Source organism: Triticum aestivum, chromosome 3D (genome assembly GCF_018294505.1).
Source record: "Triticum aestivum cultivar Chinese Spring chromosome 3D, IWGSC CS RefSeq v2.1, whole genome shotgun sequence".
NCBI lineage: Eukaryota > Viridiplantae > Streptophyta > Magnoliopsida > Poales > Poaceae > Triticum > Triticum aestivum.
In genome coordinates, this window is record NC_057802.1 from 305694032 (window position 1) to 305766120 (window position 72089).

The window sequence follows — 72089 nt, forward strand, 5'->3', positions numbered from 1 at the left end:
TCATGCTAGTTCGTTGAGTCCCGCCTTGCAAACGTCGACCTCTCCGTATGTGGGAGTTCAACCCGGAAGGACCGCGAGCTATTCAGCACTTCCTCGGCATGATGCTCGAAGAGATGTACAGATTGTTCTTCGGATCACAAATAAAGTGTCCGGACACCATCGAGGATGCGGGTCTGAGCTGCAACTGTCCAGATACCCAAGTAAGTAGTTCTTTGGCCGAATACGCTGTCTCTTTATTTATCACAACATCGTTTTGAGAAGTCGCTCTTTGACCAGGACTGGGTAAAAAAGGTGAAGATGATCAGGTGTTCGGTCCCCTTCCCGAAGGCTCAGCAGATCCAGTACTAGCCAGAATGCTTGAGCTAGTGCCTTATCAAGCGCCTTGAGGGGAAGATAAAGGGGGGAATAAAGAGGCTGAAAACGGGCCTCACTCATTATACATCCAAACCAGGGGAATTAGCGCCTCCGCGAGGGAGGATAACCGGGAGAAGAATCTGAAATTCCCTCTCCCCAGGGAAGGAAGAGGACCGCCTCTGAAGACTTGGAAACAATGGTTTCCAAACGAGGGAAGAAATCTTCGCCAGAGGGTCCCGCCCCGGAGGGTATCCTTACCGGATAGTGCCCGCAAGGGGATCAGCCCTCCACCGAGCTGTAAGTAAACAAAAGTAGTCCATACTAAACATATCCTACTTTATTTCTGAGGACAATACCCGAAGCGTATGTCTTATAGTTCGGATCGTAGCCCTTCTCGACAGAGTTCGTCTTCGGGGGATCTTCTTCCGGAGATGATGGAGAGCAAAACACCTCCCCATGCCTCCCCGCCTCATGAGGCGGGCGACCCTGAGGTGTCGTCATAGAGGATTTCTCCTGATCCGCCAAGGTCAGAGGGTAACCCTTCGGCCACCCGAAGTCCGGAGTATTCGGCTCCTAAGGAGAGCAACAGGAAGAGGCCGGGACTGACCGGGGCGCGACCAGACGCACTGATGAATCTTCTGGAGCAAGCGGCTATCTCAGAAGCACATTGTACGCTAATGGGTACGGTAGTTGAGAGGATTGCATCCGCCGAAAGCGGGTTGCATGAAGCTTTTATGAGCCTGCTGAGAGGCTTTGAGGTACACAAAGTAGTATATATTTTTGATGGTACCGCACACGCTAGGTGTGCCCTATGCAGATAGTAGCCCCTGAGACTCTGGTTGCTGTCGAAAACGGCGGCAAACAGAGGATCATAGTCCCAGGTAATAATCATGCCGCCTTCATGTGCAGGTGGCTGAAGGTCCGGTGGCTAGCCGGATTGGTGAGTTTGCCGAGCTGAAGCGGCAACTTGATGCGGCAGATGCCGACATCGTGCTTGTAAACAAGCGGCTTGACGAGGCACAGGGTATGTATTTTCTCTGGTGATCAACACATAGTAAGAGGAGCATGATGCTAGTATCTTTAATATGTTGTGACTGCAGATGGAGCTGCCGCCGTGGAGACCCTTTGGGCGGAACTTGCCCGAGCCAAGGAACGAGCCAGGAAGAGTGATGCGGCCACTCTAAAGGCGGTCAAAGAGTTGAGAGCCGAACAGGTTGCGCATTGCCAAAGCAAAGATAAAATAGCCAAGATGGCTGTTGAGTTGAAAGATGCCGCCGACCGTTACGAGCTTCTTCAAAAAGAAAGCCAAGCGAAGACGATGGACCTGGAGAAGGCCATGGTAGCAGCCAAGGAAGCCCGCTCTAAAATCAGAGCGGCGAAGGAGGAGCTACGTCAAGCCGGAGATATCACGGCTGGGAAGCCCTTTTTGTTGAGGACGAAGTTCGGAGATCCTAAGTATGCCCCTCTTAATCAATTATGGAGTTCTGCGGACGCGTACCTGGATTTGGCAGCAAGTGCTGCTGATGCGACCAAGTTTTCCGAAGATCAAAAGGAACACGAAGTGGAAAAGTTGTTCTGGTCGCAGTTCAATGCTCCGGCGCGTCCGCTGCTATTAAATGAGCAAATGGCCGAGTGGGCCGAGCTCCATAGGTTGTCCGGGCTTGCCATGAGGTCTGTTGTGGACCATCTTTGGCCGGAAGGGCCAAAGCCGAATAGTTATTTTGGCTTAGTGCAACGATTCCTTGGTGTTGTGCCGCATATCGATGCTGTGAAGAGGTCGGCGTGCATAGAGGGTGCGCGGATGGCTCTTGCCCATGTCAAGACACGCTGGGCAGAGATGGAAGCCACCGCTATTGCAACCCAGAGTTCGGCTGTAGGCCGGATATCGGCCGAGCACTATTTTGAGGAAGTCTTAGAAGGCGCTCGTTTAATAGAGGCTCAGTGCTCGCAGAATATGATGTTTTATTGACATGTATCCCAATTGTAAGGACAATGTTTTTTGAATTATAAAGGTTGTGTTTATACTTTTGCCTGGAAGTATTATTATGCCTCCTGTGCGGTCGTTTATGTATAGATGTATATATATCCTGAAAGTTTGCAGTCGTCGGCTTTAGCCCCCACGCATATAATGCGGGGGTGTTTGCAAAAGCGCGTCTTCACTCTTGATCCAACGTCTTGGTCCATTAAGGAGGTGGTAGCGCAGCGAACTAGGCAATCGGACTATATTGCTTTAACACTTTCACTTAACCATAGGAGTTTGACAGTGGGGCTACTATATAGCCCCTGGTATTTCCGCGGCTATCCGAATTCGGTGTGCGTACGTACATGACCAGGAAAACCGGCCCTTCGTTAATGTGGAGGAATCCCGAATATTTGGCTAAGTCATCGAGTGGTTGACCAGTCTCGCGCTTTATCATGACAGTCAGTTTTCGGCTTTCTCTACTGAGGTGCTCATCCGGATGAACCAGGGCACAATCGCAGTAGTTCTCCCGGTGCCACCTTAGCCGATAGAGCGGAACGTAAGGTAGCAAAACGCGGGACCCGGGCAAACCCAACATTTGACCAAAGACATGATTCGGAGCTGATGCATATAAGTCCAAACTCGCGACGCCGAACACTCCCTAAGGTATTCGGGCTTTACACCATATACCAGGCTGAGTAATGCCCTTGAGAATGAACCCCGAGTGTCCAGGTACGTGCATTATTCTGACGTGGCGAAATGCCAATAACGTCAGCATCCCTCTCAGTTATACTGAGTATCCGGAGGATGTGAAGCAACAAGAGACGGTAAAAAAGGTTTACACAGGGTCTTAATCTGAAATTAAACCTTTAAGCGGGCCCCTGCTGCACGTCTACGCCTGTGTCTCTGTTGTGCCGTATCCTAGAAGGGTGTAGCACGATTATCATCTGTAAAAGAGAAAAACTTAGGTGAAAGTCGTCGTGCGAAAAATTGGGTATTCTCAATAAACCATTAAAATTCAAGATAAGTAAGGTCGAGTCGAACTGTAGTCCTTTTTACATGCTGGAAGCCCCTGGTACCGCCTATGGGGGTATAACCATCAAGCCAATCGAAGATTTATGTAAGCTGTTACAGCTATTGATGCACCAGACTTGTCTAGCCATGTCCGCGGTCTTGACGACCGATCATGTATTCTGGTTGGAGAGGCCATTTAGTGTTCGGCTGTTAAAGCCACCACACTTTCTTCCGCGCGTAAGGAACGCTCAATATTTCTGCTAACTGTGATGATGCCCCGGGGACCGGGCATCTTAAGCTTAAGAGAAGCGTAATGCGGTACTGCATTAAAGCGAGCGAAAGCTGTTCTTCCGAGTAGTGCTTGATAGCCGCTTCAGAATGGAGCGATGTCGAAGGTTAATTTTTCACTTCGGAAGTTGTCAGGAGAACCGAATACAACCTCTAATACTAGAGAGCCCGTACATCGGGCCTCTGAGCCTGGTATTACTCCTTTAAAGGTGGTATTACTTGGGCTAATTCTTGTCGGGTCTATCCCCATTTTGCGGACTGTGTCCTGATATATCAGATTAAGACTAATGCCGCCGTCCATGAGAACTTGGGTGAGATGGTATCCGTCGATAATTGGGTCTAGCACCAAGGCAGCCAATCCTCCGTGCCAGATACTTGTCAGGTGATCCCTGCAATCAAAGGTGATTGGGCAGGCTGACAAAGGGTTGAACTTGGGGGTGACGGGCTCTACGGCGCATGTGTCTCGGAGTGCATGTTTGCTCCGTCTTTCTGTTACGTGAATTATGTTCACTGTTTTGACCTCTGGTGGGAATTTTTTCTGTCCCCCAGTGCTTGGCTGACGAGGCTCATCCTCTTCTTCACTTGGTGTCTCCCTCCCCTTGTGTTCGGCGTTTAGTTTGCCGGCCTGCTTGAAGACCCAGCATTCTCTGTGGGTGTGATTTGCAGGTTTATCGGAGGTCCCGTGGATCTGACATAATTTGTCTAGAATCTTGTTGAGGCTGGATAGTCCATCTCTGTTGCCTTTGAAAGGCTTTTTACGTTGACCGGGTCGAGAGCCCCTGAATCCGGAATTTACCGACGTGTTGTCCGGGCTGTCTTCGTTATTTCGACGCTTGCTTTTACTGCGTCGTGGTTTTCCATTACCATCCCTGACTTCAGATGTGCCTGGGTCGCTGGTGCTACTACGGGCCAGCCAGCTATCTTCGCCCGCGCAAAAGCGGGTCATGAGGCTTGTTAGAGCTGCCATTGTCCTTGGTTTTTCTTGGCCGAGGTGTCTGGCGAGCCATTCATAGCGAACGCTGTGTTTGAAAGCTGCTAAGGCTTCGGCGTCCGGGCAGTCGACGATTTGGTTCTTCATAGTGAGAAATCTATTCCAAAGCTTTCGGGCTGACTCTCCAGGCTGTTGAATTATATGACCTAAATCGTCTGCGTCCGGAGGCCGGACATAAGTCCCTTGAAAATTAGCCCTAAAAGCATCCTCAAGCTCCTCCCAACTTCCAGTTGAATTTTCGGGGAGGCTCTTCAGCCAGTGCCGAGCTGGTCCTTTCAACTTGAGGGGTAGGTATTTAAAGTCATGGAGATCGTCTCCGCGACCCATATGGATATGGAGGATGAAGTCCTCAATCCAGACCCCAGGGTCTATTGTTCCGTCGTACGCCTCTATGTTCACGGGCTTGAATCCCTCTGGAAATTCATGATCCAGTACCTCATCGGTGAAGCATAGGGGGTGTGCGGCACCCCTGTATTTGGATGTATCGTGGCGTTCGGACGGTTGTAGTGTTCGGTTTTGATTTTGTGCCGGAGCGCGCTTCCTAGATCCATAGATGGACCTGGTCATACCGGATTTTTGGCGCAAGTCCTCACATAAATCGTGTGTTGACTTATGTGCAGCCTCGTTAGCCGCCCTATCGCGGCCACGAGGTGGCTGATCCGGCTGATCGGCCTTTTTATTCTTCGGCTGTGTAGGCCCTACGGCCTCATCATCGAACTCAGGCAACAGCTTGTGCTTTGGGTAGCTCTTTGTATGGCAACTACCACCATACTTTTCTTCAGTGTCGAGCACTTTGTTCCGTCTACTGTTGAGCGTATTCTGCGCGGCCTTAAGCCTTTGCTTTTGCTTCTTCAGACTCCTTGCGGTGGCAATAAGCCTTCTATGGAGGCTCTCCTGTTCCACGTTCCTGTGTGCGTCGTCGTCCGGACTGTTTTCCTCTTCGGAGAGAGGTTGATGAGCTTTATCCTCGGCGTCGACGTGATTGGACAGCGGCTCTGTACTATGTTCGCCATTTGCTGGTTCATCCTGCTCTATCGCTGGGTCAATGTGGTCGTCGTTTTCTCCGGAGTCGACCGGGGTGTTATTTTTTCCTGCGCTGTTATCGCTATTTTTGCCGAGGCGGGATTTGGAGCGGCGCCTACGCCGTCGCTTTGGTTGCTTCTCGAGGGAGCTATCCTTCGCTGCATCCTTCTGTTCCTCGTCATTGTTTTCCTTGGGTGTATCCACCATGTATATATTGTGTGATGAGGTGGCTGTCCAGCGCCCTATGGGCAGTAGTTCATGTTCGTCTCCTACATCGTCTTCCATACCGTCGATGTCTTCGGAGTCGAGGTCGAGCATGTTGGTTAAATCGTCGATAGTGGCTACTAAGTGGGTGGTGGGTGGGGAGCGAATTTCTTCGTCGTCCGCATCCCATTCTAGCCGGACATAGTTCGGTCGACGTTCCCCTGACAAGGAGAGAGACCTTAATGAATTTAGCACATCACCAAAAGGCGAGTGCTGAAAGATATCCGTGGAGGTAAACTCCATGATCGGTGCCCAATCGGATTCGATAGGCACGGACGCAAGCGGCTCGGAGCCCGTGGCCGAGGACGAATCCAATGGTTCGGCAACACGGCTCTCGTAGGAGGTGAAGTCAGTATTCGGCTCTATCGCCACTGAGAGTGCGGCCTCCATGGCGGGGTCTATCCATCCATCCTCAGATGGCGCAATTTGTTCCGGATTGAGGGCCGGGGTAGTTGCAGGTGTGATCTCCCGGACACCGTCCGACGGCAGAGTTAAGTCATGCTCGTCGTGATTGTGCGGCGCACCTGACATGGGCTCGAATCCATCGAAGATCAAGTCTTCGCGGATGTCAGCAGTATAGTTCAAGTTTCCGAACCTGACCTGATGGCCAGTGGCGTGGCTTTCGATCTGCCCCAAATGGCCAAGCGAGTTGGCCCGTAGTACGAAGCCGCCGAATACGAAGATCTGTCCGGGGAGGAAAACCTCACCCTGGATCACATCGTTGCCGATGATCGAAGGGGCCATCAAGCCTTACGGTGACGGCACAGTGGAACTCTCAATGAAAGCACCAATGTCGGTGTCAAAACCGGCGGATCTCGGGTAGGGGGTCCCGAACTGTGCGTCTAAGGCGGATGCTAACAGGAGGCGGGGGACATGATGTTTACCCAGGTTTGGGCCCTCTCGATGGAGGTAATACCCTACTTCCTGCTTGATTGATCTTGATGATATGAGTATTACAAGAGTTGATCTACCATGAGATCGTAGAGGCTAAACCCTAGAAGCTAGCCTATGGTATGATTGTTGTTGTCCTACGGACTAAACCCTCCGGTTTATATAGACACCGGAGGGGGCTAGGGTTACACAGAGTCGGTTACAAGGGAGGAGATCTACATATTCGTATTGCCAAGCTTGCCTTCCACGCCAAGGAGAGGCCCATCCGGACACGGGACGAAGTCTTCAATCTTGTATCTTCATAGTCCAACAGTCCGGCTAAAGTATATAGTCTGGCCGTCCGAGGACCCCCTAATCCAGGACTCCCTCGATGGGGCCCCCGGGACTCCCCTCCGGTAGATTTTTGTTCCAGTATTTTTTATATTTTCCAGAAAAATTCTTCGTTGATTTTCATCGCATTCTGAGAACTTTTATTTCTGCACAAAAATAACACCACGGTAGTTCTGTTGAAAACAGCGTCAGTCCGGGTTAGTTCTAATCAAATCATACCAAAATCAACTATTGTAAACATGGCATGAATACTTCATAAATTATAGATACGTTGGAGACGTATCAGCATCCCCAAGCTTAATTCCTGCTCGTCCTCGAGTAGGTAAATGATAAAAGAAATAATTTATGAAGTGTGAATGCTAGCAAGTGCATAAGTTTGGTCAATGATAATTCCAATCACTTTTTCTAGCATCATTATATATCATAACAGTAGCTCAACTCATGAAACTTTTCATGATCAAGTAACAAGCTATTCACATGTTAAAGTATAGATCATAAACTTTCTTGAAACTAACAAACTATATTCTCAGTCATCAAACAATTGCAATTCATCTTATTTTCAGGAAGGGGCTATGTCAGAGCTTTGATTTAGCAAACTACACATACTCAACTATCATTTAATCTTTCGCAATTGCTAACACTCATGTGATATTTGTGGGTTCAAAGCTTTAATCGGACACAGAGAAAGATAGGGGCTTATAGTTTTGCCTCCCAACCTTTTACCTCAAGGGTAATGTCAACAATAATAGTTCATGATAACTCACATCCAATTGGATATATATATATCAGGATCTTTCCAACAGAATGTGCTTGCCAAAGGATAAAATGTAAAAAGGAAAGGTGAAGATCACCATGACTCTTGTATAAGGTATAAGACAAGAATAAAAGATAGGCCCTTCGTAGAGGGAAGCAGAGGTTGTCATGTGCTTTTATAGTTGGATGCACAAAATCTTAATGCGGAAGAACATCACTTTATATTGCCACTTGTGATAGGGACCTTTATTATGCAGTCCGTCGCTTTTATTGCTTCCATATCACAAGGTCGTATAAAGCTTATTTTCTCCACACTAATAGATCATACATATTTAGAGAGCAATTTTTTTATTGCATGCAACAATGACAACTTACTTGAAGGATCTTACTCAATCCATAGGTAGATATGATGGACTCTCATGGCAAAACCGGTTTTAAGGATATTCGGAAGCACAAGTAGTATCTCTACTTGGTGCAAAGAATTTGGCTAGCATGAGGGGGAAAGGCAAGCTTAGCATGTTGGATGATCCATGACAATATACTTTATTTCGGATATAAGAAAACATAACCCATTATGTTGTCTTCCTTGTCCAATATCAACCTTTTAGCATGTCATATTTTAATGAGTGCTCACAATTACAAAAGATGTCCAAGATAGTATATTTATATGTGAAATCTCTCTTCCTTCAATATCCTTTCATGAATTGTTCAAGTGACCAATTCTACGTTTGCTAACTTTCAAATAAGTTCACTACCTATTCTTATTCTGTGTGAAGTCATTACTCCCCATGGTATAAGCATATGAAACATATATAAATTCAGATTTATGATATTCAATTCATTCAACCATTTACTCATAGGATATACGTGAAGCACATGAGTAAATGACAAACTACTCCAAAAGATATAAGTGAAGAACACTGAGTAGTCAAATAATTAACTAGCCATGGGAGGATTCTTTTTCATTCAAGATTTCAGATCCAATGATTTTATTCAAACAGCAAGTAAAATTGAAAATACTCTCCAAGCAAAACACATATCATGTCACGAATAAAAATATAGCTCCGAGTAAGGTATACCGATAGTTTTGAAGACGAAAGAGGGGATGCCTTCCGGGGCATCCCCAAGCTTAGGCGCTTGAGTCTTCCTTGAATATTACCTTGGGGTGCCTTGGGCATCCCCAAGCTTAGGGTCTTTCCACTCCTTATTCTCCTCATATCGATATCTCACCCAAAGCTTGAAAACTTCAATCACACAAAACTTAACGGAACTTCGTGAGATAGGTTAGTATGATAAAGAGTAAACCATTCACTTTGGTACTGTCAAAGACAAGGTTCATAATTGTTCTCACACAATTCCTACTGTACCATATCATTTCTACAATTTATATTGAGAAATATAAGCCATGGAAACCAGAAAACAAGCAAACTATGCAATCAAAACAGAATCTGTCAGAAACAGAACAGTCTGTAATGATCTGAACAGCAACCATACTTCTGGTACTCCAAAAATTATGAAATAAATTGGTGGACGTGAGGAATTTTTCTATTAATCTTCTTCAAAAAGAATCAACTCAAAATTACTCTTCTGTAAAAAACGACAGCTAATCTCGTGAGCGCAAAGTTTCTGTTTTTTACAGCAAGATCACATTAACTTTCACCCAAGTCTTCCCAAAGGTCTTACTTGGCACTTTATTGAAAAAAAAACTATAAAACATGATTACTACAGTAGCTTAATCATGTATACACACAAAAACAGTAAGGGTAAATATTGGGTTGTCTCCCAACAAGTGCTTTTCTTTAATGCCTTTTAGCTAGGCATGATGATTTCAATGATGCTCACATAAAAGAAAAGAATTGAAACATAAGGAGAGCATCATGAAGAATATGACTAGAAAATTTTAATCTAACCCACTTCCTATGCCTAGGGATTTTGTGAACACATAATTTATAGGAACAAGAATCAACTAGCATAGGAAGGCAAAACAAGTATAACTTCAAAACTTTAAGCACACAGAGAGGAAACTTGATATTATTGCAACTCCTACAAGCATGTATTCCTCCCTCATAATAATTTTCAGTAGCATCATGAATGATTTCAACAATAGAACCATCACATAAAGCATTCTTTTCATGATCTACAAGTATAGAAATTTTACTACTCTCCACATAAGCAAAATGCTTCTCATTCGGAATAGTGGGATCACTAATTCCTAAAGTTGACACTCTTCCAACCCCACTTTAGATTATAGTATTATTCATACTCCAAAAGATATAAGTTAAGTTCATGTAGCATTCTACAATTAATATAGACTAACCAATATCCAAGCTCAAAATATATAAGTGAAGCACACGAAGCATTCTATAAAACCATACTCACAAGATTTAAGTGAAGCACAAAGAGCAATTCTATAAGATCATACTTAAAAGGTATAAGTGAAGCACATGAATCATTCTATAAATCGTTGAAGGGATATCTCATACTAGCATGGTTCTAAAAAACACAAAGGACACAAATCATGTGAACAAAACAAAAAACCGAGGTATACCGATAATTGTTGAAGAAGAAAGATGGGATGCCAACCAGGGCATCCCCAAGCTTAGATGCTTGAGTATCCTTGGAATATTTACTTGGGGTGCCTTGGGCATCCCCAAGCTTGAACTCTTGCCTCTCTTTATTCTTCTCATATTGACAGCTCCTCGATCTTCGAACACTTCATCCACACAAAACTTTAACAAAAACTTTGTGAGATCCGTTAGTATAATAAAGCAAATCACTACCTTTAGGTACTCTTGCAAACTTATTACAAATTCATATTAGAACTATATATACTGTATTCCAACTTCACCATGGTTCATACCCCCCGATACTACCCATAGATTCACCAAAATAAGCAAACAACACACGAAAAACAGAATCTGTCAAAAACAGGACAGTCTGTAGTAATATGGAAGTTTAGTAAACTTCTGTAACTCCAAAAAACTCTAAAAAAATATGAAAATTTAAAAAATTTGTACAGAATTAATGTGCAAAGAGTTTCAGACCCATTTGACTTTCCAGTAAAAAATGTAAATTCATGCGCTACAGCCAAAGTTTCTGTTTTTGTACTGCACAAAGTAAGCAAGCAATCTAATCATCCTAAAACCAAAGCTTGGCACATTATTTTTATAATACAATGGAAATATACAAGGGGATAATTATTTTCAGAGAAACTTCCATGAATTTTTTTACATTGTTTCCATGAGCATGAACACAAGTGTTCAAGGTCGACCCTCACTTCTCCAATGCATAACCTTCCAATCACTTCTCTTATTGAAAAACTTTTTAGGCATAAGAGGCAAGTTTTTTTTGTATTTTCATTCTTTTAATTTTTTTTGTATGTTTCACCCACAACTAAGCAAAACTAAAAAGGGAAAACAAAAACTACTTAGTGAAGAAAGCAAACAAGCATACACGAAAATATCAACCCATTGCTCCCCGGCAACGGCGCCAGAAAAGAGCTTGATAATCCCCAAGTGCAGGGAATCATCGTAGCAATTTCCAACGGTGGAAGTGATAAGTATGGAGTGTCGAACCCACAAGGAGCTAAAGGTAAGATCAATATTCTCTCAAGCCCTATCTGCCACCGATACGACTCTACGTACACCAAAGGTTTGCTTCCAACTAGAAACGAGAAATAAAACTACGTTGTGGGTATGAAGAGGATAACTTTGCATGATATCGGAGAGCTAAAATATAAAAGTAGGTGCTGTTATCATAAAGTTAGAATATATTACTAAATATTAGAAATAGCGAGTGTTCAATAATGATGGGTCGGTGTGCGGAATTATCCTAGGCAGTTGTTAACAAGACCGGTAGTCGTCATTGCAATTTCATATGAGGGAGAGGCATAAGCTAACATACTTTCTCTTATTGGGTCATATGCACTTATGATTGGAAATCTAGCAAGCATCCGCAACTACTAAAGATCATTAAGGTAAAACCCAACCATAGCATTAAAGCATCAAGTCCCCTTTATCCCATACGCAACAACCCCCTTACTCGGGTTTATGCTTCTGTCACTCAAGCAACCCACTATAAGCGAATCGTGAACGTATTGCAACACCCTACAACGGGAATCCCTCATGCTTGCGCGACACGGAGGGCACAATAGGACAACACCAAAATAAAACATACAACTCATACCAATCTATACCATCAATCAACCCAAAGACCAAGGATATCTACTCAAAACATCATAGGATGGCAACACATCATTGGATCATAATATGTGGCATAAAGCACCATGTTCAAGTAGGGATTACAGCGGGGTGCGAGAGAGTGGACCGCGTAAAATAGATGAGGATGGTGATGATGATGGTGATGTTGATGAAGACGATCACCACGGCGATGATTCCCCTCCCGATGGCACTCCGGCGCCACCGAGAGAGAGGAGGAGAGGTTCTCCCCCTTGTGCTTCCTCCTTCATGGCCTCCCCCCTAGATGGGGAGAGGTTCTCCCTCTGGTCCTTGGCCTTCATGGCGATGATGGCCCCTCCGGGATCCTCCTCCATGGCCTCCGGTGATGATGGCCTCCTCCGGCAGGGTGCCAGAGAGGGCCTAGATTGATTTCTCGTGGCTACAGAGGCTTGCGGCGGCGGAACTTCCGATCTAGGTTATTTTCTGGAGGTTTCTGTATTTATAGGAGAGGATGGCGTCGAGAACAAGTCAGGGGGGTCCCTGAGGCGGCCACGAGATAGGGGGCGCGCCCCCACCCTCATGGGGCCCACGGGACTCCCCTCCGGTAGATTTTTGTTCCAGTATTTTTTATATTTTCCAGAAAAATTTTCTGTTGATTTTCATCACATTCCGAGAACTTTTATTTCTGCACAAAAACAACACCACGGTAGTCCTGCTGAAAACAGCGTAGGTCCGGGTTAGTTCTAATCAAATCATAGCAAAATCATATAAAACTATTGTTAACATGGCATGAATACTTCATAAATTATAGATACGTTGGAGACGTATCATGTGTCTGGCGCGCTGATAGTCTTCGGCATTGCAAGGCGGGTTCTTCCTCCGAATACTTCAAAGCGTCTGACCCGAAGAATTATACTCGGCTTTCCATTTAATGTGTACCCATTGGCTTCTGCCCCTCCATCGCTTCAGCTTCCACGGGTCGAGCAAACACGAAAGGTCAGAGTATTTTTGCACATAACACCCTGGCCATGTAAGAAAGGCGTATATTTAAGTGGATTGGATCTCAGATGCCATCTCACACCAGGCGGAAAATCCTGAGAGCTTGCTAGGAGAAACCATTCCAGCATGGCTAGCGTTGCGAGTTCTTCCTCCCGCCCCCATGGCTCCGAAAAAGGCGATTGGGAGAAATGTTCAGTATCCCATGACCAGCTGAGTAAGCTTCAAACATAGGGATTCCTTCCCCCCGCGGATCTACTCCCCATCCGAGCAGGATTAACCTCCTTTACAGGCGAAGCCCTGGCGGAAAATTTCCCTAATCCGACCAGGGGGGAGCGAGTGTGCTTCATATCCTTCTTAATAAGAGGTGTCGGGTTTCCAGTCCACCCTTTCCTCCGAGGCCTCCTGGAGTACTACGGCCTCCAACTGCACAACTTCACTCCGGCCTCCATCCTGCATATTGTGGGTTTCGTCGCTCTTTGTGAGTTATTCCTGGGCTGCGAGGCTCACTTCGATTTGTGGTGGAAATTTTTCTGCCTTGTCCCTCGCACCCAAAAGGGATCCATATTTGAGGTGGGCGGCACCGAGATATGGCGCATAGCCCGGACCGGATACTTGTCCGGCACGCCGAAGAAGGCATCCGAAGAGTGGCCCTCGGAGTGGTTTTATATTGAAGATGTCGCTCTCCCCGACCCCATCCGGATGGGCCTTCCCAAATTTTCTAGCGCTCCGTTGAGGAAACGCCACAGCTAGCGTCCTCAGAGCCTCGAGGAGGAGGATAGGCAGAAGTCCAACAATTAATGGGCAAGATAAGGACACTCGCCCAGTCCGGATTGTCAATAATCGAGGCAATGGAAACTTCCATAGTGCGGGGTGTTCAGCCACTCCAATTCAGAGGGCTCCCTATGTGGCACTACAATGGGGAAGATGAAGCCTCACGCTGCGAACGGAAAGGTCCGGACACCCCTGCCGCCCTGGCCACAATATTGGCCGATCCGTATAAAGGGGAGAAAGAGGAGTTTACTCGCCTTAAGGGCCAAGAGGGATTCTCCATGTACAATCCCCTAGCTGGGTGAGTTTTAATCCCACCTCCTTACTCAATCCTTTCCTCGAGTCATGTGTAATTGACATTTACCCATCCATTTTTAACAGGAATGGCGGAAGGCTATCACGGGGATTTAGAGCCCCGCTCCAGAGCCAGAGGACCATAACCGAGACCTCGATCCCGGATTTGAAGAGGATCCGGACATATTTGTAGAACTCCGAGAGGGAGTCTTCTACCAGGCGAGCTATGATGGCATAGAAGTGGCCATCGTGGCCGATTATCCTGGCCTCCTTCCCGCCTCACATGTAAGTAGCCAGGAGACATCTAGTGCTCCAAAGGGGAGGCGCTCGGTGCGTCATGTCGCACTAGAGGCGTCTCTTAAGAGAGCGGCGCCTACGTCGGGTGGGTCTTCGAAGAGGAAGGCAAATGACAATGCGGCCGAGCCTTCATCAAAGAGGTATGACTTTAACCATGCCCCCTGGCAGTCACATCGAACCGTGACATTGCCCGCTGTGTTTATCAGGAAGAGTGTTCGTCGGACTATGTCCAGGGATCCTGTCGGTCGTGCCTCCGTCATTCAAGTTCCAGACCCTGCCTCTAGGGCGGGGGCTAAGACGGGAGCGATGCCGGATTGTCCTCCTTCAGAGGATTCGGATAATGTATCTGTCACGAACTCTGACGTGGAGAGCGCCATGAATCATCGGCGCCGGAGGGCCACTCTCCGCGACCCCGGATTTGCTAAAGAGGCGTTCGACGCCTTCAGCTCGGCTGATGCGTACATCCGAGCTACTTGGGATGGGCTTACCAGAGCCACTGACCAGTATTTAAAAGATAAGCGGGTAAGTACGCATTGTACAGATCTGGTATTCATGTACCAGTAGCCCCCGAGACTTGAAACAGTTGAAACAACTGATTTAAGGGTCATTGTATAATCAGGTACTCACAGAGAAGAAGAACATGTTGTCTCATGAGATGGAAAAGTGCCGGACTCAGCTAGCTGTTGTTACCGCCGAACTGGAGAAGTCCAAAGAGGCACCGCCTGGTAATGTTCCCCTCCATCCAGAAAAAGTATAATCATGTACCAGTAATATTAATACTGTTGCATTTCTGATGACAGGATTAGCAGATCAACTAAAAGAGGAAGTGAAAGTCACGCATGCGGGTGAACAAGAGGCCAAAAGACAACTGGCCGCAGGCGAACGTGTGCTGACACGGGTCAGGGATGATAAAAACAAGCTGCAGGATTCCAACACCCTGCTGGGCGAAGAACTAAAAGATGTGCGAGCCCAGCTAGCTGACGCTGTAAAGGAAAATAGAAGGCTACGAGGCAGCATTTTCAGTATGCTTTTGAACTTACCTTCATGTAATTCATCAGAGAAATTATCTGACAGATTTATGTCTGCAGGTATGCTGACTGGCCGTCCCGAAGAGGAAATGTCCGGCTCTCAAGGCGACCTGCTGCAAGAGCTATCCCAACTGCACGAGCGAGCTCGTCAAGCAATGCGGAGCGTTGCCAAGGCTTTGTGGCCATCCGCCTCTCCTCCAGGAAGTATGGAGGAGCTTGTGAAGCTATTCCAAGGAGCTCGGCGGCGCTTTCAATTATGGAAGATATCGGCCTGCCGAGAAGGTGCGCGAGAGGCCTGGGCCATGGTAAAAACACGGTAGACCAAGCTTGATCCAAATCATCTGGCCCGGGTCAGACCACGGGGGTCAGATGGACAAGAAATTCCAGTTAGTTTGGTATATGACCAAGTAAAGATAGCCGCCAAGTTTTCCCAACAGGATTGTAACTAACATAGTAATTTCAAATTTCCTACGCACACACAGGATCATGGTGATGCATAGCAATGAGAGGGGAGAGTGTTGTCCACGTACCCTCGTAGACCGAAAGCGGAAGCGTTAGCACAAAGCGGTTGATGTAGTCGTACGTCTTCACGATCCGGCCGATCAAGTACCGAACGCACGGCACCTCCGAGTTCAGCACACGTTCAGCTCGATGACGTCCCTTGAACTCCGATCCAGCCGAGCTTTGAGGGAGAGTTCCGCTAGCATGACGGCGTGGTGACGATGATGATGTTCTATCGACGCAGGGCTTCGCCTAAGCACCACTACGATATTATCAAGGTGGACTATGGTGGAGGGGGGCACCGCACACGGCTAAGAGACCAATGATCAATTGTTGTGTCTACGGGGTGCCCCCCTGCCCCCGTATATAAAGGAGAAAGTGGGAGAGGCGGTCGGCCAGGAGGAGGCGCGCCAGGAGGAGTCCTACTCCCACCGGGAGTAGGACTCCCTCCCTTCCTTGTTGGATTAGGAGAAGGGGGAAGGAGGAGGGAGAGAGGAAGGAAAGGGGGGCGCCGCCCCCCCCCCTCCTTGTCCAATTCGGACTAGAGGGGGAGGGGGCGTGCGGCCTGCCCTGGCCGCCCCTCCTCTTCTCCACTAAGTCCCATGTAGGCCCATTAAACCCCCAGGGGGTTCCGGTAACCCCCGGTACTCCGGTATATATCCGATAACCCCCGGAACCATTCCGGTGTCCGAATATAGTCGTCCAATATATCAATCTTCATGTCTCGACCATTTCAAGACTCCTCGTCATGTCCGTGATCACATCCGGGACTCCGAACTACCTTCGGTACATCAAAACACATAAGCTCATAATATAACCGTCATCAAACTTTAAGCGTGCGGACCCTACGGGTTCGAGAACTATGTAGACATGACTGAGACACGTCTCCGGTCATTAACCAATAGCGGAACCTGGATGCTCATATTGGCTCCCACATATTCTACGCAGATCTTTATCGGTCCGACCGCATAACAACATACGTTGTTCCCTTTGTCACCGGTATGTTACTTGCCCGAGATTCGATCGTCGGTATCTCAATACCTAGTTCAATCTCGTTACCGGCAAGTCTCTTTACTCGTTCCGTAATACATCATCCTGCAACTAACTCATTAGTTACAATGCTTGCAAGGCTTAAGTGATGTGCATTACCGAGTGGGCCCAGAGATACCTCTCCGACAATCGGAGTGACAAATCCTAATCTCGAAATACGCCAACCCAACAAGTACCTTTGGAGACACCTGTAGAGCACCTTTATAATCACCCAGTTACGTTGTGACGTTTGGTAGCACACAAAGTGTTCCTCCGGTAAACGGGAGTTGCATAATCTCATAGTCATAGGAACATGTATAAGTCATGAAGAAAGCAATAGCAACATACTAAACGATCGTGTGCTAAGCTAACGGAATGGGTCAAGTCAATCACATCATTCTCCTAATGATGTGATCCCGTTAATCAAATGACAACTCATGTCAATGGCTAGGAAACATAACCATCTTTGATCAACGAGCTAGTCAAGTAGAGGCATACTAGTGACACTCTGTTTGTCTATGTATTCACACAAGTTTTATGTTTCCGGTTAATACAATTCTAGAATGAATAATAAACATTTATCATGATATAAGGAAATAAATAATAACTTTATTATTGCCTCTAGGGCATATTTCCTTCAGTCTCCCACTTGCACTAGAGTCAATAATCTAGATTACACAGTAATGATTCTAACACCCATGGAGCCTTGGTGCTGATCATGTTTTGCTCGTGCAAGAGGCTTAGTCAACGGGTCTGCAACATTCAGATCCATATGTATCTTGCAAATTTCTATGTCTCCCACCTGGACTAGATCCCGGATGGAGTTTGAAGCGTCTCTTGATGTGCTTGGTTCTCTTGTGAAATCTGGATTCCTTTGCCAAGGCAATTGCACCAGTATTGTCACAAAATATTTTCATTGGACCTGATGCACTAGGTATGACACCTAGATCGGATATGAACTCCTTCATCTAGACTCCTTCATTTGCTGCTTCCGAAGCAGCTATGTACTCCACTTCACACGTAGATCCTGCCACAACGCTTTGTTTAGAACTGCACCAACTGACAGCTCTACTATTCAATGTAAACACGTATCCGGTTTGTGATTTAGAATCGTCCGGATCAGTGTCAAAGCTTGCATCAATGTAACCATTTATGATGAGCTCTTTGTCACCTCCATAAACGAGAAACATATCCTTAGTCCTTTTCAGGTATTTCAGGATGTTCTTGACCGCTGTCCAGTGATCCACTCCTGGATTACTTTGGCACCTCCCTGCTAAACTTATAGCAAGGCACACATCAGGTCTGGTACACAGCATTGCGTACATGATAGAGCCTATGGCTGAAGCATAGGGAACATCTTTCATCTTTTCTCTATCTTCTGAAGTGGTCGGGCATTGAGTCTTACTCAACTTCAAACCTTGTAACACAGGCATGAACCCTTTCTTTGCTTGATCCATTTTGAACTTCTTCAAAACTTTGTCAAGGTATGTGCTTTGTGAAAGTCCAATTAAGTGTCTTGATCTATCTCTATAGATCTTGATGCCCAATATATAAGCAGCTTCACCGAGGTCCTTCATTGAAAAACTCTTATTCAAGTATCCCTTTATGCTATCCAGAAATTCTATATCATTTCCAATCATCAATATGTCATCTACATATAATATCATAAATGCTACAGAGCTCCCACTCACTTTCTTGTAAATACAGGCTTCTCCAAAAGTCTGTATAAAACCAAATGCTTTGATCACACTATCAAAGCGTTTATTCCAACTCTGAGAGGCTTGCACCAGTCCATAAATGGATCGCGGGAGCTTGCACACTTTGTTAGCTCCCTTTGGATCGAGAAAACCTTCCGGTTGCATCATATACAACTCTTCTTCTAGAAATCCATTCAGGAATGCAGTTTTGACATCCATTTGCCAAATTTCATAATCATAAAATGCGGCAATTGCTAACATGATTCGGACAGACTTAAGCATCGCTACGGATGAGAAGGTCTCATCGTAGTCAATCCCTTGAACTTATCGAAAACCTTTTGCAACAAGTCGAGCTTTATAGACAGTAACATTACCGTCAGCGTCAGTCTTCTTGAAGATCCATTTATTCTCGATGGCTTGCCGATCATCGGGCAAGTCAACCAAAGTCCACACTTTGTTCTCATACATGGATCCCATCTCAGATTTCATGGCCTCAAACCATTTTGCGGAATCTGGGCTCACCATCACTTCTTCATAGTTCGTAGGTTCGTCATGGTCAAGTAACATAACCTCCAGAATAGGATTACCGTACCACTCTGGTGCGGATCTTACTCTGGTTGATCTACGAGGTTTAGTAACAACTTGATCTGAAGTTTCATGATCATCATCATTAACTTCCTCACTAATTGGTGTAGACATCACAGGAACCGGTTTCTGTGATGAACTACTTTCCAATAAAGGAGCAGGTACTGTTACCTCATCAAGTTCTACTTTCCTCCCACTCACTTCTTTCGAGAGAAACTCCTTCGCTTGAAAAATTCCAAATTTAGCAACAAAAGTCTTGCCTTCGGATCTGTGATAGGAGGTGTACCCAACAGTCTCTTTAGGGTATCCTATGAAGACACATTTTTCCGATTTGGGTTCGAGCTTATCAGTTTGAAGCTTTTTCACATAAGCATCGCAGCCCCAAACTTTAAGAAACGACAACTTTGGTTTCTTGCCAAACCATAGTTCATAAGGCGTAGTCTCAACGGATTTAGATGGTGCCCTATTTGACGTGAATGCAGCTGTCTCTAGAGCATAACCCCAAAACGATAGCGGTAAATCAGTAAGAGACATCATAGATCGAACCATATCTAGTAAAGTACGATTACGACGTTCGGATACACCATTTCGCTGTGGTGTTCCGGGTGGCGTGAGTTGCGAAACTATTCTGCATTATTTCAAATGAAGACCAAACTCGTAACTCAAATATTCTCCTCCACGATCAGATCGTAGAAACTTTATTTTCTTGTTATGATGATTTTCAACTTCACTCTGAAATTCTTTGAACTTTTCAAATGTTTCAGACTTATGTTTCATTAAGTAGATATACCCATATCTGCTTAAATCATCTGTGAAGGTGACAAAATAACGATACCCGCCGCGAGCCTCAATATTCATCGGACCACATACATCTGTATGTATGATTTCCAATAAATCTGTTGCTCGCTCCATAGTTCCGGAGAACGGCATTTTAGTCATCTTGCCCATGAGGCATGGTTTGCAAGTACCAAGTGATTCATAATCAAGTGGTTCCAAAAGTCCATCAGTATGGAGTTTCTTCATGCGCTTTACACCAATATGACCTAAATGGCAGTGCCACAAATAAGTTGCACTATCATTATCAACTCTGCATCTTTTGGCTTCATTATTATGAATATGTGTATCACTACTATCGAGATTCAACAAAAATAGACCACTCTTCAAGGGTGCATGACCATAAAAGATATTACTCATATAAATAGAACAACCATTATTCTCTGATTTAAATGAATAACCGTCTCGCATCAAACAAGATCCAGATATAATGTTCATGCTCAACGCTGGCACCAAATAACAATTATTTAGGTCTAAAACTAATCCCGAAGGTAGATGTAGAGGTAGCGTGCCGACCGCGATCACATCGACTTTGGAACCATTTCCCACACGCATCATCACCTCATCCTTAGCCAATCTTCGCTTAATCCGTAGTCCCTGTTTCGAGTTGCAAATATTAGCAACAGAACCAATATCAAATACCCAGGTGCTACTGCGAGCATTAGTAAGGTACACATCAATAACATGTATATCACATATACCTTTGTTCACCTTGCCATCCTTCTTATCCGCCAAATACTTGGGGCAGTTCCGCTTCCAGTGACCAGTCTGCTTGCAGTAGAAGCACTCAGTCTCAGGCTTAGGTCCAGACTTGGGTTTCTTGTCCTGAGCAGCAACTTGTTTGCTGTTCTTCTTGAAGTCCCCCTTCTTCTTCCCTTTGCCCTTTTTCTTGAAACTAGTGGTCTTATTGACCATCAACACTTGATGTTCCTTCTTGATTTCTACCTCTGCAGCTTTTAGCATTGCGAAGAGCTCGGGAATCGTCTTATCCATCCCTTGCATGTTATAGTTCATCACGAAGCTCTTGTAGCTTGGTGGCAGTGATTGAAGAATTCTGTCAATGACGCTATCATCCGGAAGATTAACTCCCAGTTGAATCAAGTGATTGTTATATCCAGACATTCTGAGTATATGCTCACTGACAGAACTATTCTCCTCCATCTTACAGCTGTAGAACTTATTGGAGACTTCATATCTCTCAATCCGGGCATTTGCTTGAAATATTAACTTCAACTCCTGGAACATCTCATATGCTCCATGACGTTCAAAACGTCGTTGAAGTCCCGGTTATAAGCTGTAAAGCATGGCACACTGAACTATCGAGTAGTCATCAGCTTTGCTCTGCCAGACGCTCATAACATCTGGTGTTGCTCCTGCAGCAGGTCTGGCACCTAGCGGTGCTTCCAGGACATAATTCTTCTGTGCAGCAATGAGGATAATCCTCAAGTTACGGACCCGGTCCGTGTAATTGCTACCATCATCTTTCAACTTTGCTTTCTCAAGGAACACATTAAAATTCAACGGAACAACAGCACGGGCCATTTATCTACAATCAACGTAGACAAGCAAAATACTATCAGGTACTAAGTTCATGATAAATTTAAGTTCAATTAATCATATTACTTAAGAACTCCCACTTAGATAGACATCCCTCTAATCCTCTAAGTGATCACGTGATCCAAATCAACTAAACCATGTCTGATCATCACGTGAGATGGAGTAGTTTCAATGGTGAACATCACTATGTTGATCATATCTACTATATGATTCACGCTCGACCTTTTGGTCTTAGTGTTCCGAGGCCATATCTGTTATATGCTAGGCTCATCAAGTTTAACCTGAGTATTCCGCGTGTGCAACTGTTTTGCACCCGTTGTATTTGAACGTAGAGCCTATCACACCCGATCATCACGTGGTGTCTCAGCACGAAGAACTTTCGCAACGGTGCATACTCAGGGAGAACACTTATACCTTGATAATTTAGTGAGAGATCATCTTATAATGCTACCGTCAATCAAAGCAAGATAAGATGCATAAAAGATAAACATCACATGCAATCAATATAAGTGATATGATATGGCCATCATCATCTTGTGCTTGTGATCTCCATCTCCGAAGCACCGTCATGATCACCATCGTCACTGGCGCGACACCTTGATCTCCATCGTCGCATCGTTGTCGTCTCGCCAACTTATGCTTCTACGACTATCGCTACTGCTTAGTGATAAAGTAAAGCATTATAGGGCATTTGCATTGCATACAATAAAGCGACAACCATATGGCTCCTGCCAGTTGCCGATAACTCGGTTACAAAACATGATCATCTCATACAATAAAATTTAGCATCATGCCTTGACCATATCACATCACAACATGCCCTGCAAAAACAAGTTAGACGTCCTCTACTTTGTTGTTGCAAGTTTTACGTGGCTGCTACGGGCTGAGCAAGAACCGTTCTTACCTACGCATCAAAACCACAACGATAGTTCGTCAAGTTAGTGTTGTTTTAACCTTCTCAAGGACCGGGCGTAGTCACACTCGGTTCAACTAAAGTTGGAGAAACTGACACCCGCCAGCCACCTCTGTGCAAAGCACGTCGGTAGAACCAGTCTCGCGTAAGCGTACGCGTAATGTCGGTCCGGGCCGCTTCATCCAACAATACCGCTGAACCAAAGTATGACATGCTGGTAAGCAGTATGACTTGTATCGCCCACAACTCACTTCTATTCTACTCGTGCATATTACATCTACGCATAAAACCAGGCTCGGATGCCACTGTTAGGGAACGTAGTAATTTCAAAAAAAATCCTATGCACACACAGGATCTTGGTGATGCATAGCAACGAGAGGGGAGAGTGTTGTCCATGTACCCTTGTAGACCGAAAGCGGAAGCGTTAGCACAACGCGGTTGATGTAGTCGTACATCTTCACGATCCGACCGATCAAGTACCGAACGCACGGCACCTCCGAGTTCAGCACACGTTCAGCTTGATGACGTCCCTCGAACTCCAATCCAGTCGAGCTTTGAGGGAGAGTTCCGTCAGCATGACGGCGTGGTGACGATGATGATGTTCTACCGACGCAGGGCTTCGCCTAAGCACCGCTACGATATTATCGAGGTGGACTATGGTGGAGGGGGGCACCGCACACGGCTAAGAGATCAATGATCAATTGTTGTGTCTATGGGGTGCCCCTTGCCCCCGTATATAAAGGAGCAAGGGGGGAGAGGCGACCGGCCAGGAGGAGGCGCGCCAGGAGCAGTCCTACTCCCACTGGGAGTAGGACTCCCTCCCTTCCTTGTTGGTTTAGGAGAAGGGGGAAGGAGGAGGGAGAGAGGAAGGAAAGGGGGGTGCCGCCCCCCTCCTTGTCCAATTCGGACTAGAGGGGGAGGGGGGCACGGCCTGCCCTGGCCGCCCCTCCTCATCTCCACTAAGGCCCACGTAGGCCCATTAAACCCCCGGGGGGTTCCGGTAACCCCCGGTACTCCGGTATATATCCGATAACCCCCGGAACCATTTCGGTGTCCGAATATAGTCGTCCAATATATCAATCTTCATGTCTCGACCATTTCGAGACTCCTCGTCATGTCCGTGATCACATCCGGGACTCCGAACTACCTTCGGTACAACAAAACACATAAACTCATAATATAACCGTCATTAAACTTTAAGCGTGCGGACCCTACGGGTTCGAGAACTATGTAGACATGACCGAGACACGTCTCCGGTCAATAACCAATAGCGGAACCTGGATGCTCATATTGGCTCCCACATATTCTACGAAGATCTTTATCGGTCAGACCGCATAACAACATACGTTGTTCCCTTTGTCATCGGTATGTTACTTGCCCGAGATTCGATCGTCGGTATCTCAATACCTAGTTCAATCTCGTTACCGGCAAGTCTCTTTACTCGTTCCGTAATACATCATCCCGCAACTAACTCATTAGTTGCAATGCTTGCAAGGCTTAAGTGATGTGCATTACCGAGTGGGCCCAGAGATACCTCTCCGACTATCGGAGTGACAAATCCTAATCTCGAAATACGCCAACCCAACAAGTACCTTTGGAGACACCTTAGAGCACCTTTATACTCACCTAGTTACGTTGTGACATTTGGTAGCACACAAAGTGTTCCTCCGGTAAACGGGAGTTGCATAATCTCATAGTCATAGGAACATGTATAAGTCATGAAGAAAGCAATAGCAACATACTAAACGATCGTGTGCTAAGCTAACGGAATGGGTCAAGTCAATCACATCATTCTCCTAATGATGTGATCCCGTTAATCAAATGAAAACTCATGTCAATGGCTAGGAAACATAACCATCTTTGATCAACGAGCTAGTCAAGTAGAGGCATACTAGTGACACTCTGTTTGTCTATGTATTCACACAAGTATTATGTTTCCGGTTAATACAATTCTAGCATGAATAATAAACATTTATCATGATATAAGGAAATAAATAATAACTTTATTATTGCCTCTAGGGCATATTTCCTTCAGCTAGACACCCTGTTAGACAGCATAGAGGAAGAAGTTTTTGAGTCTGGGTGACTATGTACTTCAATCAACAAATTTGTCCCTAGCCGGATTGTAAAACAATTGTCATGGCAGACCTTTTCGCTTTGACCTCTGGACCTGAAGATGCGGAGTGTTTCCGAATACCAAATTGGCAATATAGACCGGGGTATGCGTGGAAACCAGGCGTAGGGGTCATAGTTGCTTGAACAGAAAAGTTGTATCCAGCTAGCTATGTTATATTACATGTTGATTGTAAGAAACATCTTCCAGGGAGAATAGTTCCGTTGAGGGTTCCTTTCCCTGGGTGAACATGCATTATTATGCATGTCCGAACTGTGATCGAAAAATCGCAGTATACATAACATCTGGGGGTTCACAGTGTAATTAGGGTATAACGTCTTTCGTCCGCCGACCGAATATTCCCTTAAGAACGCTAGCTTTAGGCTTCACCCAGTCTGAGGTACAAGTCCAGATGACCCGGCTATAACAATCGCAGAGGTGCTCCCTTTATGCCCTAGCCGAACAAACGGGAACATAGGGCATAAGCACAGGAGCCAGGCAACCCAGCTTGGCCAAAACTTAAGTCATAACGGTGCATATAATGGCGAAGAAAAGGTACATATGAGGAAAGGACACATATGTGGTGAGCTTGATGCTCGTAAAATAATAATAAGCTTCTGTAAAAGAAGCCCCCAGGTATTATGGGCGTATACATTTAATGATGTGTACGTCATAGGTGTGCGGTTTGGCCGTACAAGAGCTATAGAGCTAGAGAAAAAGTTAAAGAGAGAAAAATGAAAACAAAGGGAGAAGAAGACAAACAAAGAGTCCAGCTCTAGGCGTAGAATCTTCGGAGTCTGGCAGCATTCCACGGGTTCGGCTCTAAGCGATTGTCCAATGCATCACGCAGGCGGTACGCTCCTCCAGTAAGAACTTCATCTATGATGAAGGGACCCTCCCACTTGGGCTTGAGTTTGTCCTTTTTCTTTTCTGGCAAGCGTAGAACGAGTTCACCAACATTATAAGTCTTTGCCTGCACTTCTCTGCTTTGGTATCTGCGAGCCTGTTGTTGATAAAATGCAGAACGAGCTTTTGCAACGTCGCGCTCCTCCTCCAGGGCATCTAGAATGTCATGCCGATCAAGCTCGGCCTCTCTCTCTCTCTCTTCATGCATGCGCACTCGAGGTGAGTCATGAATAATGTCGCAGGGCAAAACGGCCTCTGCGCCGTACACCATGAAAAATGGTGTGTATCTGGTAGTGCGATTGGGCGTGGTCCGCAGCCCCCAGAGTACGGAGTTGAGCTCCTCAACCCAGTGCTTGTCTAATTCTTTCAAAGACCGCACTAGTCTAGGCTTGATGCCGCTCATGATAAGACCATTAGCTCGTTCGACTTGACCGTTTGTTTGTGGGTGATAGACGGAGGCATAATCGAGCTTAATGCCCAGGTTAGCACACCAAGCTTTCACTTCATCGGCTGTAAAGTTAGAGCCGTTATCGGTGATGATGCCGTGTGGGACACCATAACGGTGCACGACACCGGATATAAAGTCTATCACTGGTCCGGCTTTGGCCGTTTTAACTGGTTTGGCCTCTATCCACTTGGTGAATTTATCTACCATGACCAGTAGATATTTTTTCTTATGGCTTCCTCCTTTAAGGGGTCCGACCATATCCAGCCCCCAGACCGCGAAAAGCCAAGTAATGGGGATTGTTTGTAGAGTGGTAGGCGGCATATGGCTTTGATTGGCGAAAAGCTGGCATCCGACACAACGTTGGACAAGGTCATGTGCATCTGCTCGGGCCGTCGGCCAAAAGAAACTTGTACGGAAGGCTTTACTTACAAGGGCCCGAGCCGCGGCGTGGTGACCGCCGAGACCGAGACCAGCATGGATTTCGGCCAGGAGCTGCCGTCCCTCTTCTTCGGAGATACACCTTTGAAGGACTCCGGTAGCGCTTTTCTTGTAGAGCTCTCCGTCATGGACCTTGTAGGCTTTCGAGCGCCAAACAATGCAGCGAGCCTCATTCTGGTCTTCAGGGAGTTCTCGCCTATTAAGGTAGGCCAAGAAGGGTTCGGTCCATGGGGCAATTACTGCCATTATTAGATGGGCTGATGATGTTATTTCGGTGGCTGAGCCCCCGATGATATCGTTATTGTGTTCGGAATCTAGGGGTGTAATCGGATCCGGACTGGTGTTGCTGCTCTCACCCTGCCACACCACGGATGGCTTGAAGAGCCTTTCCAGAAAGATGTTAGGCGGGACGGGGTCACGCTTGGCGCCCATGCGAGCAAGGACATCCGCCGCTTGCACTACGAAAAAATACACTTCCGTGATGATACGTGTTTGTCACAGTAGGTCACATTTTCTGTCATGCATGTACATCCATGACAAATTTATGACAAAATCAAGATAGTCATACCTGTGCTATCGTAGAAGTGTTCCATGACATTACCAAAATTATCATCACGGAAGTGTCCACTTCCATGATGATAAATCGCGCGTCACAGAAGTACTTTCGTCAAGGGTGACCGACACGTGGCATCCACCGTAACAGAATGCCGTTAAGCTATTGGGTCCGGTTTTGGATCCGATAACCCGTTAACAGCCTCTACCAAGGGGAATTTCCATGTGTAAAATCATCATTGGCTGGAGGAAACACGTGTCGGCTCACCGTTGGGACAGATGTCATCCACTCATTGGACCCAAAGCGCCTATGATACGTCGACACATGGCACGGCCCAACAGTGGCCCATAAAGTTTAAATGGGCCGGCCCAACTAAAGGCCCACAAGATTTTGCGGCCCATAATGGGACGGCCCAGCTAAAGGCCCACAAGATTTTGTGGGCCATAATGGGCCGGCCCAGGTAAAGGCCCATAAGATTTTACGCGCCATAATGGGCCGGCCCAGGTGAAGGCCCATGAGATTTTTGTGGACCATAATGGGTCGGCCCAGCTAAAGGCCCACGAGATTTCGCTGACATTAATGGGACGGCCCAGCTGTAGGCCCACAAGATTTTGAGGACCCTAGTAGGACGGCCCATTAACTCGCTGCCATGTTTTGGGCCAAATGTCGGCCCATATTTGATCCGGTCCATTAATGGCCTGCCACGTTCCGGGCCTAATAATGGCCCATATGAAATCCGGCCCGTTAAAATCCTACCACGTTCTGGGCCAAATTACGGCCCAGATCAGGTCCGGCCCTTTAAGAGGCTTTGGGCTAAATTATGGCCCATATCAGATTCGGCCCGTCAACTGGACGCTACGCTTTTGGGCCCATTTGCTAAAGGCCCATTTAGTAATTCGGCCTGATATTCGTTTCGGCCTGTTAAGGGCCCGTTTAACATTTCGGCCCTATATTAATTTCGGCCTGTTAAAAGCCCGTTATATAGTTGGGCCTAACTACGGCCCGGTTTGCATCCGGCCTGCTCGCAGCCGATAATCTGATTGGTCCAAACAAGGACCGAGACAATTTTGGCCTATTATAAGCCCATGATTTGGTTGGCACATTCATGGGCCAGGGTCTATTTCGGCCTGCTGCCGGCCCGTGAGCTGTTCGGCACGTTTCAGGCCCAACCTACTTTTCAGCCTCCTAAAGGCCCATTGAGTTTTCTTGGGAAAATAGGGCCGGCGGTTTACTCGGCCTATTAAAGGCCCGAATCTACTAGTGGGCTAGTTTACATTTAGGCCTGTTAACGGACCAAGATGACGGGGCCCATGATGCGGATCATACATGGTGATTTGCATGACGGCCCGATTATGTACCGTAATTTTACGGTTTGGCCGGTTTACTGCGAAGACAGGATATATATATATACAGTAAAATAACTGCAGCATCGTGAATAAGAAAAAAACCTAGACTATACAATAAAGAAATTATGGCATATTACATCCACTGGGCATCAAAGTTCGCCACTATGATAATAAAGCACAAGCAGACAGCAGATTACATACACTGGGCATCAAAGATCGCCACCAGTGCAACTAAACATGCCGACAAAATAATATACAAAACCGACAGCACTTCAATAGAGTTCAAGAAAGGTTAGCCCTGCTCGGGAGCTGCAATGCAAGTAGCTGAGCAAGCTGGTGAGACTGCACTTGTTTGACACTTATATCCTCCTCGCTCTGAAAGATAAACAAGCAGACAGATGACAGGTTTTGCACATATAAGTATCAGTGCTGACAATTCATTACATTTCTTACTAACGAATAAAGTGACACAGTTTAAAATAGCATTAACACAATATGGTATTGTTCAGGTCAAGACATGGCAGGAAATGACATTGTGAAGGAGTTGGCAGCTTCACGACACCACTGGATTACAGATCAAGAACTCATAAGTATCAATGGTTAGTGTGCTGTCAATCTATCCCATTTTAGATTGGCAAAATAAGATCACTTGCTCTGTATAGTTTAATTTACATGGTATGAAGAAGGAACTTGGTTGTACAACTAAAAACTTAAATTGAGAAGGACAAACTTTTGTTTATGAACTGGAGTACATAATAAACTTTAAACATGCAATTTGATGCAAACACCGAAAATAAACAGCTGTTGCAGTCATGCATAACCAAATATACACAACAAAGTTTGAAGGCTTGAGAAGGACAAACTTACATTATTGGTGAAGGCAGGCTCTATAAAGCCCTTCTCCATGCTGATGGGGGGCAATTCAAGAAGTTTACCACATAATCTTCTTCATAAGCATTGCCTTTATTCTACATTTTGTTAAGAGTAAATATAGATGTGACAATATAAGAAAAAATGGAGAATATTTAAGATAAGATGAAGAGTGATGCTACATAACCAAGTAGCTATAAATGTAAGTACAACGATACAGGAAAAATGTACAGCCAAGAGCAATGCAGAGCTAAACTTCTTCAGTACCATCGGTGTTATCCAACCTTATGGTAAGAGTAAATATAGATCTTATGTGTAGAAAATGGAGGGCAAAGGAAAATAAGCTGCAGAGTGATGGTAGATGAACAACTACCTGCCAATATAAGTACACTGATAAAGGACAGCAGGTACTTACAAGAACAATGCAGAGCTAAAAAAATTCATTGGCATTGGATATATTCTACACTAATGTAACCATTCATATAGATCAGATAATTTGGAGCGAACAATTGATAAGCAAGCTATCATGCATACTGTTGTCTCATAATGAACCAGGTATGTATGCAAGTACAGTGATATAGGAAAACAGGTACTAACAAGAGCAAAGCAGCGGGCAGCATATTTGCGATATCCTGTCGTTCTTTTCAAACCGGAATTCCTTTTCGAGCAGATTTCCTGCAAAAAAGATCCGTAAGGCACATGCGGAAAAGTAGAAGTTCAAATTGTCATGCGATATCATAGACAGTACCTCATCCTTGGAACGAGACCAGTGCATAACAAGGTTTTTCCATTCAATGTCTTCTAAATTTAGCACATGAGACTTCACCAGAAATTCGTTTATAGACTTGCCATCAAAGTGTGATTTCCTTAGGTAACATCGATACTGCTGCAATGCTTCCTTGAAAAGCGCAAGCAAGCTTTGCTCGTCATGACTATCTAGATTGACCCTCGCCTACTTACAACAATGTAATGTAAATCATTGATGTGTTCAATCAGCAGAAAACAGGAAAATAATCACCATGAATAATAGCACTTACACGTAAGTGGGACAGGAAGATGTGAAAATGGTGTTTGTCTTCACTATAATCTTCCCATGATGGGAATATATGCACTTAGTCCCTAACAACATTGAAAGCATTGTCTTTTAAACTGGGAATAACTGGAATGGGGTTCCAATCTGCAGGAATTGGCCGTGTCTGCAGTTGGGATAGGTCTTCGGCCGGTGGACTTGCTGTACCTTTTGCTGGAGTGGGATTTTTCGGTGGTACGGCTGGTGCTATGGCAACTGAAATCGGCATACCTTTTGCTGGAGTGCAGGTCCTGTGTGGTGCGGCTAGTGGTGTGGCCAGTGAAGTATGGGTACAGTCTGCTGGAGTCGGTCATACGTTTTGTGTCACTGGTTGTACAGCCAATATAAGTGGGGTGCTGTCCGATTTCTCCGGCACAACCATGTTTTTCAAGGACTTTGCTGGTGCTCCTTCAGGTTCGGCAAGCACCCTCTTCCTTTTTGATGTCTGATGCACAAGAACAGCATCTGAGTGGAAAAACATGGTATGATGACAGATGGAATATGTATTGATAATGGATGGGCATGGCATCTCGACATATATGATGAGTAAACTAAGCAGATGGCGGTGCAACAAAGTAGAAGAAATGCAAGACAACATATGAAAGATACGCGCAATCAATAAAACCTTGCCAAATTAGAACAGGCACCTTGATGGGTGAATAGGATAGGCCATCTGCCTTTGACTCCTCGAGGTTAGAATAGTCATTAGGATCATATTCTGAACAACAATCAACAGGTGGTGAGCGTATGAGTTTCATTGCATCCAGAATGGCACTCAATGCCTTGGTGCCAATTTTGTAAGTCATTGCGGTGTTTAGCTTCAAGAGTGGACTGCTGCTAGTGCGACACAAAGCAGCTACACAGATCATAGTGTAGATATAACGGGAAAACCGTAAGCATCAGAGTAAAATCAGCAAAGTGGAACTTGCTGGAATATATGTGCTAGTATTGCGGTATGGCTAGAAAGCCTTCGGATACCAGCTCTCTTCAACTGAAGGTGTCGTACTGTTAATATCAGTGTAACTCTCAAAGGCGACATGGCTCCCCGCATTTCCTTGCTATTCTTATAGGATTCAAGTGGGCAGGCCACTACAAATCCTATTCCCATGTTTACAAAATCCTATGAATCAAAGAGGCCCGACGAGTTCAAAGTGTCCATACCAACCGACCGTATAGACCTCTACACTGCAAATGTCCCTGCTCATATTCACTACAAGGAACATATTGTACTACTATCATACTCCCTCTGTTCCAAAATATAAGTCTTGGTAGAGATTTCCACTATGGATCACATACAGATGTATCCAGATATATTTTAGAGTGTAGATTCACGCATTTTGCTCCATATGTAGTCCATGGTGGAATCTATACAAAGACTTGTATTTAGGAACGGAGAGAGTACTTATTAAAGAAAAACGGAAGAGGAACATGGTAAAGAAGAGCAAGCAAATTGTGGATAATAAAATGTTCGTTGCGCAGTGCCCACACATGATGAACCAGAGCGCATTAAGAAAGCAACTCCCTGTTGTCTCTCTATATGTGGTGCACGTGCTTTTTCGAAAGTAAAGTAGGAACATTAGCTGACCAATTAAATGTTATCTGTTTTAGTAATATCAACATCATATCAGATTCGTACTTGAGCAACAAGTTTGGAATTATGAGTGGCACGTTCTTTAGCTTGATGGATTCAGGAGCAGTGCTAAGCAGGTACAATGATGGTACTGAATATAAAGGCATATCTGCATTTGGGTCAGTCAACCATTTCAGGCGGTTGGATGAAGATCCTACGTCTGCTAACCCTTCTTCTTCCTCGTCTCTGATTCTTCCCATACAGAACACCGCACGGGCCGCCGGCCGGACCATCGGCCCCCACCGCCCGTGTTCCTCCACCACCCCCAGCCCCACCCCCGCCCCCACCCACGTCGAGTTTTCTTCGTTCGGCGAGGCCCCCCACCGCCCCAACAACCAAAGTCCCCACCCGAGCCCCTTCGTTCGCACCAGCGAACTCCGCGAGCTCTGAAAAATCGACTGGCCCAATTTTGAAATTTAGTCTACTATGATTTAACTAGTGTGGAATATAAAAGGGGAAAACCATAAGCATTGGGAGTATAGTGTTGAGCGTGCCATGGCGGATCTAAAGGTGCAAACCGGACAAAGGCAACTTCGCAACCAATGTTTGCTCTCAACTAGCAAGTAAGTGATGGACAAGAAATCAGAGTAAAGCAGTGGCGATCTATTTTCTTGCTGCGATGAATAAGTTGAGCAGATACGAAAGAGTACCGCCTCTGGTGCGGCGTCGTGTATGCATCTGCTGAGAATTTGACGGTGCTGCGGTAGCGATGGCCGTCGGCGGTGTGGAAGCAGATCTAGGAGGGTAGATGGTGGCGGAGGGGCGCGGTGGACGAGACGGTCGTAGGAGTGGCGCCGGCAAGGTGGACGACGGCGGGGATGAAGCGAGAGGACGGGATGCAAGGATCCCGGTCCGAAGCCGTGGATGAGAGAGGTCGATCTCTTGTAATGGACGGCGGCGTCGGGGTATCAGCTCCAGCATGGTGGAGGAGGATAACGGTGGATGGGGTGGCGGACGGAGGAGGCTGGGGTGGAGAGGGTGTTTTGGCGCCCACGGAGTACGAATGGGGAAATGGAGGTGGAGAGGAAGGGGGGAACCATGTCTTCAGGGCGCGCTTGTCTCAAATGCAAGGAAATTTACAAAGTTAGCCCCCGTTTCAAATTTCCTACATCACAACAATATTAGTCGGTTGGGGATAGGACGGTAATCTCGCATGCACCGAATATTTGCCGACGAGAGTTTGTTTTTGGCGCCCACCGTGTATGAATCGGGGAGGGAGTCGATTTCGGCCGAGGACACACTGTGTCTTGGCGCCCACCGTGTATGAATCCGGGTGAGAGGCGGTTATGTCACGTTCGAGTGAAATTACAAACCTACCCCTATCAAAACCTATAGAAATCGAGCAGATAGGCTTTGTGTGGCAGGGATAGGCAGTAGTAATTTCCATCTCGCAGATTTTGGTTTCAGGCGGTTACTGCGACTTTCCCCGCTTCGTTCAAATTTTGCAGAGTGCACATTTACCGTGCCAACTCAATTCGAATCTCATTTGTATTCTATTTTTTCGGGCGGGATCCATTTTCGATTGGAATAAAATTCTATATACATCATTTTTTTATATACTTTCAAAAGCACAACAAAGAATTCTGCTCCTTTATATGTATAATATGCTTTACAAATACAATGATCTCAAAATCATAAGGTTGAATTCAAAAATTAAACCAAATTATGTTCTACTAAAATGTATGGATCAGTAATATCTACATATTAAATAACATAGATGCGCGTGAATTCATATGAGTATGCATGTTTGATAGATCAATTTTGGTTCGAGTATGGATTACATGTATCATCATCTCGAATTCAAATATTTGAATCCCTTTTATGTTCACTCCTTTCACGCCCATCTCTCTCGCATGCATGCTCCTTCATGTCGCTATCACTCTCTTTTCTCCAGCTCACCCGCACGCTCACTTCATGTTTCTCCTATCCTCGCAAACATGGTCTCTCGACGTCTCCCTTGAGAAGTGTCACACTCTCCCTATCATTATACATTACACGGTTTTCATTATCTCTCACGTCTCTACCGTTCTCTCGTATCACTAGGTACCTAAGCTTTCTTTTTCACCGCCACACACACAGTCTCCACTCGTCTTTCACTTTGTGTTTCTCTCTATGGGATTCTCTCACACACCCTATATGTCTCTAGATATGAATCATACCACTAAAATTACTCTCTCTCTCTCCTGTAGACACAACATTTGTTGCAGTCTCCTTTTCGTCTCCATCCCAGACTGACATTATTCATTTGTTTACCGATCAGACAAACTCCCCCCCCCTCTCTCTCACACACACATACACACAACTCCTGCTTCCACTCCCCTTCCCGACTACCGTCTCTCTCTCACACACACAAAACTCTCGCTTTCGCACCCCCGTCTCGTATTTCTCTCACAAACATTTATCGACTAGCCTCTAGATAGGTTTATACACCCGCACACTCGTGCTTCCACTATCGCATACATGTCTCTCTCCCTCTCCTTGTATCTATGTAGATTTTTCTTCCCTTCTTGAGACACGCCCTCTCGATCGTGCACACACACACTATCGCCTCATTTTAAGTTGATACCTCTCGCGCACACACTCTTTGTGTCTCTGTCACACATGCACTCCGCCCTCCTCCTCTCTCCCTCTCTCTCTCACACACACATGGGCTTTTTGCAACAACTAGCAAGATGCCCATGCGTTGCACGGAACATGAAGATGCATTTGTATGAGTAGTTTATCTTGTGGGAGAAAAGGATGAATAAGGGAAGGCCTTATTTGCAAGTGTGGAGAGGGGTGTGGGTATCTTTTTTCAAAATTGCCATAGTTTCCTTCCTATCCGTCAGATATAGATCGGACGGCCTATATTGCAGGATGGCAGGCACACGATCATCACCGACTATGCTTTTTATAAGAGTAGGGATAAAAAATAGATTTGGTGATGATGGTGGGCCTGCCATCCTGCAATATAGGCCGTCTGATTTATATCTGACGGATAGGAACGAAACTATGGCAATTTACCCGCACTCCTCTCCACATTTGCAGATAAGGCCTTCCCTCGTTCATCCTTTTCTCCCACAAGATCTTGATGTTCCGTGCAACGCACGGGCATCTTGCTAGTAAGAGTAGAAATTAGACATATACCACTTCTCAAATCTTGAAACCAACAACATTCCTCCCTTAGCTCATCAAAACCGCCAAAGGAATATATTTTGAGTGAAACATAACATTTTTTAGTGATATACGTATTTCAAAAATAGACTTTTTTCTATCAAATCGGTGAATATGTATTAATCTACTCAGATCGTGTGGCAACGCATTGGCACATTGCTAGTAGTTATTATAATTTTGTGGACACCAGACAAACGATGGAGTACATATACGAAGAGAAGAGGCGCACGCACGCAGTCGGTCTCTTGCTGTCTCGCACACATGAGTGTTACATAAAGGCAACATTAAAAAATAAACCCTAAAACCCTAGGTGCACAATTGCTGCATTCGCGGGTACCAGGTACGTGGTGGAGCGCACCTTTGTAGGAATAGTCAGCTCGCGTGATAATTTGATCCGTAGGAGTTGATGGTCGGGACCACAGGTGAACGACTTGGAGGCGGTGGCTCGCCAGTTGCCACAGATCGAGTAGCCACATTCAAAATATCATTTTTTAGCGGGGTTAAGAGTTCCGATTTTCAATGGCGCGTTATAAGTACTAAGTAGTTTTTAGAACGATTGGTATGGAGGGAAAATGGAATTCATAGGACTACCTACTACGTACCTCCTTGGCATATGGTTGTATGGGTTTATGTTGCGAGATGTTGAAACTGGTAGTTCTAGGGCAAATACTATGTTTAGATTTAGATGTTGGTTTTCAGTAATGAAAATCGAAAGGGGGAAACCCTTCTTTGATTAAAAAAACTACTACCACCGTTCTGGTTTACTAGTCCCCATCATTTTTTGGGTCAAAGTTTGTCCATGAATTTTACTTGTAAAATGTGAATGAAAAACGAGATTTTGTTATATGCAAACAAAAAAGGACTGGAGGGAGTGATTGCTCTGACACGGACGCAACCTCTCATAGCGCACGCATTGAACCGGCGCGTCGGCCAAGAGGGCCCCACTCGCTGCAGGCCCGGCTGAACACGCCTCCTCGCCGCATGCAACCGGCTTCAGACTGCCCTGCCTGCCTTCATTGAATCCGCGCGTGTGCCGGCAACACGTCCTTCCGCGAGCCGGCCGGCATTTTAGAACACAAAAAGTGACCAAAATATAATTAATTACGCATGTCTTGACTTGTTGTGCTCGCACTGGTAGCAGGAACTAGAGGTTTTTCTTTATTCATAACTCTCCTCAATTTTTTTGGCTTTGAAGTGAATCATGGTTGTGGACATTATGTATGAATGTGGAGATATCTTTGAACATGAGTTTGATGTGGAAGTTGAACTTGGAATGTCGGGCTTGCGCGTGAACTATACCATGTCCAATGCTTCGTCTGTTATTGTTTGGAAAGCAATTGCTGTTATTACATGACCCGAAAAAATATATTTTGTGCCACATCAGTAGATGCACGGACATTACAACAGGCATGCTGACTGGATAAACATTTGAACCTAGCTACTATGAAGGAAATTTTGTATGGGCAACAGTTTTAGATAGCAGGAGATGCCTAGCCTGCTCTGCCTCTGCTAGCTTATTTCTGGCTTCTTCCATCTCTTCTTTGGCATGGGTGAAGAGAGCATCTGATTGCTCTTTTCGCTTCTTCGGGAACTTAGCTACATTCTCAAGGGCCGCTGCACGCTTTCTTTCAGCCTTTACTAGAGCCACGAGGACACGAACAGCTGACGACTCCACCTGGCTTGTGTGTAATCCAGCATCATCTGGGAATTTGCACCTTGTGTCTAATCCAGCATCATTAGGGAATTGGCACCTTGTGTGTAATCCAGCCTCATTCTGGAAACATGATCTCGAGGTTGACCATACTTCCCTCCTCACAGGAACTGCATCCTGACATGAAGTTACTTCTTTTTTAGATAATTACTCAGAGCAACCCAGATCCATTTAGTAGAAGCCAGATAAACAGAACTGGGAGAAGTGAATTCAAAAGGGGAAAAATATAAAAACAGACTACAAGGTGAGAACACCCACTTCCTACATCAAGCTAAAAACGAAAGCATTAGGACGATTAAGACTCTTCTTATGACACATCGAAGAACGCGAGGCTTAAGAGAAACAGAAACTACAACATATACACATCGAAGAACACGAGGCTAAACGAAAGTAATTGAAAGGGTGTTACTTACCAAAGCTCGTTTTACAGGTTCGGTGCAGCTCCTCTTTAACTTGCCACGCTCCTTGAAGATGTCCCCAATATCCTGTGTTTGGTCTTCATTGCTCCTCTGCATGTTCGCACTCGTGGTTTTAAAATCTCAACATGGCAAGAAAAATATACTACTAGTAATACTCGCGCATCTTGTGGGCAACATTAAAGCACTCGTCTGCCATGTTAGAGCATCTCCAACAGAATCGCAACGCGCGGTGCTTTTAAAAAGCGTTTACAGTGCTGAGATCGAGAAGTAGAGATAGAGAGTAGAGGATAGTTATCAGCATAGATAGATAAAAAATAGATTATTCAACTACTCCTCGTCGTCCAACTCCTCCTCGGTGATGTCCTCCTCCGACGTCTGACTGTAGGCGTGAAGATACCGATCGTCATCGGATTCCCAGGGCGACGCTGCTCCTAGCCTCATGTTGAATTGAGCGTCCGCTTTTCACCTACGCTTGTCCTCGCGATAGGCGGCTCGCTCCGGCCTCCTCTTATCCCTCTCCGCCCTCCTTTGCTTGTAGAACTCGCGCTCGTTGATGATGTCCTACAGGAAGCGTTGGCGCCACAACACCATGGCTTCCTCGTCCATCTCGGCGATGCCGAGACGGTGCTCCCGCCTTCGGTTGTCGCGACGATCCTCGTCGGTGATAAGTCGCGGCAGAGGCGCGAGCTCCTGTGCCCGCTCCCGCGTCGGCACGTTGGGGAAGTTCAATGTTCTATGAGGCCACCGGAGGCGCCACGCCGCCGCGTCGTACACGCGGGTGGCCTCGTTGGCGGTGTTGAAATTGCCGAGGCCGAGGCGCATCCCGCGGAACTGGATCTCGGCGGAGAAGCCGCCGGAGGGGCGCGCACGGACACCGCGGTATCCCCAAGTTTCCCGGCGACGCGGCGGCGGCGAGGCGAGAAAGAGCGGGGAGAAAGAGGTGGCGAGGCACAGAGCGGGAGAGAGCGGTGGCAAGGCACAGAGTGGTGGGAGGGCGTTGGATTTTATAAAGCGCACCGGACGTCGCACGCCAAAACTAGCGCACGCCCGGCCGCTTTTTCCCCCGCACGCGCAATCCTTTCCCGACGTCTCTGCTATCTCTACTCTCTTCTCTACTGTTATATTTATTTTATATTTAATATTTATCTCTACTTCTATACTCTCTATTTTTTCTCTACTTTTTCCCTACTCTTATAAAAAATAGAGTTGGTGATGATGGTGTTCCTGCCATCCTGCAATATAGGCCATCCGATTTATATCCGACGGATAGGAAGGAAACTGTGGCAATTTTGCAAAAATATACCCACACCCCTCTCCGCATTTGCAAATAAGGCATTCCCTCGTTCATCCTTTTCTCCCACAAGCTAAACTACTCATACAAATGCATCTTGATGCGTGCAACGCATGGGCATCTTGCTAGTTCTAAAAAATTATCCATCATTTGCCACACTACTGGTTGCAGATGAAATACCTACCCAAGCACAGCGCGATACAGGAGCGACGCACAATTATAAGCTGATATTCTATTGGACAATGGAGGCTATAACCAATTACTTTTACGGGAACAATAGCACCCAGGAAATTTGAAGGGTAGGTATGAACAAAATTGGAACTGCACATGTACTGCTAAGTGATTCAATACACACATTACCAATCGAGGAGGAGAACGATGGTCGCGGCAGCCTCTGTGAGTCATGGTCGGCAATGGGAGTCAGTTCATTGTCCACGACGGTGGTGCTTCTGCGCTTGGCGTCGGCTTCCGGGAAGCAGATCCGAGACCGTGGAAGACGGTGCCGGGGAAGAGGCTCCGTGTACGACGACGATGGTGGACCGGCTCTAGTGCGGCATACGAGGTCGTCGATGAGGTAGATGCGCTGCGGTGGACGAGTGTGCCGATGTAGAAGGGGAGGGGCACAAAGGTTGCGGTGCCGTCGAGAAGTCTATTTTGCGGTGGGGATAGAACATGGGGAGTATTCAAGTGTACTACTCTGGGTGCCGGGGTGGGGTTGGCTGGGTAGGGTGAACCTGAAGTTACGAAAACAGCCCCCTACCAACCGTCGTCCGTAGGCCTGTTCTGAAGGCTATGATGGTAACTTCCCACTGCTCGAATCAGGGTTGCGGGAGATTTTCCCGCCGACCTCAAAATTTTGTGACACTGAACTCCCCGTGTGGCATGTTGGGTGACTCGGCTAAGCAACTAGCGAGTAGTACTAGTAAACTCTGCATATTAGGTTTGACCGAAGTCAAACTTCCTAAAGTTTGACCAAGTTTATATAAAAATATAAACATTTACCATAACAGATATGTATGATGTGAAAGTACATTCAATAATGAATCTAATGGTAATTATTTGTTATTGTATATGTTAATATTTTTTGTTATAAACTTTCTGAGAGTTTACAAAACTTGACTTTGACCAATGCTAATACGTAGACTTAAATAAAAACGGAGGGTGTACACATTTTTTTTCTTAGTATGTAGTGAATTAATCATTTGTTGAAATTGTGAAATAAATATATTAGGCTACTGACTTCGAATGTAATGGTCTATACAATTCAATAGTTACAATCATTGTCGAATTCCAAGATGTATACGAGGTCTATAGTACTTCACAACATGCTCAAACTCGCATAATCCCAGTCAAATGACAATCAAAATGCATTTCATAGTTATTACTTTGTAGGATGCAACAAAACCAACAATAACTCTACATCAGCCATTATAAAAGCAACATTTTGAACATATCCCAATGTGTGAATGAAACGTGCAGAGAGAGCTTGAGAAGATGGAGCAGATAGGGCGGGAAAGATGGTATGTATGTGGATGAGAGAGTAGGAGACAAACCTAACGAAACAGAAAGAGGGAGATAGAGAGAGAAAGAGAGAGGAAGAAGTTAGGTCTGTGAAAAAGATGGAGACATGTAATATACGTGAGATGCGTGTGCATCCGGATTCTGTACACGTGGAAGGAGAAGAGACAACAGGTTTGATGAGAGAGCTGGAAAAACATGGACGAGAGGGGAAGGATCTCGTGGGTTGAGGGATTGATAAATTTGTGCGGGGGAGAGAGGGATTGGTAATTTTGTGCGAGAGAGAGAGAGGGTGGGGGGAGGAGTCAGTCAGCCGTCGTCACATCATCCTGCTTCCAAATGGCCCCGCATTCTCTAGCGCAGTGTGGTCGCCGTCTTCGATCTCCTCAATGCCCTCTTTGAAGATTGAGGTGTTGTGCATGCTGGGGTGCGAAGAAGCACAAGCGAGAGTGGTCGCCATATAACCTTGGATGGGGATGAATTGTGTGCTCGGGGGAGGAGGTGTGTGTGTGATGTGTGTTGTCTCTGTGTGTGTGTGTGTGTGTGTGTGTGTGTCAGATATTGAGAGAAAACAAACCTAAGGAGAGAAATGTGTGTGTATGTGACGGAAATCTACTTGCTAAACAGGGTATTCACGAAGAGATTGTGCGTGCGAGATAGAGAGCGATGTGCGGGCCTTGAGGTGTGGGCAGGGGCCGGGTGAGGGTGTCAAAATGTGCGCGTTGATGCATGTGTTACATGCGATCATGCGAGGGACGGACGAATCGAGAGAGATGGCTGTTGTGTTACGGATGCTCCTCTCTCTCTCTCTCTCACACACACACACAAGTAAAATAGAAGACCGTTCTCTCATGTATACACAACGTATCGGCATCTGTCTATGTCTCACTCATGCATGATCATTTGCACATTCACACCTCTCTATGTATCTATCACACGCACACCGTCTCCACATTGCCCTTCCGCCACAACACACATATGGACACATACACACGTTCTCTCTCAGTCACACACACAGGGGCTGTTTGGTTTGAGACTAAGGGGTTGTTTGGTTTGTGACTATGTTTGCCACATCTTGCCACACCTAAGGTTAGGCAACTTTGACCAATTTAGGAGGGTGTTTGGTTCAAGCCTTACCTTAGGCAATATACTTTTTGACACACTAGGGCCCCGCATGACATACACTCACAAAGTGTGGCAAGATTCCCTTAGACTTGCCAACTTGTGGCTCTCAGGGGCTTTTTGGTTCTAGGCCTAGCATTGCCACACTTTGCCACACATTTTTTCCAACCTTGCCTAAGCTTAGTTCATTAAAATGAGAGCCACAAGTTGGCAAGCCTAAGGGAATCTTGCCACACTTTTTGTGGGTATGCCATGTGGGGCTCAAGTGTGGCTTGCCTAAGGTATGGCTTGAACCAAACACTCACCTAAGTTAGTCAAACTTGCCTAACCATAGGTGTGGCAACCTTTTGCAAAGTTAGTCACAAACCAAACAGCCCCTCATTTTAAAGAACTAACCTTAGGCAAATGTGGCAAAAATTGTGTGGCAAAATGTGGCATTCCTAGGCCTAAAACCAAACAGCCCGTAAGTTTGCCTAAGGTTGCCACACCTAAGGTTAGGCAAGTTTGACCAACTTAGGTGGGTGTTTGGTTCAAGCCACACCTTAGGCAAGCCACATTAGGGTCCCACATGGCATACACTCAAAAAGTGTGGCAAGATTCCCTTAGGCTTGCCAACTTGTGGCTCTTATTTTGAAGAACTAACCTTAGGAAAGTGTGGCAACATTGTCTCTATGACAAGTGGGCCATAGGGGCAATAAAGTGTGGCAAGACAAAGTGTGGCAAAAACCAAACACATGCCAACTAAACTATGGCTGCCAAATTTTGGCTTGGCAAACGGTGGCTGGGAACCAAACAGCCCCAAAATCAGTATTAAAAAAAACTAGGGCGCACCTAAAACGTCCAAATCCAAATAAACACGAACTGGAGCTAAATTTAAATATATGGAAATGTTGTAGCATCAAGAACTTTTCCCGGAAAAAAAGTTGAGTAATATTCGGGGATTGTTTTCACACACACAAAAAGGTTCGGTGGATGTCCTTCAAGCGCGACACGGTGACGCACCGTTCGATTGACCGCGTGGCCGTGGTTCACGCGCTTGCACGGGATCCCGTATCATGGCTGTGGTAACTAATAAAAGCGCTGCCTAAGTCTAATGTTTACGTGTACTAGTACGGTTTTCTTTTAAGTTTGACCAACCCTATATAAAACTAAACTAAGCTCCCATATGCGCACTCATCAATATGCCGCCGCCGCCGTTGCGCATGCCGGTGCCCGCCTGCTCCGGCCAACAAATTCTCGCCCATCACCGCCGTGTCACCGCCAAGCCGAAGGCTCACCCGCTCACGTCGTCTGCAGTCCCTCCTCGCGATGCCGCCGCGCTGCCAAGCACGCGAGCAGATGGTGGAGCCGCGTCTATGCACGCAGCGTACGAAGAGGAGGACGAGCGCGTGCTCCAGCACGCCGGCAAGGAGGAACTAGCGTGTCATTGTCGTCTCCGCCCGCGCGGAGGAGGCGCGCATGGTGGCTGTCGCGGTGGAAGCCGGTCGCGCGCGCGTCGAGCCCGCAAACCGGGTGCGGACGCGGAATCTACCTTCGAGACCTTGAATGCCACGTGGATCCTGCAATCTGAAGGAGCAATTTGGGTCAGTCGACTCTTGTGAGTCGTTTGATGCAACATGGATGGCTAGAAGGGCTTCTTCAACCTCCGAAATAGATGCACGGTTCATCTTCTCAGCCCGCCACATGCCTAACCGCCTGCCGCCGCCGCGTCCTCCCCTGAACCGCCTGCCGCCGCCATACTCCCCCCACCCCCGCCATCCGTTTAACCCCGGGCATGATCCATTTTTTCCGGCGAACTGCATTCCACACCCAACACTCATAAGATAGATCATGGGCACCCTGCCATCTTCTTCCTTCACTCCGTCGAACTTCTTTCACAAATCGACTGACCTAAATTATACTACTAGTACGAACGTATTAACTACAGTAGGAACACGAAGATACGAGCAGTAGTACCAACTGCAATAGTAACAGTAGTAAGACATAGTACTAGTACTACTGTACGTACTAAAGAGTTCAAATAACGAGAAAGAACATAAACATAGTTCTGCTGGGGCCTCAGCACAACACACCCTTGAAAATAAACTAAGCAACTAGTCCGCTTGACACTGCAGTAGAACCAGCATGAGCGACGGCACTGCCACCTACTCGGAGTCCGAGTCCACGTCCTCGACTTCGTCCTCGTCCCTCTTCCTCTTCGTCGATGCTTCTTTGCTTGAACCGAACACTAGGCTCTGCTTCTTCATCTAACCCTTGTAGATATTTAAACAAAGGTAGGCATCCATTGCTGCGTACAGGATGCGATATTCATCTAATGTCTTCGACTCCCATGCATGATGAAACTCGTGAAGAGGTTTCTTCAGTTTAGCGTACGAACGATCAATCATGGCTGCTGCCAAGGTCAGCATTGAAGGCTGAGAGGAGGACACCAGCCATTCCTTCTGGAGGTCGAAGGGGTCGCCTACAACGAGGCCTATCCGACCCAGGATTTCCTTGTCGTTCCTAAAGTCTACAGTAACGAATTTGACTCGGCCGCCCTTGAGGAACTTCCTAAATTCCTCGCACTCAACGTAGGCATGGCATATGTGGTAGACCAAGCATAAGTCATGCACGCAAACCTGGATCACGGTGGGCTTCTTCTTCTCTGCCTCCTTTAGTTTCTTCTCGCTTCCCAGGACTGTGATGTACTCAACATCTAGCCCAGCGACCTACTCATCATTTGAGTTTTCGAACATGCGTTTGAAGCGAGCAAGGCATTCTTTCACCATTGCGGAAGAACGGGTGTAGATGACGTCGAACTCATCACTGGTGATGGTTCTAACGTTGTACTCACCGCCGATCATGGAGATTTGGGATGCCATGGATTTGGGAGGAGGGTTAGGATTAGTGGAACTGCCGTAATGTGGAAGGACGGGACGACTGGGAGCGAACTGTTGTAAGGTACTGTACTAGTAGAAGACGGGGACGAGTAGGGCGTGCGAACGGCATGGGGTTGCTGGCTTGGCCGGTGGATAAACGGCTGCAAGCCCCTAAGGAGTTCTCGAGAACTATGCAGGACCCACTAGATGTCATGTCTACTAGACCCATATCGTAGGCCTGACGGTATAGCTTCTGCCTGTTCGCACGCCATGCCGGCTTGTGTGTAACTTCAATTAATTCCGTCAACCGTCACGCCTCCCACGACCTTCGCCTCCCTTGTGCGGTCACGCCCTTTGAGACTTCGACCGGCTATAAATGAGCTATTTTTTTGCGTACTCCGCATGCATGATACTCCCTTTGGTCCTTTTTACTTCCGTCAACCGTTTATACTAAAAATATCAATATCTACAATACTGATTATAATGAGTAGTATAAAGCACCTCTTGGGTGGGTTAGATTTTTTTTGGGTTAGTTGAGTTCAAACTAACCCAAACTAACTCTAACACATGGATCCAAACAGGGCCAAGGTTAGCTATTAGAGTACTACTACCTCCCTTCTAATTTAAAGGGTTCGATTAAAAATTTTGACCTACTCTTAGCAAGATAGAGGCGGTGGAATAGTTTTTGTAGTTCTTCACAAAAAAATGTGTTTACCAATGCATGCATGAACACTAGTTACTCTAACCCCCCTCTCTTATTTAATTCTTTGCCATATCAGCATGTTTGCTATTCTCATGTGCATGATACCAGCAAAGATACCACCATTATGGCCAGCCTTAATCATCGCATGCAATAATTTAGTGCACCATGAAATATGAACATGTGTGGGGCGTCTATGTTTTTAATGACTTGAGACTATACCTAGCCCGGCATGCAAGATGAGATTTATTATGCACCGTTCCCCATACCTGCAGGAAGCCCGTTCGTCTCCAAATCTTTTCCTCTCCATGTGTGGAAACAATATGCCTGCCAGACTCTCCTTCTCCCTCCGGCGGTCCCACCACTCCACCCCGTGTGGAAAAAACCTGCATGCATGACTCTCCTCCCCCCGCGCTCGTCCAATCCGTTGTGACCAGCAATATTTCCACCCCTTCCCTCCCACGTAATTTACTCCAACAAATATGCCCACGTAGTTGTTACTTAACTGCAGGTGCATTGGGTCACTGACATATGGGCCCAACAGGGGTCTGGCCCACATGTCAGTGACGCAACTGGACCTGCAGTTAAGTCAGTGCAGCTCAGTCCATATCTTACGTAGGTGTGCCATTGCTCGCTATAAATACTGCGCCTCCCATGACATTGCTATCTCCTCCCCTCACGTTCACGTTCATCGCTATCTCCCCCCCCTCCCTCTCACGTCGATCACCATGCCATCGCCCATCCCAAGCCCTAGGCGCCCCTCGCTGCACCGCGCGGACGGTCACGCGTCGCCGTTCCATTCCTCGCCGCCACTAGTCGAGGAGGACGCGTCGCCGTTCCGTTCCTCGCCGCCACTAGTCGAGGAGGACGCGTCGGCGTTCCGCTCCTCGCCGCGACGCGTCGAGGTGGATGCGTCGGTGTTCCCAATCTCGCCAGCACGCGCGTCAGAGGACGCGTCGGCTCCCCGCTTCGAGGAGAACGCCGCGCCGCCCGCCGAGCCCCCCAGCCTTGAGGAGCTTTGGAAAGAAATGGATGTCACCTTGTGGGAGGCTTTGCCTCTAGCAGAGCGCGCCAAAATAGAGGCGGAGAAGAAGGCCGAGGAAGAGAAGCGCACCGCGGAACAAGCTGCCTGTGAGGCCTATGTCTTGTCCGAGAGAGTCAGGCAATTGGCTCTTTGGCAGAAGGCTCGTGCGAGGGCCGTGAGGGTGGCGGAGGACGCCCGTGCCGATGCCCTGAGTGCAGTCGGGCCCAAGCGCCTCATCTACGCTTGGCGGTACGTGGACCGGGTGCACGCTTCCAGCGAGGAGGAGTACCTGTTGGCGCCGGATCACTACACCGGTGAGATCGCGCTCGCCCGCCGGCAAGCCGCCAATCAGCACCTCGTGAGTTGCGAGGCTGAGGAAGAGGCGTTGTGTCGGCGCGCTGGGAAACGGCCGCGCACCAGGGCACTCGTGGCGTGCCGCAAGCGCTCCTGCGAGCGCCGTGGCTTTTAGGAGGAGTATAATTTTTGTTTCGTAAGGCGATCTCATTAGTTTTGGGACGCAAATGATAAATCCCGAACGTTCAGGAATTTTTAGCGTCCTTAATTAAGTATGTAAAAGGGAAAGCTTGAAAACCATGTGTATTCGTACGCATTTTGCAAGTACGTGCATATAGCACAAACTTTACTATATACTATCGCACTACACGTCTCTCTCGATATATGCTTGCAGACTGTGCTACTCCCTCCGTCCAGGTCAATAAGTCATCTTTGGTTGTGCACCGTGACCAAGAAGGAGGGAAGACTGAGTACTACTATTACTTATGTACGTGCAAATGCATGTTTTAACATTACGATGCGGTTTTTGTAAAAGTAGAAAAACAACACTAGTCAAGCTTGTGAAACGATTCAATGCAAAACAAATGCAAAAATGCTCGTTTGATTGTTTACTTTTAGCTTCCTTCTCTGTGGTTATTTCTCTGTCGTACTTTGTACGGAGTATCTCACTGGTTGGAAAGGCATGCAAATTCCCAAACCGCTTCCTACACCCTGTATCGAATTTTTTGCCTAACAAGTTGTGCCGTGCAATTGGAATTCCAACTTGAGTACTACTACTAGTAGGAGTACCAGGGGCCAGTTCTTTTAGTCTTCTAGATTAGTAATCCCATAACTACTACCTCCGTCCTGGTTTATTGGTCCCCATTGTAATCTGTGTCAAATTTTGATCATAAATTTAACTAATGAAATGTTACATTTTATTAGTTAAATCTTTGGTCAAAATTTAGCACAAATTACAACGGTGAGGAATAAACCAGGACGGAGGTACTACTAGTAGTAGTTTAGAAGCCCAAATAAATGAGTGAGGCGCCTTAATGTTACTCTCCACTGTGACTAGTCTTATGGGAAAAGCCGGGGAAGCCGCCAAAAGACCTGGCCCTAGGAGTAGTAGCTAGGGATACTAGGAGTAGTAGCTAGGGATCGATTGTGCGAGATGAACGGGAGAAAGTAAATGCAGAGAGATGAAATGCAAAAAAGACGGAGGGATGTGATGGTTGCTTGTCCGTTTATTTTACCAGGCCACTTATTACTGGGAGTGGTTGGGTTTTGTGATATGACGGCTTTACTGCCGCGCCACGAGCGGGGTGAGAGGTGAGACTCCCGTGCAGCGCCGCCCTCTACACTAGTACTACTACATCGGTCGTGGTTTATCCCCCATTGAATTTGACTGAAGATTTAATTGACAAAATGTTAGTGCATGTCAACAAAAACAATATCGTTGGATTCGTATTTGAACATAGTTTTCAATGATATAATTTTAGGTGACATGCATCATCATTTATCGTACTATATATAATTTTAGTTCAATTTTGGCCGTACTAATCTATAGTAAGGTGCCCGTGCGTTGCACGGAAGAGTGAAATGCATTGATCGGGGAGTTGTTTATTTTGACAAAGGATGTGGGGGTCATGTCATGTGTAACGGGTATCGATAGGTTTGTTCGGATATTATTTCATCTCTAGAGCTCACAAACATCCGGGTGAAATAGATAAAAAAAAGTATCTTTTGCAAACAAAAGCGTTCAACTGTTCAACCTGCATCCAAAACTTGTGAAGAAATAACTCTTATTGTGCTTTGCAGGAAATGATCTTCAAGAACTAGTTTTTGAGTATCCATTGTTATACATGGTTGGCTACAGATGACATGGCACTTTCTTATAGTCAACAGTTGGCTATACTATTTAAGTATTAACCATGCCCTTATACACCTATACGGAGGGATTAAATCAGGATGACTTGGAAGGGGGCAGAGGATATGTAAGAAATGGTTCATCATAAGTCTTTCACTAGTACTGTAGTAAAAATTCATACATGGAAGATTCTAGACTAAACCATAAATGGATACACTTTTATTCATGCGCGATACTCCAATAGAGCAAGATCATGCATGGAAGTCTCCACATGCTTAGACAACGGATTACATTGAGCGAAGACTAATGATCAACATTTAACTTGAATATGCAGATGTCCAGGTGAACCTCCTTGGAGTCCCCGTGCACATTGTTGGCGGTGGTCAAATAACACCGTGCGTCTTCCATGTCCACATCGGCGGGAAAGTCCCAGCTCGGCAGAGTCCAAGTATGCTTGGCGTAGCCAGTGTCGCCGCCCACGGACCTCCGAGGGGTAGTAATAGTGAGCACGCACCCGTACATCGGCCTCGTGTCAGTGTCAGTGTCAGCGTCAGCGGCGTCACCCCTGACGCACACTACAGAGATGTGGCGGCGGCCTGCGCGGGCCTCACCGGTGGCCACGATCAAGAGGAAGACGCTGTCGTCCTCCTCCGAGACTAGCAGGCGGCGCTGATCCTCCAGCGTCTCCGGCACGGTGAACGGGTAGCACGTCTCGTACTTGATGTTCTTCGCCAAGGGCCAGTAGTGATTGCCGCACGCCTGCGTTAGGTGATGCACTATGTCCACCGGCGAGCCCCAAAACAGCATCGGGCACTCATAGCAGTAGACGAAGGGCTCCTTTGAGGCATCAACCAGGCCGTCCATGAAACGGGAGTGGCTGTAGGGGACGTTCCGCCAGTTGAATATATGAGCAAGTTACTACGAGATTTACTACAAAATAAATCATGACGGCTATAACAGAGATTAAACTAATCATGCGGACTAGCATAGTAGATGAACAGATCGAATCTAGGACACAGACTAGAAACATGAATTCTACCACGATTTCGAACAGGAAGGACAGAAACACATACGGTGCAACGGGAGCAGCACCATTGGCATTGAGGTTGTCGCCCATGTCGTTGAGGAAGAGGTTGCTGAGGTCGGGGAAGAAGTCGTCGTCGGTGAAGTCGTCGCTGCTAGCAGTTGCGAGAGTGCGCTCCCCAAGTTTCAACAGCGCCCGCCGAATGGAGCGCAGGAGGGAGTGGCTATAGGGGACGTTGCGGCCGCCGAATGGAGCGCAGGAGTAGCCCATGAAGCAGTAGATGGTGCTCCTCCCTAGTCTCTATTCTTATCTCTATCTCTACTACTCTTCTTTGTTTTTTATAATATACTAGTTGTAGTTGTCAAATCGAATAGTACTTCACCGTCCACTGCACGCCCGGTTGAACACGCCTCCTCGCCTCCATCAAACCCCTCTGTTAAACCCGCATGCAAACCGAGAAACCTACTCCGGCCCGCGGGAGGAAATTTGCCGGTTGCCGTTGGAGAATAATAGAGTCACGTCCAATCCATTTGAGTTAATTGCGTGTATGATTCTCCCTCTATAAAAAGTTAATTGCATCCTTAATCTTGCATTCTAAGTACTCTGTGGGTTCCACTATCAGTACAATGTACATGACTTGCAGGCTGGCTACAGATTCGTACAGAAAGTTAAAAAGAAACAAATCCATGACTTGCAGGATTGGAGTTAGCACCGATGGTGGTTCATAGTCGTTCCACGCTCAGGCATTGAAGTTTGTAACTATTTTAGATTAGAACATACTACTCCTCCGGTGCTAGTAGTAGAGCAGAGTTCTACTCCACTACTACTCTACTCAAGCAAGTTAGGGCATAGTAGCAGGTACTGTAGGGAGTACCAGTATTGTGATCACTCAAGCAAGTTGTCTGACTTTGATATGACCCTACGCTGCTGGTATGTGTCTCGTAAGTCAAGCGGCGTGCTGTAGTCATCATCACCTGTCCACTTCCCGCAGCACATATTCGCTTCTCCATCTTTGTCCGCTCTTCCATCCCCGCTAAGGCGCCTCCCCCCTCGTCCGAAACCCAAGCACTAACAATGGCAGAACCGAGTAGCGTTCGCCGAAAGAGTGGCTGGAATTCGCTCCCCACAGAGGTAATCAAGCTCATTGTTTCGCGTGTGGACAATCTCAGTACCATGCCGCTCGCCGCGTGCTCGTCGGGGCTGTACCGTTTACTCAAAGCCCTCAGGCCAGAGCTTTTTAAGCCAGCTCCTTGCTTGCTGATGCCTCCTGATCTTCAGAAACGGCGTGTCACGCAGCATAAAGATCATAGGCGAGCATCAACCCCCTTGACTGCGATCCGATCCCCGTCACCCTCAACTACATTAACAGTATGTACTGGGTCAGCATGAACACGTCTTGGATGGTGCTCGTCGATGGTCGCGGCAGCTGGATGCTCGTGGAGGTCTACACCCGGCGATTGATCCCCCGTCCTTCGATTAACACTGCACTGCTTTGGCACCGCGGCCCAGAATACTCGGAATCTTACAGTAGCCAACATGATACCAAGTTTGATTTGCTCAAGGTTGTAATCTGCCAAGTGCCCACAAGATCTGCGGATTATAAAGACTTCAGGCTAATTGCGTTCTTCAACCGCAGTCTCGCCTATCTGACAGGTCACTGCGGTAAGTGGATAAATCTACACGTCCATCGCAGGATCATACATCCTCCATGGTTCTCTGATGCCATTGAACACAAGGGCTTCATTTACGCTGTCGACTCGTTCTATGGCTGGACGTATTGCTGGCCTACTCCAGTCATCGCTACAAACAGCTGTTACAGCAGTATGTTACTTTCCTATGATATCATGATGGCTTGCTTATATTACTGTCAACATTTACTGAAAAATATTCATGCTCATAACATGCTATTCTTAAGATGGACTACATCAAGAGCCCTTTTTTATTTGACTCCAACTTTTTTTGAGGGTTATTTGACTCCAACTTGATATGATGTTGTAGGCCGCCTGGTGTCCCTACCCTTCCTAATCCCAGAACCTTTCAAAGAAAAGCGGCATGGCAGTTGCAGATGGTTCCTGGCTCGATCAGACGGCGGCAAACGATTGATGATCGTTCACACGTACTGGACGTGTTGTTTCGCGGAATACAATCACAGTTACTGCAAGGTCTTTGAGCAGGATCCCAGCTTCTCTGGGCCTTCAGGAATTTTTGACTGGAGGTTGGTAAGTAGCCTTGGTACACGCTCTCTGTTTTTCGGACTGAATTATCCGATTAACCAGGAGATAACCAACGGCAAGGATCATGATGGTAGCGCGGTTTCGTTCATGAGGCAAAACTGTGTGTACACAGCGTACCATGCGTCTCTGCATGCACCATACCCTGATATGTGCCGCCACGCTCTGCAGCCCAAAGTAGGAGAGAGGGTCGCAAGTATCAGACTTCGACCTGCTGGCTGGAGTTTCCCCCGTCAGGCACCCATCTGGTTCAAGCCGTCAGGCAATCTCCACAGCTTAATAAATAGTAACGTCTAACTGAGCCAGTTAGTTAGATGCGTACACTTGGTGTAGTAGGATCTTTATTTAGTTTGATGCATACACTTGTTCTTCTTTGGTATCCCTTTTGTAATGATGGCTGATGTTTGGTTTGGAAGAGAGAGCTGCGTCTTCACTCTTCTGGCCTGCTTACTGCTTCTGTTGCACCCCCAGCCCTGGTTGCTGCTGCTGCTGTTTTCAATGTACAATCAGTAGTATATTTCGTCTGTTGGTTGAATAAATGTGTTGTTAGAACGACAAACACAATGTTTTGGAAGTCGTTGCACGGTTCGATCCTTTAGTGCCCCGTATCGTACGTAGCGCATACTATTTTTTGTACGGAACACATTTTCCACTTGTTGATAACATGCAGCCCACTGACGAAGGCCCAATAGAGAAGACCATAATTAACTAGAAGGGAGGCTCTCACATGAATCCGGCCCAGGTACATGCTCATGGTCCCCTAAACATAAATAAGTAAATAAATAAATAAAGCTAAATGCTCATGCACCAGTTCTTTAAATTCACGATTTAATAGGAGGATATTATTTCCTATGACAATGTCGTTACATTCAGTCGATGTTATTCTTTGGCAAAGATAGCGACCAGTCTTCTTTCTCCCAGCATTTTCTTCCTGCAACCAGCGGACCCATGCAAATCGTAGTCAACGTCGTAAATAGATCCGGTCCATTTTTATTTTTCAATAAGAATGTCCAACCCAGCCCAGCACATTGGCGACAGCACTTTATCCTCCGCCTTGGTGCGCTCGCCGCGGCGCCGCCGTCCGGCCCTGTCAACATAGTTTTTTTCGAAACGGTCCCTGTCAACATAGTGAATTGGGAGAGGACTGTAGTTGTGAGTATGATAGTACGGACCCACCAGGTCCACTCCTGAACAGAAGCAAGCGCCTCTTTTACTACTCAGATGAACCCCTCATTTTTTTACTCTAATCCACCCTGCTGATATCTGGGACCCACATCATTTTCAACGTATAGTCAATTAACGACAGAATTGCACAACTTTTTTTAGTAGTAATTCGGAGGAGCAGGCTATAAACTGGGTTGTGCGGTCTCTGTGGCCCGTCTAACAACATGACCAGCCCAGCAGTTTTTTCTTTGGGAAAATAGGTAGCCCAGTATTTCTTTTTGAAGAATACAAAAGCTAGGCCTATTTGTTTTCTCCGACTTACTAGGCTGTAAATCTTTCAAGGCGAGGAGGGATGCATTCCGGCCTGGCCAAAGAGTATGGTCAGTGTCTATTAAAAGTAATATCAAAAGGGGTTGAAAATTCCAAAAAAATAGCAAATGGGATATTAGTTTCTTTTTTTGTTTTTGTTCTTCACTGATATCTTATACGTATTCATTGGATTTAACATGACATAGTACTAATTTATTTTTAAATTTGTTTTAGTATGGCTACTAATTTTTGGATTAAGAATATTTTGTTCCCCAGCAAAAATTTGCGAATTTTCAAAATTTCCCACATATTTAGTTAATTTTTTTGACCCTGGTAGTGGCCAGAAAATGGGCAGCAATTCTAAAAATGGAAAACGGGCCGCAATAAATTCCATATGAATTAGAAAATGAGTAAAAATTATAAAAATAATAGCAAATCGGCTGTACACGCCACATATTTCGAGGTTGACTTGTTTACGCAAGGCTTTGTCAGTCAACACACGATTCTAGCAGCAGTGACTGTTGGATGTCCATCCAACGGCCGACGTGCTTCTTCAATCTCCGATCTTCCTGCTCTAGCCGCCTAAACTAGCGCCGGCGGGACTGCCTGCTCCCTCCTATTGTGGCCCGCTGTGATGCCACGCAGGCTTCCCCGGCCCACCCTACTCCCTCCGCTGGCATGGCCGCACGCAATCAACTGCCTCCTTATTACGCGAAAAAAGTGATTCCTCCCACTGACATCTGGGGTGCAACGGTTGGGAGGCTGACCTGTGGGCCTACTAAGTTCACGCGTACGCAGGGCTTGTCAACTTAGTCAACAAACGATTCTAGCAGCAGTAACCGTTGGATTTGAATCGAACGGTCCTGCTACTTCTTCAATCGCTGCTCTTCTTGCACCAGCCGGCGAGACCGCCTGCTCCTGCCTCCAGTGGCCGGCTGTGCTGCCGTTGAGGCCTCATCGCCCCTACTACTCCCACCGCTAGCCAGGCCCTGCGGCGACGGCAGCCTCACACCGCAGCCGAACCAGTGAACCCTCGTACTCCTCTCCGCGTGGGCATCCACTGCCGCGTCTTCCCCGACTCCGCGTCGTCCCCTTCCTAGGCCTCGTCGTCGTCCACCGCCTTGGTGCTGTCGGTGCGGCGTGGTCAATGTGGTCAACGACCGACTTCCATCGGAAGAGTACTGTACGTGGAGAGGCTGACAGCTGGGTCCACGGCCACAACCCAGTTTTTTTGTGATTTGCCAAGTAAGTCGCTTTGTCAGGCCTCTTGGGCTGCAAATCTTTCAAGATGAGGAGAGCTTTCATTCGGCTGGCTGAGAAAATGGCCTATCAGTAATGAGAAATGGGTTGTACATTTTTAAAACACATCAAACCGGCAATTAGTTTCAAATTTCTTTTTTTCATTTCGAGATTTTAAATTACATTAATTTTTATGCGTGGACAATTTGTTGGATTTTATATTGATATACATTTATTTTTAAAATTAGTTTGAATGTGACTCGAAATTTTGGGATTAAAAACAGTTCGGACCGCACCGAAATATGCAAAATTTCGTATAATTTTTTAACCATGGCCACAATATGGGTTGTAATGCTAACAAAAAGAATATGGGCTCCAAAGAAAACCTTAAGAATTAGCAAATGGGCTCTAAATTATTAGAAATAATGGCAGATGGGCTGTATGCTGTTTTCCACAAATTTGAGGCTTTCCTAAAAAAAAGGTTGACGCACAAGCAGTGACTGTTGGATGTCCATCCAATGGCCGTCGTGCTTCTTCAATCTCTGTTCTTCCTGCTCCAGCCGCTCAAACAAGCGCCGGCGGGACTACCTGCTCCCTCCTCCCCGCGGCCGGCTGTGCTGCCGCGCTGGCCTCACTGCCCCACCGTACTCCCATCGCTGGCCTAGCCATCCCTCTACTCACCCACACCTGCTGTTATTCTCCGGCGACGGCAGACGAACCAGTAAACCCTCGTACAGTCGTACTCCCCTCCGTGTAGGAAACAACTGCCTAGTCTTCCCTGCCTTCGTGTCGTTCCCTTCCTAGGCGTCGCCATCGTCCACCACCCTGGTGCTCTCGGCGCGGCCTAGTCAACGTGGTCAACGACCGACATGCATCTGAAGTGGACTGTACATCGAGAGGCCGACATCTGGGTCCACGGCCGCACGTAAGGAAATGCCTCCTTATTACGCGCAAAATAATGATTCCTCCACCTGACAACAGGGACCCATCGAAAGGGCCTCTGTATTTCGCGAAAAAAATGTTACCGCCGCTGACACCTCGGACCCACCAGCTATATCTTCGCACGCAAGGAAGTGCCTCCTTATTACGCACAAAAAATGAATACTCCCCCTGTTAGCTGGGACCCGGTATAGTGGCAGGCTGTCTTGTGGGCCTACTAAGTTGACGGGGACGGAGGGCTTTGTCAACTTAGTCAATATGCACGATTCTAGCTCCAGTGACCGTACGATGTCCATCCAACGGCCGTAGTGCATCATCAACCTCTGGTATTCTTGCTCCAACCGCCCAAACCAGCGCCGGTCGTGCCTCATGCTCCTGCCTCCCGTGGCCGGCTGCGATGCGGCGGAGGCCTCACCGCCCCCTACTACTCCCACCGCTGGCCAGGCCATCCCTCTACTCACCCACACCCCCTGTTATTCTGCGGCGACGGCAGCCTCACACCACAGTGAACCAGTGAACCCTCGTACTCCTCTACGCGTGGGCATCCACTGCCGCGTCTTCCCCGGCTCCGCGTCGTCCCCTTCCTAGGCCTCGCTGTCGTCTACCGCCCTGGTGCTCTTGGCGCGGCGTTGTCAACGTGGTCAAGGAATGGCTTCCATCGGACGTGGACTGTACGTAGAGAGGCTGACAGCTGGGTCCACGGCCGCAGCAAGGAAGTGCCTCCTTATTACGCGCAAAATAATTATTCCTCCACCTGACAGCGGGGACCCACCGGACGGGCCACCGTATTTCGCAAAAAAACGTTTCCCCCTAACTGCTGGGACCCACCAGCTACATCTTCGCACGCAAGGAAGTGCGTCCGGGCAAAAAAAATGATTCGCCCCCCTGACTGCTGGGACCCACCAGCTACATCTTCGCACGCAAGGAAGTGCCTGACAGTCGAGACCTGGTCGAAGCGTACGTAGCGTTGTCATTCTGGTCGCGAACGTGTACGTACATACTGGTCGATGTAGAGGCGCGCCCGTGTCGTAGTAGAGGCGCGCACGTAGCATGTACACGTACGTACAGCGGCCAGTGTGCAAGAAAGAAAATACGGCCACGTACGTACATATGGGCAGGGTCTCGAACGCCTACTCGCGCATATGTACGGCCAGGGCTCGTGTACATGGCTGGGTCGGAACAGAGAAATAGCGTCGTCGTCGTGTTCATGGGGAGGCAACGGAATGCGTCGTGTTCATCGGGAGGAAACGGAACGCGTGGGAGCCAACCGGCTTGGACGGAACAGCCGATGGAAACGAGGCCTGGCGTACCGCAGAATGGAGGAAACGGCCTTGTGTTCGACCGGCCACGTTCGAAACGGGATCCTGTTCATCGGGAGGGGTCTGGCGTACCGCAAAACGGAGGAAACGGACCTCCTACGGTCGAAACGGGGGTCCTGTTGATCGGGAGGGGTGTGGCGTACCGCAAAACGGAGGAAACGGACTTGTGTTGGAGCGCTACGGTCGAAACGGGGGTCCTGTTTATTGGGAGGGGTGTGGCGTACCGCAAAACGGGACTCCACGGGATACTGTTCATCTCCACCGTCGACCCCCTCCAGCCTCCACAGGCTACTGTTCATCCACCGTCGACCTCCTCCAGCCTCCACCTGCGACTGTTCATCCACGGGCTCCTGTTCATCTAGCCTCCACCGCGTGCTACTCCACCGGCTACTGTTCAACCACCCCTCTCCACGGGCTCCTGTTCAACCACCCCTCCACGGGCTACTGTTCATCCTGCCCTCCACCGTCTACTGTTCATCCTGCCCTCCACGGGGTGGTCCTGTTCATCCTGCCCTCCACGGGGTCCTGTTCATCCAGCCCCAACCGGCTCGAACGATCGGGGTCCTGTTCATCCACCCCCATCGGGAACTGTTCATCCAAACCGCCCAGCAACGCTCACTGTTCATCCAAAGGCGGCATCGATCGGCTTTAATTAGCAGCAGTAGCGAAGGAATCGCTCGATCGGGTTCAGTTAACAGCCATCGATCGATCGCTCGGGTTCATTAACGCGTAGCCTGCAGTGCAATCGCTCGGGTTCAGTTAGATCCCAACGCCTCGCTCGGGTTCAGTTAGAGCCCAACGCCTCGCACACACGCGCGTACGTACGAGAGAAACGCGCATCGCTCGGCCCCGACCACCCACCGTAACCGTGGACTCCCCGATATTTTCCGCGCCCTCGCTTCTACCATGGTTTTTTCCGTCATGGACGGCCCAAAGAATGTCATGCAGCTGCATCTCCGGCCCGCCCAGGATGAAAAGCCCATTTTCTGTCATGATTTTTTGTCATAGAAGTAGGACCCCACCACATCTATGATGATACCGTGTTTTGTCACAATTATCGTCATAGATGTGTTATAAGTATGACAGAAAAGATTTTCGTTCGGCCCAAAATGTAACGGATGCGTCTTCTTTTGTAGTGTTGATTACTTTCTCGAGCCACATGATGAAACTCGAGTCCCTCGAACTTAGCTGATATTTTGATTATGGCGTTACGATAGGCCGCCATCTTCGGATCTTTGGCGTCGAAGTCTCCATTTATTTGGGATATTGCGAGATTTGAATCCCCGCGCACCTCCAGGCGTTGTATGCCCATGGAGGCAGCCATCCGAAGACCGTGCAATAAGGCCTCGTATTCAGCTGCATTGTTGGAGTCTGTGTATAATATTTGGAGTACGTACTAGACTGTGTCTCCAGTGGGGGACGTTAAGACGACGCCCGCTCCTAAGCCGGCCAGCATTTTAGAGCCATCGAAGTGCATGACCCAGTTGGAATATGTGCCGTACTCTTTAGGGAGTTCGGCCTCTATCCATTCGGTGATGAAGTCGGCCAATACTTGGGATTCAATGGCTCGGCGTGGTTTGTATGTTATGTCGAATGGCAGGAGCTCAATGGCCCACTTGGCAATCCGACCCGTAGCGTCGCGGTTGTTTATTATGTCATTGAGTGGTACTTCGGAAGCCACTGTGATGGAGCACTCTTGTAAGTAGTGTCGTAGCTTCTGGGATGCCATGAAGACCGCATATGCTATCTTTTGGTAATTAGGGTACCGGGATTTGCATGGTTTGAGGACAGTGGACACGTAGTATACCGGTTTCTGAAGTTGGAATTTGTGTTCGTCCTCCTCTCGGCCAACGACGAGCACCGCGCTCACCACTTGGTGTGTTGCAGAGATGTATAATAACATCGGTTCGCTGACGTTCGGCGTGGCCAGGATTGGGTTGCTCGCTAAAAGAGCCTTTATTTCTTCCAGTCCAGCCGTTGTCGCATCCGTCCACTCGAAGTGGTCGGTTCGTCGGAGAAGGCGATAAAGTGGCAATGCTTTTTCTCCTAATCTGGAGATAAAGTGGCTTAAAGCAGCCACGCATCCGACTAGTTTTTGGACCTATTTAAGGTCTGTTGGTGTAGCCAATTGTGATAAAGCTCGGATTTTGGCTGTATTTGCCTCAATTCCTCTATTGGAAACGATGAAGCCCAGCAGTTTTCTAGCGGGAACACCGAAAACACATTTTTCTGGATTGAGCTTGATGTCATATGTACGGAGGTTGTCGAATGTGAGAAGCAGGTCGTCTATTAATGACTCAACGTGCCTAGTCTTGATGACGACGTCATTCACATATGCTTCAACTGTCTTGCTGATTTGTTTCTCCAGGCATGTTTGAATCATGCGTTGATAGGTGGCGCTGGCGTTTTTAAGCCCGAAGGGCATAGTGTTGAAGCAGAAAGGCCCGTATGGGGTAATGAATGCCGTTGCGGCTTGATCGGACTCCTTCATTTTGATTTGATGGTATCCAGAGTATGCGTCGAGGAAACACAGCGAGTTGTGTCCTGCAGTAGCATCAATAATCTGATCGATGCGGGGGAGGGGGAAGGGATCCTTAGGGCAGGCCTTGTTAAGGTCTTTGAAATCAACGCACATGCGCTAGTATTTGTCCTTCTTTGGCACCATCACCAGGTTTGCTAGCCAGTCCGGGTGTTTTATTTCTCTAATGAATCCTGCCTTGATTAACTTGGCCAGCTCCTCCCCCATAGCTTGTCGTTTGGTTCGGAAAAGCGACGCAGTGTTTGCTTGACCACCTTGTATCCTTTCAATATATATTGACGTTGTGTTCGGCCAACCTGCATGGGATTCCTGGCATATCAGAAGGGTGCCAGGCGAATATGTCCCAGTTCTCGCGCAGGAACGCTCGTAGTGCGGCGTCGACCGTTGGGTCCAGCTGTGCCCCGATGGAAGCTGTCTTCTTGGGGTCCGTCGGGTGGACTTGAAATTTGACTATTTCGTCTGCTGGTTTGAAAGAGGTGGATTTGGGCTGCTTGTCAAGGATTACATCGTCCCTATCCACCGTGGAGCGTAGTGCGGTTAACTCTTCGGCCGCGAGGGCCTTGGACAGTGCCTCGAGGGCCAGGGATGCGGTTTTGTTTTCGATCCGGAGGGCTATGTCCGGATCACTGGCGAGAGTGATAATACCATTGGGCCCGGGCATCTTGAGCTTCATATACCCATAATGGGGTATAGCTTGAAAGCGTGTGAATGCATCTCGCCCCAATAGGGCGTGATATCCACTGTTGAAAGGGGCCACTTGGAAGGTTATCTCTTCGGACCGATAGTTCTCCGGCGTGCCGAATACCACGTCAAGTGTAATTTTCCCCACACATCGCGCCTCCCAGCTGGGAATAATTCCTCGGAAAGTCGTATTACTTTGCTCGATGCGGCTCCTGTCTATTTCCATTTTATTGAGTGTGTCCTCGTAAATGAGGTTTAGCCCGCTGCCACCGTCCATGAGCACTTTAGTGAGCCGAAAGCAATACACAATTGGATTGAGGACCAAGGCGGCTGGTGCCCGGACTGACCGGAGTCTTGGTTCGTCACTGGCATTGAAAGTTATGGCCGTGTCGTTCCAAGGGTTTATTGCTGCTACTTGGCAGACTTCGGCGAGGTCGTGGAGTGCCCTCTTGCGCCGATTGTTTGAAGCGAAAGTCTAGAAGACCGTCAATACTCTGAGGTCGTCGTCCTCCGGGGGGTGTTGCTCTGAGGTGTCTTTGGTGAGGATATCCTCGCTGCTCTTGGCCACTTGCCGGAGTATCCAACATGCTCTAAGGCTGTGGGTTGGTACGGTATCCAGTGTCGTGTGTATTTTGCATGGCCTATCGAGCCATTCCTCCAGAACGGTTCCGTGTCCCGTAGTGGGCTTAGTTTTCTTCACTATGTGGTCGGGTGCCCCGCGAGGGTGCATCCTTTTTGCTCGCCAGGGGGGTTGAGTGGAGACCGATGGTTCGCAACGAGTTGTCTGAGTTTTCCATGCGCTTTCCATTGCGCAGTACTTCTGTACTATGGTTGCCAAGTCAGCAAAGTGTAATACGCGACGGCGGTTGATGGCGTTGAGGATTCCTTCGTCCGTGCAATTATTGCATAATACCAAAATCGCGTCCTCGTCGCGGCAATCTTCAATCTTGTCTTTGACAAGGAGGAATCTAGCCCAAAAGTGATGGACTCTTTCCTGAGACTGCTGTCGTACGTACATAAGGTTGCATATATCTGGAGGGCCGGAATTGCTTGGCGAATATTGCTTGTGGTGGGCGGGTGGCTTTAAATCCGATCCCTAACCCAATTTGGAGGCCGGAGTTTTGAGAACTTCCGACCTTAATAGTTCAGGCTCCGGGATGTTGAATTATTTTCTAGGCTCGACGCCCGATTCTAGTTTCGGGGGACCGGGAATGTCGTCCCGTAGGCAGGTATCCGGCTCTTCGAGCTTGGAAATCCGAACGCAACTCGTCATCAACGTAGGGGAAGAGTTGTTGTTTTGCTCCTCTACGACCGCTATCTGATGGGTGATCGACGGAGATTTGGTTTCTCTCTGATCGGGTTTAAGCCCAATCTGATCATAGTCTGTAGCGACCCCCATGGCGGCAATGCGATCCAGGAGTTCATTTAAAGACGACAACTCCGCCGGATCCATCCGTTTGGAGTATTCAGAGTCAACACGGAGGCGATTTTCGATGACCTAAGAAGTCATCGTCGGCTTAACAGTGGAATGGGCGATCATGGTAAAGTCGCCCAGCCGGAGGGTTTGGCTTGAGGCCAGGGCTCCTCCGGAGGTGATACTGTCCTTGATAACAAGGCGAGCCATCAATCCTGTCTTTGACGTCACAACGGAACTCTCAATGAAAGCACCAATGTCGGTGTCAAAACCGGTGGATCTCGGGTAGGGGGTCCCGAACTGTGCGTCTAAGGTCGATGGTAATAGGAGACAGGGGACACGATATTTACCCAGGTTTGGGCCCTTTTGATGGAGGTAATACCCGACATCCTGCTTGATTGATCTTGATGAATATGAGGATTACAAGAGATGATCTACCACGAGATCGTAATGGCTAAACCCTAGATGTCTAGCCTGTATGATTGTGATTGCCTCTACGGACTAAACCCTCCGGTTTATATAGACACCGGAGGGGCCTAGGGTTGTACAGAGTCGGTTTACAGAGGAAGGAATCTTCATATCCGAACACCAAGCTTGCCTTCCACGCAAAGGAGAGCCCCATCCGGATACGGGGTGAAGTCTTCTGTCTCGTATCTTCATGGCCCATTAGTCCGGCCAATGTCACATAGGTCGGACGCTCGAGGACCCCTTAATCCAGGACTCCCTCAGCCCACCGTGCTTCGATCTCCACCAAGCTCTCCTCACCATGGCGTGCGGCCTCTTTTTTCTTGCGGCGGCGGGACTCTCTTTTCTTGATTGCTTTCTGCCTTTTCCGCTCCTTCTGTGCGGCTTTGGCCGCCTCTAGATCCACCACTCATTCGGCCATGGCAGCCTCAAAGTCCGCCCATGTAACTATCTAGCCGCCGCCGGCGATGAACTCGACGCGGCGAGATGCCATTGCTTCCTTACCATGTGTGCAGTCGCCGGCGGCGAGCAACGCGGCGCGGCGGGATGCCATCGCTTCCTTACCAGTTACTGTGCGCCGCGGTGCCATGGACGATGCCTCGAGAGAGCTCTGGGACGGAGGGGCCGGGCAGCCGTACAGTGCGGTGGTATTCAAGAGCTCAACCACAAACGACAACAGAAATTTGGCTTCCCTTACAATTTTGCTCGTTCATTATCGCACACGGTTCATCTCCGTCGCTTCCGGAAACAGTGTGCGCTGAGCCTATTGTGTGTTGCGTTCTGACTGGCCGGAACCCCAGCCACACGGATCGCGCGTGTGCACCATTGGATGCGCCGCGATCGAACGGCAATCCACGTCCCTCACATCACACCCGTGCACGTGTAGCTGGATTGGATTTATATGTGCTAAATGCCTAGAAAATGCACATAATCCCCTAAATATGGTAAATGTGCCCGGAAATGCCAAATTTGAACACAGTGATTTGCAGGCTGTATGTTCGTCGTAGAAAAAAACTCCAGGGCAAAGAACGAAGAAAATTTGGATTCCCCTTCAATCTTGAGGATTTCCCTTTCGAAAGCATGGAACTTCCTCGGTGATGGTTCGATTTATGAAGGGCGTGCATGACAACATAAGCCAAACCTTCTCAAATTTTTACCAAGGCATGGTGAGGTCATACCATGGCACCATGCCAGGCGTCATGTTTTTTAAGCATTTATTTCATTTTTCTATAGTTGAAAACCCAACAAACAGACATTTGTGGTTGACTATTGCCACACATTTCATCGTAATATCTGTCCATTCCTAGTAAAAGGCATGCGAATTTATTAAATGGCACGAGCATGGTTTTCTAGGCCGTTCTTGTGGACCCTTTCATGCATCGATTGTTTGAACTTGAATTATGCGCATTAATGCCTAGGAAATGCACATAATCCCCTAAATATGGCAAATGAACCCGGAAAAGTGCCAAATTTGAACACGGTGATTTGCAGGTTGTATGCTCATCATAGAAAAAACTCGTGGACAAAGGGCAAAGGAAATTTGGATCCCCCTTCAATCTTGGTGATTTCCCCCTCGAAACCATGAAACTTCCTCGGTGATGGTTCGATTTGTGAAAGGTGCTCATCACGATATAAGGAAACCATTCTCCAATTTTTACCAGGGCATGGTGAGGCCATACGATGGCACCACGCCAAGTGTCATGTTTTCCAACCATGTGTTTCATTTTTTGTATAGTTGCTAATCGAGTAAACGATCCGTTTATGGTTGACTATTGCCACACATTTCCTTGAAATATCTGCCCATTCCTTGTAAAAGGCATGAGAATGTGCTAAATAACACGAGCATGGTTTTCCAGAACCGTTCTTGTGCACCTTTTCATGCACCGATTGTTCGAATTTGAATTATGTCCATTAATGCCTAGAAAATGCACATAATCCCCTAAATATGGTAAATGAGCCCGGGAAAATGTGAAATTTGAACACGTTGCATTTGAGGCGGTATGTTGATCGTTGGAAAAAAACTGGATGACAAACTAGGATGGAAATTAGGATTCCCCTTCAATCTTGGGGATTTTCCCTCTCGAAAGCATGGAACTTCCTCGGTGATTGTTCGATTTATGAAGGGCATGCATGACGACATAAGCCAAACCTTCTCAAATTTTTAGCAGGGCATGGTGAGGTCATACCATGGCACCATGCCAAGCATCATATTTTTTAAGCATTTATTTCATTTTTTCTATAGTTGAAAACCCAACAAACAGACATTTGTGGTAGACTATTGCCACACATTTCATCAAAATATCTGCCCATTCCTTGTAAAAGGCATGAGAATTTACCAAATGGCACGAGCATGGTTTTCTAGGCCGTTCTTGTGGACCCTTCCATGCATCGATTGTTTGAACTTGAATTATGCACATTAATGCCTAGGAAATGCACATAATCCCCTAAACATGGCAAATGAACCCGGAAAAGTGCCAAATTTGAACACGGTGATTTGCAGGTTGTATGCTCATCATAGAAAAAAATGCGTGGACAAAGGACAAAGGAAATTTGGATCCCCTTCAATCTTGGTGATTTCCCCCTCGAAATCATGAAACTTCCTCGAATGATGGTTCATTTTATGAAAGGCGCGCATCACGACATAAGGAAAACATTCTCCAATTTTTACCAGGGCATGGTGAGGCCATACCATGGCACCACACAAGGCGTCATGTTTTCCAACCATGTGTTTCATTTTTTGTATAGCATGAGCATGGTTTTCTAGACCGTTCTTGTGCACCTTTTCATGCACCGATTGTTCGAATTTGAATTATGTGCATAATTAATGCCTAGAAAATGCACACAATCCCCTAAATATGGTAAATGAGTTTGGAAAAATGTCAAATTTGAACACGTTTCATTTGAGGCGGTATGTTGATCGTTGGAAAAAAGTGAATTACAAACTAGGACGGAAATTTGGACTCCCCTTCAATCTTGGTGATTTCCCTCTCGAAAGCATCGAACTTCCTCGGTGATGGTTCAATTTATGAAGGGCGTGCATGACAACATAAATCAAACCTTCTCTGCTTTTAACCAGGGCACGGTGAGGCCATACCATGGCACCATGCCAGCCGTCATGTTTTTCAAGCACATATTTCATTGTTCTATAGTTGATAACCCAGTAAATGACGCGTTTGTGGTTGACTATTGCCACGCATTCCATTGAAATCTCTGCCCATTCCTTGTAAAAGGCTTGTGAAATTACTAAATACCACGATTATGGTTTTTCCAGACCGTTCTTGTGCACCCTTTCATGCACCAATTGTTTGAATTTGAATTACATGCATTAATGCCTACAAAATGCACATAATCCCCTAAATATTGTAAATGAACCCGGAAAAGTGTCAAATTTGAACATGGTGATTAGCAGGGTTTATGTTCATCATAGAAAAAAAACTCATGGATGAAGGACAAAGGAAATTTGGATTCCCATTCAATCTCGGTGATTTACTATCGCACACGATTCATCTCCGTCGCCTCTGCGAACCGTGTGTGTTCACTCACACATGCAAAAGGAAAAGAAAACCCTCGCCCACTTCGTCCCCACTCACTCACCGCGGACTCCTCCACAACTCTGCACCCTAAGCTCGACGGCTGTTGACGGCGGGCGTAGGTCGCGCTCCAAACGGCACCGGATTTCGCCTCCATCGCTTTCCGCCGCCTATCTGCACCGACATTCTAGACTCTGGTCGACTGGGGTTTTCTGCGGGATTGGGCCAGGGATTTTTCTCATGGAGAAGGTAATCAACTTAGTTAGCGAAATATTCACTCATCTCTTATCGCAGCCCGTCCGTCGCTGTTAATCAACCGGCGGAAATCGTCGTGGAATCATTTTTGTTCTAGCTGATTCGTGGGTGTTCATTCATGTGTGCACAGTGCGAGCACAAATCGGGCAATTGTGGTCGTGGCCAGTCAGAAACGAAGTTATATCTCACCATTCGGGATGACTTCAGGGAGCGCTCGGTATGTTCAATCTCAACCTACCACGGTCAGCATGGCCTAAATTTGTGAACATATACCGTCTGTTGCTACATTATCTATATATTTGCATCAAATCTTTGTTACATTATCTATTTTTTATTCTATATTTTTGTACTTTGCTTGCATCTATATATGGATATGTTCTATCAGTTACTCCCATATTTGCATCTTGCTCGGTTATTTCAATATATCTAATTTACGATCTTAATTTTCATTTCAAGCAGTACAACCCTTGCTTTGCAAGAACACGAGTAGAAGGAAATCTTGGGCTTTACTTTGCTAATGACTCCCAGGATGTCATATTGACAACGCAACATGGATTTACAATGACGGTTAGCGTAAAAGTTGATAAAGATGGTCACCCCTATTTTAATGCGGACCTTTGAAGAAAAATGTCTAAGTGTTATGAACTGAAAGCTGGCAATAAAATTCTAGTGCGTGCACCACAACCTGGTCTAATTAACATGGATCTTTACTTCCCCAACATCATCAGCCGATCAAAGTCTGATCGAGGTTAGTGTCCTTTCAACTTTCTTCATGCTGTCATATTACTATTAAGCAACCAATTGATCACTATTTAAGCAACCAATTGTGATATCGTATTCTGACTCTGTTCCTAGGCAGTAACAAATTCTGTTTACCAATTTATGCGCACTATATATTCTTCTGCCATGTTCTGAATAAATAATGCCTTTCCACCTTTTAAGCAGGATATGTTGGATGCATAGTGAATGATCTGTATGTTACTAAGCGTACCAAATTTCACTGGAAGGACTTGAAGCATGTCATAAACTTTGTTGATAATCTGACAGAGATAGCACAGTGTATGAACGCTGGATTTTGGATGGGATTAATTAGACCTATGGTGCACACACTGAACAAGACCAATTGTGTGCACAAAGCGCTGGTAAAGTGTCTTATTTAATGTTGATGCTCATAAACTATATATATCTTCAACGATATGTTACAATTATTTTTTATTCTACATGTCAACAGAAATTGCCCCCTATAGCCGTTCCTGGATCGATTTCCCGGCGTGGTCGAATTACACTTGTGCCTGCTAATAACGCCAAAGTGATTGCAAGGTACTGCATTTCCCGCAAAAATGGAACCATTCAAATTAACAAGTTCTCGCTTCTCATGGCAATGCATCCATATTGGAAAATTGGAGACACTGTTCTACTCCTGCTCTACCAAGGCACAGGAGGGCTCTTCCTTTTCATTGACGAGATGCCGAGTCGCCGTGATCAAGCTTCTTCCAGTGGATAGTTGTGGTTGTTGGCCCTCAACCTCTTAAAATGTGCTAGCTGTTACTATATATGTTAAGTATGTAGATATGGACCATATGGTTGTTGGCCCTTAGCCTCTTTAAATGTGATAGTTGTTACTATGTTAAGTGTGTAGATATGGACCATATGGTTGTCAAAACCGTGTTACGAAGATCCTCCTTTTGTCGAATAGTGTAACCACTATATATATGTTACTCAAATGTTGTTACCCAAGTTCATAAATTTTCATGGAAAGTATTAGTATTGTACACAGTTCATTGAGTTTGAGCGTGTTCCCGATGTCCAGAAGGCATTTGCATATTAACTGTCCATATTGCAAATTCACACACATGTTCACATAAGGAAACATATGTGTAACATACTAATCATCGCACACGAGTACTCGCAGACGCATCGTGTGCGATACTCCTAGCCACCGCAAGCAACTAGTTTGCATTTTTCAAAGTTTTTTTACACACAGAATCACACACGAAGTAACTGCATTGACCGTCTGTGTTGTAATTTCTCATCGCAAACAGTTCATCCGAGTCGGCTGTTTGCCACGTATCACACACATCTTGTTTACATGACTCGTTTGTGTTCTTTTGGCTCATCGCAAACAGTTCATCCATGTGAACTGTACGCTGCATATCACACACATCTTGTTAAGTTGAACCGTTTCTGTTGTGTTCCCTAATCAAAAATAGTTCGTCCGAGTTAACCGTATGCCGTATATCGCACACACATTGATATGGCTGCCTGTTTCTGTTGTTCTACCTCATCGCAAACAGTTCGAATGAATTAACCGTGTGTCCTGCATCGCACACACATTGTTATGGCTGCCAGTTTCTGTTGTTCTGCCTCATCACAGACAGTTTGAATGGATTAACCATATGCCCTGCATCGCACACGCAACTAAAATCTTAACTGTGTTTGATGCAGCCATCATCGCAAATGTTTTGCACCTTTTTTATGGTTTTTTTACACCACCGTTTGCGATTATTGCATCGCACACAGTTTCGGCAAACGGTCTCTAATCGTAGTGTCGCGTTAGCAGTCTCCTGCAATAGTGAAGCATCGCTACGAGCGAGAAAATCTCATCGTAGTCAACACTTTGAACTTGTCGAAAACCTTTTTGCGACAATTCGAGATTTGTAGATAGTAACACTACTATCAGCGTCTGTCTTCCTCTTAAAGATCCATTTACTCTTAATGGCTCATCGATCATCAGGCAAGTCAATCAGAGTCTATACTTTGTTCTCATACATGGATCCCATCTCAGATTTCATGGCCTCAAGCCATTTCGCGGAATCTGGGCTCATCATCGCTTCCTCATAGTTCGTAGGTTCGTCATGGTCTAGTAACATGACTTCCAGAAAGGATTACCAAACCACTCTGGTGCGGACCATACTCTGGTTGACCTATGAGGTTCGGTAGTAACTTGATCTGAAGCTTCATGATCATCATCATTAGCTTCCTCACTAATTGGTGTAGAATCACTGGAACTGTTTCTGTGATGAACTACTTTCCAATTTGGGAGAAGGTACAATTACCTTACCAAGTTCTACATTCCTCCCACTCACTTCTTTCGAGAGAAACTCCTTCTCTAGAAAGGATCCATTCTAAGCAACTTTCCTTCGGATCTATGATAGAAGGTGTACCCAACAGTCTCCTTTGGGTAGCCTATGAAGACACATTTCTCCGATTTGGGTTCGAGCTTATCAGGTTGAAGTTTTTTCACATAAGCATCGCAGCCCCAAACTTTAAGAAACGACAATTTGGGTTTCTTGCCAAACCACAATTAATATGGTGTTGTCTCAACCGATTTAGATGGTGCCCTATTTAACGTGAATGCAGTTGTCTCTAATGCATAACCCCAAAACAATAGTGGTAAATCGGTAAGAGACATCATAGACCGCACCATATCTAATAAAGTACGGTTACGACGTTCGGACACACCATTACGCTGTGGTGTTCCAGGTGGCGTGAGTTGTGAAACTATTTCACATTGTTTCAAATGAAGACCAAACTCGTAACTCAAATATTCGCCTCCACGATCAGACCGTAGAAACTTTATTTTCTTGTTACGATGATTTTCCACTTCACTCTGAAATTCTTTGAACTTTTCAAAATGTTTCAGACTTAAGTTTTATCAAGTAGATATACCCATATCTACTCAAATCATCTATGAAGGTTAGAAAATAACGATACCCGCCACGAGTCTCAACACTCATTGGATCGCATACATCAGTATGTATTATTTCCAACAAGTCTGTTGCTCGCTCCATTGTTCCGGAGAACGGAGTCTTAGTCATCTTGCCCATGAGGCATGGTTTGCAAGCATCAAGTGATTCCAAAAGCCCATCAGCATGGAGTTTCTTCATGCGCTTTATATCAATATGACCTAAACGGCAGTGCCACAAATATGTTGCACTATCATTATCAACTTTGCATCTTTTGGCATCAATATTATGAACATGTGTATCACTACTATCAAGATTTAGTAAAAATAGACCAGTCATCAAGGGTGCATGACCATAAAAGATATTACTCATATAAATAGAACAACCATTATTCTCTGATTTAAATATATAACCGTCTCGCATCAAACAAGATCTAGATATAATGTTCATGCTCAACGCTGGCACCAAATAACAATTATTTAGGTCTAAAACTATTCCCGAAGGTAGATGTAGAGGTAGAGAGCCGACGGCGATCACATCGACTTTGGAACCATTTCCCACGCGCATCGTCACCTCGTCCTTAGCCAATCTTCACTTAATCCGTAGCCCCTGTTTCGAGTTGCAAATATTAGCAACAGAACCAGTATCAAATACCCAGGCGCTATTGCAAGCTTTAGTTAAGTACACATCAATAACATGTATACCAAATATACCTTTCACTTTGCCATCCTTCTTCTCCGCCAAATACTTGGGGCAGTTCCGCTTCCAGTGACCAGTCCCTTTGTAGTAGAAGCACTCAGTCTCAGGCTTAGGTCCAGCCTTGGGCCTCTTCACTTGAGCAGCAACTTGTTTGCCGTTCTTCTTGAAGTTCCCCTTCTTCCCTTTGCCCTTTTTCTTGAAACTGGTGGTCTTGTTAATCATCAACACTTGATGCTCCTTCTTGATTTCTACCTCCGCAGCTTTTAGCATCGCGAAGAACTCGGGAATTGTCTTATCCATCCCTTGCATATTATAGTTCATCACGAAGCTTTTGTAGCTTGGTGGCAGTGATTGAAGGACTCTGTCAATGACACTATCATCAGGAAGATTAACTCCCATTTGAGTCAAGTGGTTGTGGTACCCAGACATTCTGAGTATATGTTCACTGATTCTCCTCCATTTTGCAGCTATAGAACTTATTGGAGACTTCATATCTCTCAATCCGGGCATTTGCTTGAAATATTAACTTCAACTCCTGGAACATCTCATATGCTCCATGACGTTCAAAACGTCGTTGAAGTCCCGGTTCTAAGCCGTAAAGCATGGCACGCTGAACTATCAAGTAGTCATCAGCTTTGCTCTGCCAGACGTTCATAACATCTGGCGTTGCTCCTGCAGTGGGTTTGGCACCTAGCGGTGCTTCCAGGACGTAATTCTTTTGTGCAGCAATGAGGATAATCCTCAAGTTATGGACCCAGTCCATGTAATTGCTACCATTATCTTTCAACTTAGCTTTCTCTAGGAACGCATTAAAATTCAACGGAACAACAGCAGGGGCCATTTATCTACATAGACATGCAAAATACTATCAGGTACTAAGTTCATGATAAATTAAGTTCAATTAATCATATTACTTAAGAACTCCCACTTAGATAGACATCCCTCTAGTCATCTAAATGATCACATGATCCATATCAACTAAACCATGTCCGATCATCACGTGAGATGGAGTAGTTTTCAATGGTGAACATCACTATGTTGATGATATCTACTATATGATTCACGCTCGACCTTTCGGTCTCAGTGTTCCGAGGCCATATCTGCATATGCTAGGCTCGTCAAGTTTAACCCGAGTATTCTGCATGTGCAAAACTGGCTTGCACCCGTTGTATGTGAACGTAGAGCTTATCACACCCGATCATCACGTGGTGTCTCGGCACGATGAACTGTCGCAACGGTGCATACTCAGGGAGAACACTTATACCTTGGAATTTAGTGAGAGATCATCTTATAATGCTACCGCCGTACTAAGCAAAATAAGATGCATAAAAGGATAAACATCACATGCAATCAAATAAGTGATATGATATGGCCATCATCATCTTGTGCCTTTGATCTCCATCTCCAAAGCACCGGCATGATCACCATCGTCACCGGCTTGACACCTTGATCTCCATCGAAGCATCGTTGTCATCTCGCCAACTATTGCGTCTATGACTATCGCTACCGCTTAGTGATAAAGTAAAGCAATTACATGGCGATTGCATTTCATACAATAAAGCGACAACCATATGGCTCTTGCCAGTTGCCGATAACTGTTACAAAACATGATCATCTCATACAACAAATTATATATCATCACGTCTTGACCATATCTCATCACAGCAAGCCCTGCAAAAACAAGTTAGACGTCCTCTACTTTGTTGTTGCAAGTTTTACGTGGCTGCTACGGGCTTCTAGCAAGAACCATTCTTACCTACGCATCAAAACCACAACGATTTTTCGTCAAGTTTGTTGTTTTAACCTTCAACAAGGACCGGGCGTAGTCACACTCAATTCAACTAAAGCTGGAGAAACGGACACCCACTAGCCACCTGTGTGCGAAGCACGTCGGTAGAACCAGTCTCGCATAAGCGTACGCGTAATGTCGGTCTGAGCCGCTTCATCCAACAATACCGCCGAATCAAAGTATGACATGTTGGTAAGCAGTATAAATAATAATCGCCCACAACTCTTTATGTTATACTCGTGCATATAACATCTACGCATAGACCTGGCTCGGATGCCACTGTTGGGGAACGCGGCAATTTCAAAATTTTCCTACGCACACGTAAGATCCATCTAGGTGATGCATAGCAACGAGAGGGGAGAGTGTTGTCCACGTACTCTCGTAGACCGTAAACAGAAGTGTTATGACAACACGATTGATGTAGTCGTACGTCTTCACGATCCGACCGATCCTAGCACCAAAGATACGGCACCTCCGCGATCTGCACACATTCAGATTGGTGACGTCCCACGAACTCTAGATCCAGCTGAGGTCGAGGGAGAGTTTCGTCAGCACGACGGCGTGGTGACAGTGATGATGAAGTTACCGGCGCAGGGCTTCGCCTAAGCACTACGATGATATGACCGAGGTGTGTAACTCTGAAGGGGGGCACCGCACACGGCTAAAAGATCAACTTGTGTGTCTATGGGGTGCCCCCTGGCCACGTATATAAAGGAGGGGAGGGAAGAGGTGGCCGGCCCTAGGGGGCGCGCCAGGTGTGGGGAATCCTACTAGGACTCCCCAGTCCAAGTAGGATTCCCCTCCTCTTTCCTATTCGAAGTAGGAGAGAAGGAAAGAGAGGGAGAAGGAAAGGGGGGTCGCGCCCCCACCCCTTGTCCAATTCGGTTTGGGCAGGGGGGAGGCGCACGCCACCTCTTGGCCCTTCTCCCCTCTCTCCACTAAAGCC